Source organism: Lytechinus variegatus, chromosome 9 (assembly GCF_018143015.1).
Source record: "Lytechinus variegatus isolate NC3 chromosome 9, Lvar_3.0, whole genome shotgun sequence".
Taxonomy (NCBI): Eukaryota; Metazoa; Echinodermata; class Echinoidea; order Temnopleuroida; family Toxopneustidae; genus Lytechinus; species Lytechinus variegatus.
The window spans coordinates 29,471,602-29,543,690 of record NC_054748.1 but is presented as its reverse complement, the minus strand read 5'-3'; the positions used below and the strand labels follow the sequence as shown (position 1 = coordinate 29,543,690).

General features: G+C 36.5%; 4 protein-coding genes across 4 annotated transcripts; 2 read left to right on the top strand and 2 right to left on the bottom strand.

Annotated features, from left to right (window-relative positions):
- Positions 1–21,184: 21,184 nt before the first annotated feature.
- LOC121421353 (short-chain dehydrogenase/reductase family 16C member 6-like) lies at positions 21,185–32,130 on the bottom strand. The gene is made up of 6 exons (XM_041616050.1): positions 31,794–32,130; positions 28,073–28,181; positions 27,400–27,532; positions 24,792–25,039; positions 23,228–23,344; positions 21,185–22,155 (listed from the first exon to the last, which is right to left on the bottom strand). Exons 1-6 carry the CDS (start codon positions 32,008–32,010, stop codon positions 22,065–22,067), a joined length of 915 nt encoding a protein of 304 aa, XP_041471984.1. The 5' UTR covers positions 32,011–32,130; the 3' UTR covers positions 21,185–22,064.
- Positions 32,131–37,021: 4,891 nt separating this feature from the next.
- Positions 37,022–47,439, bottom strand: LOC121421600 (prostaglandin reductase 1-like). Its single transcript, XM_041616354.1, has 9 exons — positions 47,179–47,439; positions 46,234–46,279; positions 43,752–43,802; positions 41,836–42,003; positions 41,097–41,214; positions 40,066–40,221; positions 39,176–39,281; positions 38,428–38,546; positions 37,022–37,171 (listed from the first exon to the last, which is right to left on the bottom strand). Exons 1-9 carry the CDS (start codon positions 47,288–47,290, stop codon positions 37,061–37,063), a joined length of 987 nt encoding a protein of 328 aa, XP_041472288.1. The 5' UTR covers positions 47,291–47,439; the 3' UTR covers positions 37,022–37,060.
- Positions 47,440–50,956: 3,517 nt separating this feature from the next.
- Positions 50,957–52,321, top strand: LOC121422030. The gene has a single exon (XM_041616832.1). The coding sequence runs from the start codon at positions 50,976–50,978 to the stop codon at positions 51,885–51,887; it is 912 nt and encodes a 303-aa protein (XP_041472766.1). The 5' UTR covers positions 50,957–50,975; the 3' UTR covers positions 51,888–52,321.
- A 6,311-nt stretch (positions 52,322–58,632) lies between these two features.
- LOC121421937 lies at positions 58,633–61,115 on the top strand. Its single transcript, XM_041616735.1, has 3 exons — positions 58,633–59,077; positions 59,411–59,700; positions 59,826–61,115. The coding sequence occupies exons 1-3, from the start codon at positions 58,819–58,821 to the stop codon at positions 61,113–61,115; spliced, it is 1,839 nt and encodes a 612-aa protein (XP_041472669.1). The 5' UTR covers positions 58,633–58,818.
- Positions 61,116–72,089: the final 10,974 nt, after the last annotated feature.

Sequence of the window (72,089 nt, the reverse complement as noted above, 5' to 3'; positions counted from 1 at the left end):
TATCTATATCGGTTCACACCACAGCAGTGTTGAAACAACACTGGTTTGGCATTAGCCTAACACCAATTTTGCATATATTTTAAGCAACACCAATTAGTGTAAAACCACTATCAGTTTGATTCTTAATTGGTGTTGTTTCAAGAGCTCTGGTGTGGACCAAAGATATCAACACCAGTATTTTTGCAGTGTAGATTTTGATTATAAAACATTCTGAGTAGTTTATAAAAGATTCTAATCAGTCACATTCTTAAATACATTTCCACTAAAAAAAAAACGATTCCGTGGGAATTAGATCAACATGAGGATCAAATAAAAGCGATCAACATTGAAATTACAACCTGGGCATTAGACTAATTACCTCACTTTCTACCTAGAATTGTTCCAAAGGTACACTTGAGTGTTTAGAATTACTAATGCCCTTGATAATGTGTAGGCCTATTATTTATAATTATATGGGCTTATTGTATTCATATCCTCACCAAATGTTCACATGATCGTGAAAGTCAAGTTCACACAGAAGTTACTCTGCTATGACGGCTTGTCAACAAGATTGATCTTTGGATCCTCAAAGTCAATAGCATTATTATTGATCAACCTGTCACGATGAACTTCGTAGGTGATCTCTGCAAGAATCGTATTGTGTTCGATCAGTTTTCTTAAGTTTTAATCACAAATACAAATTACAAATTAAAATAAAACACAAAATAGAATTACTGCAAGAGTAGTATTCAAATGATCCTTCATCAACTTTTCATTCTCTCATTTAAAGCCCATCCACAAAACATCAGGGACCCTTCTCATAAAACTTGTTGTGATAACGAATTTGCAATAACAGTTTATAAAAGCTACTTAAATCATTCGATCTGATTGGCTGATCATAAACGTGTCATGGAAACAGTGCATTTATTATTTGATCTTTCAACAAAGTAATAAGGGTCTAATGAATTCAATCATGCAGCAAAGATCTACTCCGTCTTTATTTCAAACCACTTGTAGGACCAGAACAGATGCCTTCCCTCCCCTTCCAAATTCTATGATAAACCCCAGGCCTCGTCATAAACAAACCCATAAACATATTCATCCAGCTCTCCTCTATTCATGTACAAAATATTGGTTTTAAAGCGAACAAAAGATAAAGGGATATTAAAAACATCACAAAATTGGCCACCAGCCCAGCATACAATGTACAAGCTATTATTATCGTACAGATGTACTGTACACTTTGCACCCATTGTTCGAAACAGAGTCGACGATCGATGGTGTTTTTATCGACGGAGGAGCACTTGAAGAAAATATGACAATCATATCGTGACGACGTGCACATTGAAGCAGAGGGGGGGGTTGTTTTGAAGTTTGTTTCAGATCTGTTTTGTGGATTCTGCGAATCGGGCCAAGGTGTTTTCTGACCAAGGCCCCTCCTCATAGTGAGGACGCGTGCTCCCAGGTGTAAGCCAGGGTCGCGAGGGGTTGTTTTTGCAGCGAATTTATCAGGTCTGCTTGGTAGCAAACACATAGACCTGTTCATGGCAAATGAACCAGAAATGGCGGCAAAGTACCGTTGTGTACTATCACACTTCCCACGAAGCAGGTACGGTAGTATCATGGATCCATGGTAGTATTAAACACCTCCAGACAAGCCAGGAAGACTAAAAAATGGAGTAAACGGTGATTCCTCTCCAAAATGTTTGAAATAGCCCTTGCATAAAAACATATATATAGACAACTACAAAAATGTTACAAATGAGCTGCTGTTTACCAACTGTATGTAGAGCTGGTTATTAAATGGTCTACTTACAATAAGCCAACTTTAACATGCAAGCAAATTTAGGTATTTAAATCATTTTCAAAAGCAAACAAGTAAAAACTAAAAAGTATACATTACCTACATTTATGACATAGAGGGTTTTTTTACATTGGCTCATACTTAAAGGAAACCGAAACACAAGAAAAGAAGTAATCTTATTGGAAAGAGTTAAATGAGAGGAACAATTTAAAAAAAAGTTTCATCAAATTCGGTTATGAAATAAGCAAGTTATGGGAGTTTGAAAACTCTTGTTGTACTTTCTATGGGCATCCTCAAATTGGCAAACGTGCTTCAAAATGGCTGATTTTGTGGACAACTCTCCATTTGTTTTGTACACAAATTTTCAGATTTTCCTCATTATCTTTCAAATTGCATCTTGCCTCCTTCTGAGCACAACATACATGTATGTCATGGGAAAATATAATCCACACCATATATGTCAAGGTCAGGAGTTAATATGAAATATGTAAAATAAAGGGAAAATCTGAAAATATGTGTACAAAACAAATGGAGAGTTGTCCACAAAATCAGCCATTTTGAAGCACGTTTGCCAATTTGAGGATCCACATAGTAAGTACAACAAGAATTTTTAATCGTCCATAACTTGCTTATTTCATAACCGATTTTGATGAAACTTTATTTTAATTGTTCCTCTCATTTTACTCTTTCCAATAAGATTGCTTCTCTTCTTGGGTTTTGGTTTCCTTTAAGATGTACATGAAATAATCCATAAAATTTGATTTTATTCAGAGTATTTCTACACCCCATTTACTCAGATCTTAATCATTTAGATTGTAGTAAGTGTTATGAAAAATTAAGTTAGATAATGATGTCCAGTTTGATGACCACTTTTCTTCATTCCCACATGAACTTCATGCCATTTTATTCCCACATCTTACAAAACTTGAGAATTTGATATATTTTACTAGAATTTAACCCTTTCACTTCCAACTTGTCTTTGCTCCTTCAACTTTTTTTTCAATTTTAATACAAGTACATGTATTATTGTAAATGAGCTTCTTCAATTTCAGCTACAAATATGTTAAAGCATGATGAATTACATGTACATGTACACAACATGACCAGGTATTTATGTCCATTATGATGCGGTATCATTTCCCACGGGAAAATTCCTAAAATAAGGATTTTTGAGCACTCCACAACTCCTTTTTTTTACAAATTAGTACTATTAACCAATTTTATTCTTGAACTACCGAATAATACCTATTACAAACACTCCCCTAATAATATCACAGGAATTGAAGAAGAAAAACAGAATTGGACTCTGTCATTCTGAAAAGTTTTTTATTGTAGTTTTGTATTATTTCCAGTCCCAAGTTCAGACAAAATTCCTCCTTCATCTTTGTCAATAGTTGCTATTAATAATATTCAAAATGAATGAGTCACATATTTGTTGTGTACAGTATGAAGGAAGTTTTCTCTCAAACGATATCCATTCAAAAATAACACCAAGGAATGAACTTTTGGATGTAAACAACTTTTGTCATATTTTTGCAACTATTTCAGGGCCAATTTGACTTGAAGACTTGGTGTTTGGTGCCAAATACCTTTGCATTCATAGCAATCAAAAGATGATACAAAGATGAGTTCAAGAAAAAAATCGACTTCACGCAATTATCAAATATCGTGGGAAAATAAGATCAGAGCTACGTACACAGCTCTCAGAAAGTATAATAGAAGCAGAAAATTCATGTCAACACATCCTTCAAAACATGTTTTTCTCTTACTCAAATTCCGGTCTCTCCTTTTGTCTAGATGATAATCGGCAGCTTCAAACACATTTTGCTTTTAATTAAAACATCTAATAACACATTCCACTACATGCACTACATATATGTTTGCTATGTTCTTGCGAATGACAAGGTTTAAGAACATTCATTGTTCTGACACACCTTTAGGAAATATTGCGGTTATTCATTGAAGGTTCTAAAATTTGAAAACAAGTTTGAAGAATATATGATCTGTATCCAAAGACTAATCTATTCTTATTGCCAGTATTTGATTTTTGGAAATTTGTTTTGTTTTTATTGTGTATCATTCCTGATCTACACCTAATAAAAAAAAATAAGGAGATACATCTTTAACTAGATTTTCAAATCTTAAATAGGGCATGAGAAAGCAAGGGGTGGTGCAAACATTATTATGCTAAACAATTATTAAATTTATATTGGATATAACTGTCAAAACTTAGAAGCATAAAGCATTTTAGAATGCTAGCTTTTTAAATGTGCTTCATAAATATACATGTACATACATGTAAGAATGTACAATCAATTATTATTAATCTAAAGTAAAATCTCAGAAGGTAAAAACAAAATTACCAAAACTTTATCTTAACATGCAAGTTATGCAACACAAAATATTTTTAAAGATTGATTCAACAATTTTCAACAATCTTGACGATGGAGGATAGAGGATGCACTGAATCAGGCAAAGGGGGGGGGCATGGTAATAAAGGAAAATTGCATGAGGGTGGGGTGAATCCAGCCAGCCAGCCCACCCCCCCCCCCCATTCACAGGGACAAATATAAGACTTTTAATTTATTACTGCTACTACATTCAACAAACTTCCAAAAGTACCACAAACATTAAATCCCAAAGTCAAAGAAAAAAGAAATAAATTTGGGATTATCCGATTAGTAGTATTAAAGTTGTAAAATTTTCTCCATGACTGTTTCCAAGTTAGTTCCCTGACCTAATTGAACTTGGCACCATCAGCAAGTTATTTTGATGGGTATGAAACTCCCAACTCATCGAAAGGACATCAAATCTTGGTACCTGATTATTCTACCACATGATCCCAGTCCCTCTAGGACCTACATGTATAGAGAGCCCAGCCCTAGATATGCCAAAATACAAGAATCAGTCCTACTCACTACAAGTAAAGTCAACAAATATATAATTCCCTTCATGTTTCATGAATCATGATGATGGCATTATTGAAATTTTTTTAATTTGACTGACTGGCATTTCCGTATCACCAAAATATTTTCTTGGAATCAACTTCAGTATTCTAATTTTCTATTCTATGTATGCAGATAGAGGTCAGAAAATCAATAATGTATGGCCAACAAGGGGTTGATTCTCATAACTGTTTGCAATATTAAAACAAATGGAATGTGAAGTGCAAAATTGGATTGCCAAAAAGCCCAATATTGTACCGCTCCATATGTGACTCAAAATAAAAGGTATATTAGATTTGTATCAAATAACAGTTGGAAAATTTATAATGCTCTATTTTGCACTAATCAATACCATATTAAGGTGGCTTCCCCCTACAAATTTGAAATCACAAACTTTGAAAAATGATTAATATCCTTTTTGTACTTGATTAATTTGCATTTCTGAACTAAATCTTCATGGAAATGTTCATTCAGAATGGGCTTGATCCCCTTATACTCAAGTTTATCACATAATGAGATACATTGTAACCAATAAGAAAACCAACTTGAAAGAAGTAGGGCAAATCTAATTGGATGGGTCAAATGTGATCCCGATATATCAGTCTCTGAAACTGAAAGGGGCACAATGTCAAATTTTCAACTAGGCCTACAGAATATCTTGAAAACGATTCTGTTTCAAACAGTAGATTGATAAAGGATCCTAATTTTATAAGGATCTCATTCTCTTAAAGGAAAGGCCCAATGTTAACCTTCTAAAATACATGTCTTATACACTGACTGTATGTTTATCTTTTTTCATATTATCTGACAGTTCAACTCTAGATATGTTTTATACAAATAAAGGTTTTCAATAAGCATACTATACATGAACATATCTTACTAAAATATGATTAATACCTCTGTCTCATATAAGGCCCTTCTTCAACACAATATGTTCTGTACTACAGAATCTTTATTTTGAAAAAGCATCTGTTTCAACTAAGGAGACTGATAAAGGTATCATAATTAAACCAATCAAATTATGATTTCAAAGGGCAAAAGGTCATCTTTTACCATGTAGGCCCATATCTTGACAAGTTTTTGTTTCAACTCTAGAGGCTGATAAAAGAGACCATGAATAACTTGACCCATTTTGAAGATTTTTTAGGTTTTCATTTTACTGGTATGTACATGTAATTCTCTTAAAAGCCCAATGACAACATACACACTATGGGATGTGATTCTGGAAGAGTTTAGTTAAGTGTTCCGATACTGATCTGACTTAGCTCAAAATGATCAAATTATGTTTTAATATTAAAGAAACCTTGTTCTTCCCAACAAAAAGCCCATCATTTTTTTTTTCAATTTCAAAACCGAAAATGTACTTTGAGTGCAGATTGTTTGTGTTTCATGTAAAAGTTATATATTTTTTTCTATTTTCATGATAGGTACATTTTAGCTTCATGGGGGCTTGTCAATTATTTGGATTCATTTTTCTTTTAAGATTGGCCTACATGAACCTAATTTCTGTCCCGATCCAAACTTGTGGTAAAAAAAAAGTAAATGGTTAAAGCACACCTGAGAACAATTCTCTGGTAAAATCAATCAAATCATGTCGTCCTATCCAGAATATTTTTATAGTGATGAAATTCATATGAATCTGAGTGAAATTGAGATGTTTTGAAAGGAAAGATTGACATCAATCTGTTGGATAACTCAGGATCAAGGATAAAATCCGAATCTGATTGCTTTCAATTGATGCCATCTGGTAGGGTTAGATGACATGTGGTTCAATTTCAAGACAGAATCAAGCCATGGCAGTAAAAATACAGAGTTATGTAAAGTTTCCCATTTAAAATGAATTTTGTACAGAATTTTGAACTGGCATTTTGTCAGTGGCAGATTTAATGACACAATTTACTCAAATCTATATTTGGGAAATGACTATTTTTGCCACTGCTTTTTTGAGCTGTCAGATAGCTACATGTACTCTCATATTTGCGTTATTTTCTTTTCTTTCTAAGTTCTCCTTCATTTTTTCTGTTCAATGTTCTTCTCTTTTTCTTTTTTTTCTTTTTTTTATTGTTTATGGTTTTCTTTTTTTTTCACTTTATATTTTGTTTTCCTTATCTTTTTCTTTCTTTTCCCTTTTTTTTGTTTCTTTACTGTTCATTTCATTTTTTTTCTTTTATCTTATTTCCTTTTTCCCATTTTCTCAACATCTATCATACAGGCAGGCTTATAGGCAGTTTGATACATTTAAAATCTATATGTGAAGGTAAGCTACATGTATTCCACCTTTTAAACATTTGATGACAAAAATAATTGCAATTTGACTCAAATGTATTTTCATAGTTCTAAGCTCTATCACAGATTCATTGTCTGCTTTAATACTTTTTTTTTCTTTCTTTTTTCTGAATTCAAGTCAATGCTGTTCAAGTCAACTTTAATGAATAAAACAGGTCTATAACAAAGTCAAATCTTTTTTTCAAGATTGACTGAGTTGACATATCATCATTTCATTATATCAAGTGCCCGTTGCATAAAACTTTTTACCTGAGAAAACTCTGGTTGATTTTACCAGAGTTTTTGCCCTGTGTTATAGTCAATGGCAGAAATCAGACTAACCTTAGTTTTCAGTTTTTACCAGTTTTCTCAGGTAAAAAGTTTTATGCAACAGGGTAAAAGTGTTTAAAAAGTTCAAAAGACACAAATATGCCAATTGCAGTTACAAATGCATGAAAATATACTCCAAAACAATATCATCTTTAACAGAACATTATTGTAATTTCCATGCAAACTACAATTAGAGTACAAAAAAGGAAACTTGACTTTTGATTTGTGAGATCAAATTATTGTTAAGATTGTTAAATGAATAATCTAACTGAACATACAAAACATAAATCAGTCATGACTCCTGACTGCATGAGTGATACATGTAAACATTATAATTTTCAGTAATTATAATAGGCCTAATAAAGGAATGTAGTCCAGCTACCACTTCAAGTGCTAAGTAGGCTCAATAATTTTGGTAAATGTTCAAATCATAAATATCCAATATGTAAGGAAGTTTTCAAATGAATATGCATACTATTTATACTAGGCATAGGCCTACATATTTTTTCTATTATTCACACAGTCAAAATAAATTTGATTGGAATTTAGAATCTATAATCATGTCATGTGTATTTCATAATACATAATAATACATCTCAATCAATCAATAGCTTGACAAAATATCATGTAAAATAACACACAAGACATTGTAAATTAATGGATCTGAGTTAATCATGGTGCGCATTTCATATACCAGTAGTACCAGCAAACTATGAAAGGCTCAACTTTTTCCCCTGGCCCAGAAGACATTTAGAGTTAAATAATAATGAAATATATCAGAAAGTATGATTCTAACAAAGAAAATGCACAAATAAAGTATAAAGGAAGATAGTCCACAGCATTTCAGAATCGGTAGAGTTTTGAAACATATTTAAAAATCTGAGCAATTTTCAGCTCATCTGAGTCTGACTCAGTTCTTCAGTAGAACTTATACAAGAATTAGTCAATATCGATTTTCTGTGCATTTTGTAAGCCAAGTCGAGGATTTCCTTGGCTGAAATCTGCCAAAGAATTCCCATTCCAAAATCACAAGCAGTTGGTTTGAAAAGAATCAATGAATTGTAAATAATGCCGACGGCATTGAATAAAGCACCCCCACTAACGGAAGACCACGTAACTGCGCACAACGGCGTCATCTAACGGGCTACTGCCCGGGACCGACCGATTACGGACACGCTGCGTGAAAAAAATCTTTCACAAGACCACGGGAAAGTCGTGATTAAACGATGAAAATGAAGTTGGAATGGATTGAAACTTACCAGTTACGATGAATAAGGAGACCAAGAATGCCCCGTAAACCCTCATAATGGTAATGACAACATAATTCAGTCCTAAAATCACTGGCAAAAGTATTGGATCTGGTAACGCCGCAGTAAATATTCAACCCCGAGTGCGTATACCATGAGAGCGATTCCTTCTTTGAAACTTCGAAGTATCACAATAAGAGTTTTTGTGTATCTCTCTCGCGGGTCGCGGCTACAGACTCCGACCAACAAAACAGGTGGTGGTGGTGTTCAAGGTTTCATTTTAGATGCGTGCATGACATCAAGGATTCATGGGAGTGCTTCCACATCAGACCGACTCTCGCTCATATTGCTCAAACTTGCATTTAATAGTTTCTTATTTAGTATAAATATATGTTATTTCATAAGATTGTAATTCATTGAGCGACACTTCCAAACCCATAATAAGGCAAATGGATTAAAAATAATCATAATGATTAAAATCACAATCTCCAATAAGCTGATAAATCTTGAAAAAGAGGACAACCACGAATTATTCCCACCATGAGTTAAGACCTCTTATTTTGATACTCTTCCTTCTTATCATTTTTCATTTTCTTCACAAGACCCCCTCTTTACTTCCCATTTTCACTGCTATATTTTTTTTTTTAATTTAAAAAAACAAGTACACCTTTACCATTAATGCATATAGCATTTCCATTTATTTGAAAGCAAGATAAAAGAGCATTGTAGATTAAATACCTTGCTCACGGCATAGGTGCCGCGGCCGGGGATCGAACCCCCAACTTTTCATGTATAGCCAGGCGCCTTGACCACTCGGCCATGGCACCTGCTATATGTAGGGCCGGGAAGTCGTCTGACGCCCCCCCCCCCCTCCCCCCGATGACTCTTTTACTCGCAGATCTTTGCACCATGAAAAAAAGGGAGGAGGAGAAGAAGAAGAAGAAATGCTAGGTTTCCCTTGTCATCACGGGCGGCAGAGCGAAGTTGAAAGTGAGGGGGGGGGGGTGTTACACCCACAAATGTGCGTTATTACATTTGTGGGTGCAACAGGGGGCACAGGGAAAAATGGCACATTTTATTTCGAAAAGAGCACTATATAATAACAAAGAAAAAAAGAGGATGATCGGCCGACTTATCTACAGTGGCGTAATAAGCCAAAAGAAATTTGAGGGCTAGACTTGTCGTATCATGTAAAATTCATAAGAAACTGCGAGCGAGCAAAAATGTTGACATTTTCATAACGAAAATCCAATTTTGTGATAGATTTTGATATAGTTTATTTTAAAAAAATGACATCATATTTCACCCTTCTCTTTTCTTTTCTCTTTTTCTTGGTCTTGATTTTTTTTGCCCCCCCCCCCAAGCCTACACCCATCTGTAAGCGACTGCTTATCTACCCCACTCGCATGACTTAAGAAACTTAATGCACGTAGGATTTATTCTTACAACTTTTTTTTCATAACTAGTAACATATAAAAAATAGAACATTGTTTTCTTGTTTCAAAGAGGCAATCGTTAACACGGGTCCTTCTCAGGTGAAAGGGCACAGAACATATTCGTAAGGGACACTTGTCTTGGGTAAAAAGGGGCATTGATTCGAGAAAGGGCACTAACACAAAGACAGGGGGCACTTGCTCAGAGGCGTCGATTATGGGGGGGCAGGGGGGGCGATCGCCCCACCAATGAAAATATTGGGGGGGCAAACATATCGTTTTGCCCCCCCAATAATTCCGCATGTGCTAAAAATAAAATAAGATTGTAATGTTTTACACAGAAATCAGCAAGCGAGATTGAGATACGCAACTCGTTCTTCGTCTAAAATCGTGCTCAAAATGTCCACTTTTCAGATTGGAATATCAAAAAATTTCGGCTCGCGCTTCGCGCTCGCATCATTTCTGTAACAAAAACCTATACTCTCCATGATTAAATAGGTGAATATGGTCCCGTTTTCAGTTCTAAACCTCAAAAGAACTCCCACTTCGACTTGCAATAATCTTTTGTTGGATATATATATCTTGTTCTTTATTAAAAACGTCCATTAAACTCAATTTTTTTTCAGATCGAAATATCAAAATTTTCAGCTCGCGCTTCGCGCTCGCATTAATCTGCCGGTGAGATATGTATATATATATATATATATGTGTGTGTGTGTGTGTGTATATGTACACTTATATATAGGCATATATGTGTGTGTGTGTGTGCACTATCGAGCGCTTTTGGAAAATTGATTCATGATTTTACCCCCCCAATCTGAAAAATGGATCTACTCCCATGGACAGGGGGCACTTGCTCACACATAAAACGGGTCCTTCTCAGGGTTACGGTTCGTAATTCCGAAGGTTCTTTATCACGAAGGTTCGTAATTCCGAAACACGTAAATTGCATATACCTCGATGTTCATTAATCCGAAAACGTAAAAGGGTTCGTTAATCCGAACATTTGTGGCGTTATTCCGAAGGTTCGATATTCCGAAAACGAAATAAGGTTCGATGTTCCGAAGGTTCGTATGTCCAAAAACGAAATAAGGTTCGTTAGTCCGAAAACGAAATAATGTTCGTTAATCATTACGTTTTCGGACAGACAAACCTTCGGAATTACGAACCTCACTTTGTTTTCGGACTAACGAACCTTCGGAATTACGAACCTTCGGAAATACGAACCTTCGGAATAACGAACCTTCGTAATAAAGAAGCTTCGGAATTACGAATGTATGCGCCTTCTCAGATGAAAGGGGTGCAGAAACACGTTCGTAAGGGGGGTGGTTGCAGGCGCGGATCCAGGAGGGGGCCGAGCCGGCCCCGGCCCCCCCCCCCTATATTTTGACAACCTGCAGAAAAAAGTGTACTCTTTAACTTGATAGAAACTATGAAAAACAGAAAGAATAGTAAGAAAGAGTATTTTATACCCATGATGTGTAATTTACAGCCTCGTAACGGCCGGCCCGACCCCGAAAGGAAACAAGAAAAAGGTGAGGGGAAGAATTTGAAAAAATACTTTATATCAAAATTTTCGCTCGCGCTTCGCGCTCGTGTTGCCTGTGTAATGAATCCCATTCAAGAGGATTAAATGGCACTTATATATCCAGTTCTGAAATCAATTTTCACACAATATTTTAGCTCGCACATCCCAAGCTTTCATTATTTTGTTTGATTTACACATATTGTTTATATGTATCAAAATTTTGTTTGATTTGTGAGTTACCTATCCTCTTTGGAAATTCTTACCAAATTTTGTCAAAATGCTCCTTTCTCATGTCAGTATGTCAAAAAATTAAGCTCGTGCTTCGTGCTCGCATGTAATAGTTTGAGACACACAGCTTGTTCTTTACTTTAATAAAAACGCACTTAGACTGTCCAGTTTTTAGGTGGGAATATCATAATATACTCTCATTATTTAATTGGTGATACTTTTATTCTCTTCATTAATCACTAAAAAACAGTCCTAATTGAGTCCCTTTCATGTTATTATAGTAAAATTTCGGCTCGCGCTTCGCGCTCGCATTGTTGAGCTGGATACTTATCTTTTTTCATGATTATAAAATCTCCTTAGAATCTTTAGGTCTAAGGACAAAAATATCAAAGAATTAGAGCTCGCGCTTCGCGCTCGCATTATATATTAAGACCACATGAGATACCTTATCTTGTTTATAACAATAAAACAACATACACTTAAAACTTTAGTCTTTAATTAGGACTACCCCCAGAAAAACCAACAAAATAAATCAGATTACAGCGCTCAATCGAGAAAAATGTTGATGAAAATATTTTCTCCCCCCCCCCCATTGCGAAAGCTGGATCCGCCCCTGGGTTGGGGTAAGAAATCAGCTAGCGCTACAGGCTCGCATTTTGATTAGTGAGCTATGTTAATTCTAAAACAAACTACTTAAAATCACTATTTGATGACAGATTTCGGCTCGCGATTTCCGCTCATGCATCTTATTCATAATTACAAAAGTGCTTTAAATGTCCAGTTTTCAGGCCATAATATTAACAGATTTCGCGCTCTCATGCATAGGAAGAGAAATAGGAAGATCATCATTTTCATATGACATAATGTCCATATAGAATGTCCCGGTCCTATGTCAAAACTCAAAGTAATAATAATAAAAAATATCAGCTCTTTTTTTAACTGTGATCCATATCCACCTCACAATTTTCCCACAAAGTGCTTGCAATACAGAGCTTAAATTGACCCTTTTTCAGAACGAAATATCATATATTTCTAGCTCGCGCTTTGCGCTCGCTTTATTGATTTTCATGATAAGTCGAAACCTGAAACACACGTTTATTCAGATACGCAGCTTTAATTGTTCTCTATTTAAATCATTATCCAGTTTCAAATCACAATATAAACAAGTGGAATGCCTCTGGCCGTCTCACCTGCATCACGCGGTTCAATATAGCAGCAGTGCTGACTTTGCATACTACTCTGACTCGCACAAGATGTTCAGTGATACATGGTTACTCTTATGTCCTCTTTTTTATGAACTAGACCAATAAACTTACAGAGATATGATGGTTATTCAACAAAAAAACCCAACATGGCCATAGTTCATTGACCTTACATGACCTTTGACCTTGATCATGTGACCTGAAACTGGAACAGGATGTTCAGTGATACTTGATTACTCTTATGTACAAGTTTCATGAATCAGATCCATAAACTTTCAAAGTTATGATGGTAATTCAACAGATACACCCAATTCGGCTAAAGTTCATTGACCTTTGACCTTGGACATGTGACCTGAAACACGCACAGGATGTTCAGTGATACTTGATTACTCTAATGTCCAAGTTTAACGAACTAGACCAATAAACTTTCAAAGTTATGATGGTAATTCAACAGATATCCCCGATTCGGCCAAAGTTCATTGACCCTAAATGACCTTTGACCTTGATCATGTGACCTGAAACTTGCACAAAATGTTCAGTGATGCTTGATTACTATTATGTCCAAGTTTCATGAATCAGATCCATAAACTTTCAAAGTTATGATGGGAATTCAACAGATATCCCCAATTCGTCCAAAGTTCATTGACCCTAAATGACCTTTGACCTTGGTCATGTGACGTGAAACTCATGCAGGATGTTCATTGATACTTGATTAACCTTATGTCCAAGTTTCATGAACTAGGTCCATATATTTTCTAAGTTATGATGACATTTCAAAAACTTAACCTCAGGTTAAGATTGCGATGTTGATTCCTCCAACATGGTCTAAGTTCATTGACCCTAAATGACCTTTGACCTTGGTCATGTGACATGAAACTCTAATAGGATGTTCAGTAATACTTGATTAACCTTATGGCCAAGTTTTATTAACTAGGTCCATATACTTTCTAAGTTATGATGTCATTTCAAAAACTTAACCTCAGGTTAAGATTTGATGTTGACGCCGCCGCCGCCGTCGCCGTCGCCGTCGGAAAAGCGGCGCCTATAGTCTCACTTGCTTCGCAGGTGAGACAAAAATTGTCTGCTTGCGCTTTGCGCTCGCATTATTAATGTATGAACATTTCCAATAACTTATCATTTTTCATGATTTACAAAACATGAATAGTGTCCAGAAATTTTCCGCTCGCGCTTCGCGCTCGCATCAATAATGTTTAGTTTATATACTTATCCTTTCTATAATTAAAATAAAGTGCTTAGAATTTCTATTATTCAGGTAGAAATGTCAAAAATTTTCAGCTCGCGCTTCGCGCTCGCAATATTTTAATGTTAAATATGTAACGTCTTTCATGGCTATGTGCAAGCAGTCCATAACAGGTACGTTTTCGATCAGTGCAAAACGTATATAAAAATTTTCTGCTCGCGCTCTTTTAAATAATAATGTAAGGTAGGACCCCACTTACTCATCTTTTTCATGATTTACAAAACTTGATTAGAGTGTCTCGTTCAGTAGGTCTAAATCTCGATTTTTTTGCTCACGCTTCGAGATCGCATTAATTGTTTATTTACATACCTATTCTGTTAAGTTACAAAAAGTGCTTGTAATTTCCATTCCTTAGGGAAAAATGTCAAAAAATTTCAGCTCGCGCTTCGGGCTCGCATTATGTAACGTCTTCATGGCTAACTGCAAGCAAGTCTTTAACGGTACCTTTTCCATCACTTCATTTCTGCTCGCGCTTCACTTTCGTAGTAATTATTCACTTGCATACACATCTTTTTCAGGATAACAAACATTGCCCAGAATGTTCAAATTTGAGGAAAAAGTACATAAGATTTTTACAAAAAATAGCTCGCGCATCGCGCTCGCATTATATCAATAAGGATTATGGTATTACATATTTGTTTATTCATAAGAATAAAGCTAAGAAGTGACTATTAGGACTACCCCTTCAAAAAAAAATCATATTCGAGCGGTCGATCGGGGAAAATATGGCTGAAAAAAATCCACCTCCCCCCCTTATTGGCGAAGGCTTGATCCGCACTCTGTCGCTAAGCTCTCTCGCATAGCCTAGTATTAGATTTTTTTAGGCCGGGGCCTGGGCACTCGCTGCTTGGTATTCATAGGCCATGCATTTTAATTGTAAAACCAACGTCGAAAATCTCTCAAGTCACCAGAAGCCCCTTTTTGGTCTAGAACCGCGCCTGTATGCAGACTAAAACATGACCAGAATTTCGCAGTTCTGCCTCAAGTGAACATCGCAAAATTTAATCTCAGTTCGAGTTTCGCTCGACATATCGCATTATTTATCTAGTGACACTTGCATGCTGCACTCAGTCTCCTATAGGATACGTATTTTTTAAAGATACCAGCTTGCGCTTGGCACTCGCATTTTATTTGATAGGTCAGGGCGAGTCCGCCCCCTTTTTTCACGCTCTTCTAGTATCGTCATTTCTTTAGCAGGAAGGTTGTGCTTTAGAAGAAGGTCTAGGTAAAATCTACCTACCCCTCATTTTCGGCGAGGACATGCCGGTTTTGGCAGAATTGGGCCGTAAAGAAAAATTTCGCTGCAGAGCGAACCTGCCCCACCCTGGGGCAAGTTCGCCGGTTAGGTGGGGCGAGTTCGCCCATAGGGGAAAACAGTGATATATGAAACAAAATGATGGGAGCAACAATTAGCAAACAGAATCTGAACTTTATATGCTTATGACAGCGATAAAAATTATAAAAACTACAATGTCTTCATTATTTCAACAACTTCAATCTTCTTTTTTCAAATGAATATTTAAAAGGGGCCACAATGACATTCTGGGATAAAATTATGATGCAAAGTGACGCAATAGGAAAATATTCAGGTTAGTCCATGAAAGATTTTATTTCACTTATGTATAGAGATCCTGCATGTGGGAGAGGGAAAATTGAAAATCCATTTGAAACTTGTCTTGTGCCCCCCCCCCCTCCGCGCAATGGCGCATTTCCCTACGAGTATAAATGTTCAAGGGGGCGCTCTTCAAGATTCACCATCGGGTTTACCTAAATAAAAGCTAAAATGCATGAAAAAAAAGGTTACGTGACCGTAATAATTTTAGTGATTGTTTTTTTCTCGCCTAAGGTGTATTCTAACCAGTAAATTGGTTGATTTTGATCATAGGTCGGACACATATCCAATCAGAAGTTGGCTATTTAGACCAATTACTCCTTTTTTGCCACTTGGAATTCTTAATCGACTTTGTGACTGACAAAAAAATGTAAAGGAAGTTCACCCTGACAAAAAGTTTGTTGTAAAAAAAAAAGAATAACGAATGCTAGCTTGTGAAGGTTTGAGAAAAATTCATCAAAGATTAAGAGAGTTTTTAAAATTTACAATACATTGAAAGCTGCTCGCTTTATAAATTAAACAATAAATAAACTGTTGATTTCTTCAATCTTTGATGGATTTTCCTCAAACTTTCACCAATATTTTAAAATATTTTTTCTCCAATGTTTACAACAAACTTTTGTCAGGGTGAGCTTTCTATTTGAAGGCCCTCTCTCTCCTAAAAAGTAGATTTTGAGGTAAACGAAACAGAAACGCTTCCCACTCACTAAATGTTGTGAGCTCATAAGGAGATAGGGGCAATGTCTTATTGAAAAGGGTGCCCATCATCCCAGGTGCCCCCATGATATTAAAATGCCATTTTTGTACCTGGTCGAGATCAAACGACCTCCTTCCAACCTAGTCTTATTAGGCATCGAAATTGCCCAGTCTTTTAGGGTTGAGGGTAGGTGCAATAAAAAATATAGAGGGTAGGTGTCAAAAAATTTGAAGATTTGAAATAATTGAATAATATATATTTTTCATTATACGACAACCTTCTAATCGTGACCAGCATGTAATAGGGATAGAGATTCAAGCAATTAGTAATTATAATCAACAATTCTGAAAAAAGGACATTTGTCTATTTTTTAATTACATTAAAAATCTTTATTGTATTCACAATTGTAAGTCATCTTTATAATATAGGTAGTTTATAAAAATTAAGTACTGATAATTTAGAAAGGCAATGATACATACATATATATACACATTTTGTATATAATGTTTAAATTAACCACCAATTATATAATTCAAGTATTATGAAAATATATATCATAAGAAAACATTTTTTTTTACAAATTCCTATAATTCATAATTCACATATCATTTTGATTCAATAAATATACTGTAAACTTCCTTGGCTGTAGGGCAACCCTGAGACAGCCACAGATTTCCTAAGGCCTCCGAGAGTACCTTTCAGATTAGAGCACTACGGCTGTCTGTCGTACACAAGACACAAAGCAAATATGACTTAAATTCTGATGCATACATGATATGCAACGTGCATTAACTTATTGATTGATATGCTGTAGTGTGTGTCCTCTTGGCATGATCTGACCAATGCAGTAATGCCTTTTATACCTCACCCAGCCAGGCATTGAAGTGCGACTCTAAGTAATACTTAATATAAATCTTTGTAAAACACCCCCCCCCCCTTACGGGGTTGAAAGGGTACCCTGTAGGCTATATTTCGTAATTCCCTGAATGCATGTTACATGGCTGCTAAGGTCAAGCCTGGGCACTGAAATTGCAGTACAGTAGAACTGTTCATGGATCCATCTATATGTTGATTTAAAGGACAGGTCCACCCCAACAAAAACTTGATTTGAATAAAGAGAGAAAAATTCAACAAGCATAATACTGAAAATTTCATAAAAATCGGATGTAAAATAAGAAAGTTATGACATTTCAAAATTTCGCTTCATTTCACAAAAACAGTTATATGAACGAGCCAGCTACATCCAAATGAGTCGATGATGTCATTCACTCACTATTTCTTTTGTTTTTCATTGTTTGAAATATGAAATATTTTTATTTTCTCATCATTGCCATGTGAAATGAAATTTCATTCCTCCCTGAACACGTGGAATTCCACTATTTTAACATTTTGTGCTTTAGGCAAGGAGGTCCTAATCGTCAAATTCGTAAAAATTGAAAAATTGTAAAATTCAAACAATAAAAAAACAAAAGAAATAGTGAGTGACATCATCAACTCTCTCATTTGGATGTAACTGGCTCGTTCATATAACTATTTTGTTAAAAATAAGCGAAACTTTGAAATGTCAGAACTTTCTTATTTTACATTGGATTTTGATGAAATTTTAAGCATTGTGCTTGTCTGATTTTTCTCTATTGATTCAAATCAAGTTTTTGTTGGGGTGGACCTGTGATTTAAATCAACATATAGATGGATCCATGAACAGTTCTACTGTACTGCAATTTCAGTGCCCAGGCTTGACCTGAGCAGCCATGTAACATGCATTCAGGGAATTACGAAATATAGCCTACAGGGTACACTTTCAACCCCCTATAAGGGCGGGGGGGGGGGGTGTTTTACAAAGATTTATATTAAGTATTACTTAGAGTCGCACTTCAATGCCTGGCTGGGTGAGGTATAAAAGGCATTACCGCATTGGTCAGATCATGCCAAGAGGACGCACACTACAGCGAATCAATCAATAAGTTAATGCATGTTGCATATCATGTATGCATCAGAATTTAAGTCATATTCATACACAATAAAGGACCTTTTATGGTCAAATTTTCATTGGGCTAAAATCCCTTCCCTGATCAAAACACATAATACAAGTCACAACACATGGAATGCAAATTATATCAAGTTCAAAGACACTTCCAAGGGGAAGTAGCAAGAAATAATCTGCAATCGGTTTTGAATTTCAGTTGCAAATTTACAGTTGATAGATTTTTAGCTGTAGAAAGTCAGTTACACTCCTTGATGCAAGAAGCATATTATAAGCAATAATCTTCGAACTGCAATCAATTCGGTGGATTCACAATAAGGTGCAACATCCATTGGTTGCAGCGGACAGGCCGAAATTCGCAATGCCTCATGGGAAAAAGTCGACATCTGTTGCCAGTGCATGTATGCATGTGATTATTCAGCACTGGCCGACGTGGATCGACCGGCTTGCATGCTGTTAATTCCTACATGGTCCAGGAGGTGGGAGAGAAGTTTGATCACATATTATGTGACACCTAGATAGATCCTTGGCATTTGATTGGTTGTTAGATATCATTCGGACCATTTTACAATGACGTCATCGTATTTTTTTTCTTCCTAAACCACAGATATCCTCAAACTTTTAATTCTACATGCAGGTTGCAATTCTTGAACTTGTACAGTGGAACCCCAAAGTTAGTGAACTCCACTCGAAAATGAACATATTTTAGAGTCTTCAAGTTCCTCCATGTTTCAGGTTATTAATTGTGATTTCAGGTGATAAAATATTACATCGAGTTATTAGGCTTATGATGGCAAGGTTTTGGATTCACCTGGTAATGAATATGTAGATTTTCTCTTTTTGTTTTATTCATGCCAGTTTGTTTCTATGGGCTCACAGAACATTGGAATGATGTTGTTTACATCCGCATACATCCGTAATTCCAAAGCTTCGTTATTCCAAAGGTTCGATTATTCCAAAGGATAACATTTCCGAAGGTTTGTAATTCTGAAGGTTCGTTAATCCGAAAACAAAATAAGGTTCGTAATTCCGAAGGTTCGTTCGTCCGAAAACGTAATGATTAACGAACCTTATTTCGTTTTCGGACTCACGAACCTTCGGAACAACAAACCTTATTTCATTTTCGGATTAACGAACCTTCGGAACAACAAACCTTATTTCGTTTTCGGAACGAACCTTATTTTGTTTCGGACTAACGAACCTTCGGAACATCGAACCTTATTTTGTTTCGGATTATCGAACCTTCGGAATAATGCCACAAATGCTCGGATTAACAAACCCTTTTACGTTTTCGGATTAACGAATATCGAGGTAAAGGCAATTTACGTGTTTCGGAATAAAGAAACTTCGGAATTAAGAGCCTTCCGAATTACAAAGTGTAACCGTTTACATCACACAGCATGAATGAGTGCATTTTGTGAAGGGTTTCACTAACTTTTGAGCACAACTGTATTTATAAAAGTTTGGCCCAAATAAAAGAAAAAGAGAAAATCAGCAAATTCAATACCCATACTTGGATATGAACCCCAAATCTTGCTATTGTAAGCCCAATTGACTCAGCTGACGACTTGATTGAGATGTTGCAAATTGCTTTATACATGTAGCTTTGCAATTTGTTTTCATGAATATTTATGATAATAAATGAAAATAATAATTACTTCCTATTAAGTGCTCTTTCAAAAGTTACAAAGCGCTGTACATGATGTGTAGTCTTTGATAGAATACCGTAAACCCTTTTTTCGACACAGGGATGAAAATGTTGGAAGAAAAACAATTTAGCACCCTGGCACTAAAATGTGAAGTTAAGGCCCTATCTCACCAACGGAGACGTCGCCGCGACAGTCTCCAACTTATCAGTCGCTGCAGTCGCGGAGACGTCTCGGAGACAAAAATGGCTTGCGCTCTCACCAAGGAGACGTCTCGATGGAACGTTTGAAATATCATTCACCTGACTTGGAGCAGGAGGAGGGATATCAGCACGCGTTCAGTCACGTGGTTTCTGAAGTGGGTCAAACAGTGTGAAGAAGTGTCGCGGAGACGTCTCCGCAATGTATTATAATTTTTTTGGTCTCCAGCAGGTCTTCGCGATGTCTCTGAAACGTCTCTGAGACATCGCGGTGACGTCTCAGCAGTTGCGGATATCATAAGTCTCCGAGACGTCGCAGCAACTGATGGAGACTTCTCGGAGACGTCGCGGAGACTAGAAACAGTCTCCAAAAATATTAAACATGTTTAATCTTCTTGCGACTCCTCGGAGACTCTGTAATTTTCATGAGACATCTCAGAGATGTCGCGGAGACGTCTCTGCAACTAGCAAAATTTGTAGTCGCGAACTAGTTTCAAGCCCAGTGAGATACCCCCTTTAATCTTCATGGGGTCTGTTCACACTCTGTGAAGGAATCTTAGTCTGAATTAAGTCTATGTCCCGTATTCTAAAGTTGGCTTTAACTTAGACCATGGTCTTACTCTGTGCCAAACTAATGGGAAGAAAAATATTTCAAATGTTTGTTTACAGTGTATGCTTCTGATGTTTACTTTGCTCTTTAATAATTCTTTAATGGTGAAGACAACTGTCATACTTATCCTTCCCAGGCAGTTAATAATGTTTTGGGAGTCAAACTACCGGTACATTGAACCTCTACTGTTAGAGATTTATGTAACAACTGGCTTTCCATAGTCAAACCACAACTTAAAACCAGAGTTAAAATTAAACCCGACTTCAGAATACAGGATTATAAGTGAAAGAAGTTACCCTGGTATTACCATGTACAGTCAATCTTCATGGGGTCTGTTCACACTCTGTGAAGGAATCTTAGTCTGAATGAAGTCTAGAAGTGCAAAATGTCAACCTGGTATCATCATGTGGACAGTCAATCGTAATGGGGTCTGTCCACACTCTGTGAAGTAATTGAATCTGAATGAAGTCTAGAAGTGCGAGATGTCACCCTGGTATCATCATGTGGACAGTCAATCGTAATGGGGTCTGTTCACACTCTGTGAAGTAATTGAATCTGAATGAAGTCTAGAAGTGCAAGATGTCACCCTGGTATCATCATCTGGACAGTCAATCGTAATGGGGTCTGTTCACACTCTGTGAAGTAATTGAATCTGAATGAAGTCTAGAAGTGTAAGATGTCACCCTGGTATCATCATGTGGACAGTCAATCATAATGGGGTCTATCCACACTCTGTGAAGTAATTGAATCTGAATGAAGTCTAGAAGTGCAAGATGTCACCCTGGTATCATCATGTGGACAGTCAATCGTAATGGGGTCTGTCCACACTCTGTGAAGTAATTGAATCTGAATGAAGTCTAGAAGTGCGAGATGTCACCCTGGTATCATCATGTGGACAGTCAATCGTAATGGGGTCTGTCCACACTCTGTGAAGTAATTGAATCTGAATGAAGTCTAGAAGTGCGAGATGTCACCCTGGTATCATCATGTGGACAGTCAATCGTAATGGGGTCTGTTCACACTCTGTGAAGTAATTGAATCTGAATGAAGTCTAGAAGTGCAAGATGTCACCCTGGTATCATCATGTGGACAGTCAATCGTAATGGGGTCTGTTCACACTCTGGGAAGGAATCTTAGTCTGAATGAAGTCTAAAAGAGCAAGCCGGCCTTCATGGGGAAGTAACCTACGGACATTGAAACAGAACCAGAACATATACATAAATCCATAACTTATATTCACTATGTCTACTAGCAGTAGATCTACTTCTTAGTAGGTGGTACATGTATTATGATAGCCATGGTGTAGCTACAGGTTGCACGGGCCTAATCACAACTGGCAGGCAAAAGATATTCATTCGACCCAACCCATTGCTCAATTTTTAAATTTGATATAGCTGATTGAAAAAATGAATATGATTGACAATCTAACACTGATACTAGGGACGGTACCTACTGAACTTACTTTTTCCAAATTGGAAAGATATATCATCACTATGGAACTACATTTTTACTGGCGGAAGTATTATGGTCATTTTACTCTCTCAAGTTATGATTTTGATCCCGTCAGGTGTAGTCTCCATAAATGCGGATTTATTTTTAAAATGAGCCGGTCGAGGTACCCTTTTCTGGTGAGATATGGAATGTCAGACATTTACCCTATCCACTGGTAGTAAACATTCAAACCTCAAATTACCTCCTTATTTGTTACGAATTCATTTTAAGTGCCACTTTAATTCACACACAAATCTATGGGAAATGAATTAGTCCTGTGAGCCCTAGACATGGGCTGAATTAGACCACACTTTTATGGAGTGCCAGTTGTCAACTTATTTATCAATTCAAATATTCTTATCCTACTGCAAAAAGTTGTCAAAAAATAATTGAGTCATGACATTGGGAGCATAAGGAAATACACGAAATATCGAGAATTTTAGGGAAAATATTGGTACATTATAATTGCCACAAATATGGAAGAAATATGATAAAGTCAGCATTCCATAGAAGAGGTTAATTAAAATTCTAGTTTAGACTAGGGTTAAACTAATGTTTAATTATCAGAATATACTACCTGTAGAGTCTCATATGGAGAATATTCTAATCATACCAATATAACAAAATATAAACTTACTCAATGAATGTTGGTGCTAATGTGAATATTCTAATCATACCCATATAACAAAATATAAACTTACGCTATGAATATTGGTGCTAATGTGAATATTCTAATCATACCCATATAACAAAATATAAACTTACTCTTTCAAAGTAGGTGCTAATGAGAATATCCTTGGGAAGTAGATATAACGTTTTTGCCTCAGGATTCCATCAAAGATATAATCTGCTGCATCGTCTGTTTTGTTCATTGCAATCCCCCTGAAAGAAAAGACAAAATGGATTTGCCCGTATTCTGAACTTGGGTTTAAATTAAACCCTATTTTAAAGCTGTGGTTTAACTATGGAGAGCATAAATCCTTGACAGTACACTTTCAGTTTAATTATAAACTCATATGCGTTTATGACACCCTAATTGTTCATAATTGTCTGGGAATTATAACTGCAGTAATTTTCTTCATTATGAAAGCAAAATGAAGCAAAATCTACAACATTAGAATTATTCAATTATACATAGAATTTTTTAATTTTTGGCTCCCCATAATTTTAGCACAGAGTTAGACCATGGTCTAAGTTAAACCTGATTACAGAATACCAGCCATTATATTAATTACTATTATCAGTTGTTTTGACATCACCTGTGCCTTTCAATTGGATCTAATTTACTATATAATGCTACCTACAACATCATCACCACGGGCCTGTCTTACAAAGAGTTGCGATTGATCCAATCAATTTAAACTGTACGGAAATCCATCCATACCATATTTTTTTCTACAGGAAATTTGCACAATATCCTTAGTAAACAAAGAGAATCACAGAGAATCTTCAAGAGAATGATGAATGTATGAATATCTAGAAAATATTTTGAACAAATTTGCATTTTAGATGTTGACGTTGCTGGCCGTCCATAGCTGTGATTGGTCCGATCAATCGCAACTATGGAAAGCCATCAAAGTCAACATATTAAATACATGTTTGTTCAAATTTTTCTCTTGATATGAATGTCTATCCATAAATTGATTTCTTGAGAATTTGAGGTGTTCTCCTTTGTTCATAAAGTACATTTTGCAAATTTCCTGTAGAAAAAAAATTATGACACTGATGGATTTCCATAGAAGAGTTACAATTGATTGGATCAATCATAAATCTTTATAAGACGGAGGCCCCGATCTCAGCTAGCGTGCCATTCCATGCTTCTGTTTGTTTTTTCTCCCTCTGTCTCTTCCATTACTTATGTATCCCGTCTGACATGGCAATATTTTTCATGTCAATTTAAAGAGAAATCCCAGTAGTTACAGTAAACACTGATTTCATGAGAAAGTCTGTAAAACCAGGCTTAATTGTCAGTATATCAGAGGATCTAGATCTGGTACAATTACATAAACTGAACTTTGTGAAATCTTGAAATCTACGCTGAAGAATGTTCTCACTGGAGATCACCAACACAGATAAGCGCACATGGGACAGTGTATTATAACTGCTCTGAATGTTGGCCCGACGCTTGACCCGAATCCTGTCCTTATTTGCTAATTTCTCAGCAATTACACAATTTCTTCCAGAATCCTTTGGCACATATTTTTCATTTATACAAACAGACACTTTGGTGGTCATTTCATTGCATTCTGTACGAACTCATTTTGATATCGTTACCACAACTGGCATTTACCTTTAATATCACTCAATATCAGTGAAACAAGCTCCTTACCTTGCCGAGATGGAATGTATCATACCGGTATCCAGAAAGTGAGGACAGATGAGGGTCTGCTTGATACCGGTCTTGTGATAGACGTCCCTTAGCTCTGATTCCAACGCCTCGTCGAGACCAAAGATGCCAAACTTAGAGGCGCAGTAATCGGTGAGCCGATGCATCGCGTTCTGACCGCCTGCTGAGCAGGTCGTCACGATGTGGCCAGAATTGGACTCCAGCATCCCTGGCAAGAATGCACGTAGTGTCTGGGAAAGAAAAGTGATAAGGTACAGTTATCATGAAGGGGTACCGGTTATCCTTCACAGCCTTGATATGAAAATTTTTAGGGCAAGGACATCTTTCTGTAGGGTACATTTTTATGTTACACAAGAAATGTAAAAAAGTGCAAAAAGGGCATAACATTTCTCCAATATAATAATGACTTTTGGAAGTCTCTACGCACTACAGTCATGGCAGCATAATTACTCTGGCTTTAGCAGAGCAGCTGTTACGCGCACTGCGTTTCAAGGAATTAATTCCTACCAGCTACCCATTCACCTGGGTTGAGTGCAACACAATATGGCTAAATTTCTTGCTGAAGGAAAACACATCGTGGCTTGGAATTGAACCCCTGTCCCTAAGATTGACAGAGGAGAGTCATAACCACTAGACCACGAGACCAATGAGAGAGGTGGCAAGGCCAGTCAACAAGGCATCAAAGACCATAGCCTTGGATTAATTCACAATCTTTTATTTTAAAAGGGGAAGTTCACCCTGACGAAAGGTTTGTTGTAAAAATACTAGAAAAAACAAGTAAAAAAATATTTTGGTGAAGTTTTGAGAAATATCCAAAAAGATTAAGAAAGTTATTAGAATGTTAGGTTTGTGATTTGTGACGTCATATAAGAGCAGCTGCCAAACATGTTACATAATATAAAATGCATAAATTTCAATTTTCAATGATTCATGATGACTAAAATATTATTTTCATTCAACAGGTGAGAAATGATTTGTCTATTCGTGAAATGAAGGTACAATAAAAACCATTTAATACTTTTTGAGAAAATGACATTGCATTCATTTTTTTTCATGCACAATACGCGGAAAGCAGCTCACATAAGACATCATAAATAAAAAAAATAAACTTCTAAGAACTTTTTAAATCTTTGATGGATTTTCCTCAAACCTTCACCAATATCTTCATATTTTTTTGCAATTTTTACGCTGTGTAAGACTCTATATAAATTCTAAGACATTACCCCTAAAAAAAAATCTGCCATTTGAACCACATAGTAAGGGGTTTGAATTCCATCGCAGCACTCAGGTCCTTTGGCAAAGCGTTTATCTACATTTGCCACTCTCCACCCAGGCATAATAAATAAGTGGTTATTTCTAATTCGTCTATTGTACGATTGCCAACTCGTCTAACCTCATTTGGTCTACCATCAGTTCGTCTAATCACATGGTCTACTTTCATTAATAGTCTATTGCCATTCCGTCTAATAACCAGTTGGTCCAATAGCCATTTAGTCCATATACCATTTGGTCTAATTAAACTAAAGTTTAAATTGTGCAAAATGAATGAAAAGAAAATGGGTATTAGACCAACTGGTTATTAGACAAAATGGTAATAGAAGAAATGGTAATTAGACAAAGTGATGATTGGACCAAATGGTGATTGGGCCAAATGGTTATTGGACCAAATGGTTGTTAGACGAAATGTTGATGGACGGAATGGCATTAGACTAAATAAAGGTAGACCATGTAGTGAGTGGACGAGTTGGCAATGGACGAATTGGCAATTTACCAAATAAGTATGCAGTATACGTAGGAATACTTCCTTGATTTCTTGAGATTCCAATCAGGGTATTCGTTGTAAAGCCGGGGTAATAGTATACAAATATACAATGACACTCGAGGATCTGGCTAAAACTATTCGCACTCAGGAACATCACATAGTACATCAGAATAGTACTATGTGATGTTCCTGAGTGCCAATAGCCGGTTCCGAGAATGGGTCATTGTATATTTGTTTTATATCCCTTCCACTCATACCATTTTACAGCGAAACGATTTTTAATAAGTTGATATAGAACAATCGTCGAGAAGTTGAGAAAATAATAAGTCTTGAAGCGCACCTGGTTAGTGCAGCTCGCCGAAAGTTTCCCGTGGCATGCAGTGGAGAGTACTGTTTGGCTGAGTAGCGCTCTGCTCGCATCGCACCGCACACCTCGCGTATCGCGAGGTAGGGGGGTCAAAAAAACGTATAGTTCACTTTTTCCCTAGGGAAAAAATGGACTATGCGTGACGTCAGCAAGGAAAATGAACTATATCACGGCAAACGTTTATCGTAGTAAAACTATTCTTTTTCTCCTTGTGTACACTCTCAATACAACAATCTTAAGTAAGGGATATAATACAGTATATGTAGCACTTAGAATTTTAATATCAAGCGCTATATGAATAATGCATATCATTATTAATTTTCATTAAATGCACAGAAGAAGAAAAGAGTTCCTATTCAACTCATCCACTACTGAATTCTGTGATTCCTATAGGCTTTGTACAGGGGTCACCCATTTCCAGTACGCAATGGGTTAATGGCAAAAGAAATTATGCTCATTACCCAGAACACAGATAGAAGGTTGATTTCAATGGTTCGTCTGATGTCATCATTCCTGAGCTCTAGTAAAGACTCTCCGACCAATACTCCAGCATTGTTGATTAGCATGTGAACGTCTCCTATTTCACTCCTTACCCTGCACAGTTCATAAAAAAAAAAAAGATTAACCCTATATTCCAGGGAAGGGGGGGGGGGCCCTCAACATTTTTTGCAATAAATCTGACGCACTAAAACTTTGACAGCGCCACTCGCTGAATTCTGTACTGTGCACCTTTGGAGACCAACTTCGCAACACCCGGGTGCGCGTATAAAAAATAAAGGAACATTATGCAAATGGAATTAAGACCAAATTGCTCAAAATGTGATTACTCATTTTCTACCATTGTGCAAATTTTAGGGGGGGGTCCATAATGCGCCCACTCCCTTGAAAGTGACCAGAATTAAAATAATACTACCCTGGCTATGACTTACATACAATAGATCCTGCTGGTTACCCGTTCACCTCACCCGGGTTAAGTGCAGCACAATCTTGATAAATTTCTTGCTTGAGGAAATGCAATGGCTGGGATGTGAACCAACGACCATCTCATTGAAAGGTCTACAAGTGTCAGAGCCACTAGACCATGACACAACCATCATCTGACCCACCCTCCCCCTGCCCCCAGTACTTACTTACCTTAAAGCAGATGTTTTCACAAGTTCTATATCTGTGACATCTACTGTGTAGAGATGAATCTCAGCATCTGGAGTCTCGGACTGGATTAATTCAGCAGTTTTCTTGTTGCCTAAAATTAAAGGTAGAAACCAGTAGTTGCAGAAAAACAATTTTTTCATGAGAAAGTCTTTTAATTCAAGGTTAATTGTCAAAAAATTATCATACATCTATTTCTGGTACATTGAAGTTTTATCTTTGTAAAATCATGAAATCTTAGGTCAAAACTCAAAATTGATAATTCTGATGATTTACACAGAAAAGCATATGTGGGAAAGTGTATCAATATTGCTTCGAAAAATACCCGAAATTTGACGGAATTCTGAGCTTATTTGACTCATTTCTCAGCAATTACGCATTTTCTTCCGGAGAAGTTTGGCACATATTTTTTTATTTATACATACAAACACTAAGTGGTAATTTTATAGGATTCTGTTCAAACTCATTTTGAGATCGTTACCACTACAGGGGGGTGTTTCACAAAGATTTAAGTATGACTTAGGTCGCACTTAAATGTTGACGCGTACATTATAAGCAACGCGCAATCTTATTGATCAATACGCAGTAGTGCGCGTCCTCTTGGCATGATCTGACCAATGCTGTCACACCTTTTATACTGCGCGCAACAAGACATTTAAGTGCGACTCTAAGTCATACTTAAATCTTTGTGAAACACCCCCCTGACCTAATCTTTAACATGAGATTGCGTATTTTTCATGGAGCCAGATACAGAGATGATTCACACTAACACGAAACACACACAGATGGTATTAAAGGGGAAGTTCACCCTGAAGAAAACTTTGTTACAATAGCAGAAAAAATAGTAAAAATATTGGTGAAGGTTTGAGGAAAATCTGTTAAAGAGTAAGAAAGTTATTAGAGTTCAATATTTTGGATTTGTGACGTCATAAACAAGCAAATGCCCCATGTGTTATGTAATATAAAATGCATGAATTTCAAATTTTGTATGGTTCCTGATGACTTAATTTTGTTTTCTATTCGTGATCGGGTGTGAAATGATTTGTCTATTGATATACAAAAGTTACAGTGAAAAACATTTTCAATTTTCTGAGAAAATGACATTTCATTGATTTTTTACCACTCGCTATGTATGAATGCTGCTCGCATATGACGTCACAAATCAAATAATTGAAATTCTAATAACTTTTTAATTATTTGATGAATTTTTCTCAAACCTTCGGCAATATTTTTTATTATTTTTTCTGCTATTTTTAAATAAACTTTTTTTCAGGGTGAACTTCCCCTTTAACATGTGTCACATATCGCAGGCTACTGTGCCAGTGATATATGATCATTTCTAAGATTAATTATGGTAAGAATAAGATTAAGAATATAAATTCTCAACGTACTAGTACATGTATATCAAATATAACACATTATTTATATTTCTACATAAAATCTTTGGATCTGATTAGTATTAACCAAGATTGAAATACATATTGACTCTTTAATTGATTAGCCTACAGCACAGCACAACTGGGCGTTGTGGTGTGCGCCTGTAATCCAAGCTGTGGGGAAGTTACAGATTGATGCAGAGGTTCGAGCCCTGGTCACGTCTTTCGGATGGTGACGTAAATGGTCGGTCCCAGACGTATAATCATATCTGATTGATACATGTCTGACAAAACTCAAATACACACACACACACACATTGGTGAAAAATCTTACATGAAATGCCCCTGGCCTATTAAATGAGATTCATACTATCCAATACATGCTGTATAGCCTAATTTCAAGGTGAAACAAAGTAAACAGATAAAACCAAAATACTCCATGTACATTTTAGCAATACACAGATATCGAAACTGATTTTATCAGAAAAATTGACCTTTGTTTGTCCCTGAAAGCAAAATACAGACAGCAATTCAAACAAATGAACAGCTTATCTAGGAGGAAAACATTCTAACGATGTCGGAAGCAGGGGCACCGTAAAGAAGGAGATATTGGGGGATGGGGGTTGTCAAAAAATTGTGGGGGCAAACACATTTTTACCCCCAAGCCCCCCCCTGTAATCTCTCTCAAGGCCCCCCTGCCTTCCTTGGTTAATGTCAGAGATTGCTGATCTCAGTTGAATTTACTAAAGAGGGAGCTACACAAGATGTTAAGGTTTTGGAGAGTTGTGTGAAGATTGTGAAAGAAGGGGGAAGAAAGAGAATACGCTCTAGAAACATTATGAAAGATTTCTGCCTAAATGAGACAGAAAATCGTGTACAACTCTTGAACGCACACTTAGGTTACGGAGTGACCCTGAGTGCAAACAGCTGACTGTGTTACAACTTAGGGGTGATACATTTTCACAATAGGGGTGATCAAACTCACTGGAGGGACTTTAATTCACTTATAACAAAGAAATGTGTACTACAGTACTCCTGTTGAACGCTCTGATGAAAATTATATGAGTTTTACATTCATTTGAACGGGAGGACAAGATTATTGTATATATCGAGTGCATTATGCATAAATCATACTACCATTGCGATCCCAGCCCGGCCGATGGTTCAGGCATGACCATCCTGAGTGACGTCACCGATAGAGACCTCAAATGCCAGGAGAGCCTATTCGACAACTAACTTCATCTAAAAAACACGTATTGAAGATAACATCCAATGGGGAAATGGCTTTCATTTTCATGAAATATACATTCCATTCTTCAATAAATCTTTCACCCCGTCGTTAACTGCCCATTCATTCTTGAGCAATGGGGGAATGAATACAGAGTGTCTCAAAGTTTGTGTGAAAAAAGGTGCATTTTCCATAGAACTTCTGCCAAAAAGCAATGCGTAAGGGAAAGATTAGCCCCAAAACACGAATAGATGAGTTAATCAAATGGGATGAATCATGAAAATCAGTGAAATATAGTTTCTCCTGTACTCATTACTGAATACCCCGACTTGATACGATTAATTTTCCCCCCTCCATCAACTTTTAAGAAAAAGGGTGCATATTTTCATAAAAATATCATGTGTTATATCGACGGACGCCAGTGCGTACGAGCAGGAGGAAGCCAAATGTCTCGTATTTTTCATAATGTATATATTTTTTTGGGGGGGGGGGGTCTGCCTCAAAGAATCCTGCAATTGTTAACACAAAACCCCAAAACAGAATCACCATTTAAAAAAACATAATGAAAAAAAATATTTGGGAAGATAAAATTGTACAAAATCCTATTTTTTTCACTGTGTATGTTTCTATAGAAATACAATTTTTGTTCTACAAGCAGCATTGAATCATGTGGGAGGGGCAATTTGTGCAATGAGCGACTCGATTCCCCCCCCCCTGCTACCCATCTCCCCCAAATTCGGCCCAAGAATAATTCCCCAAAATCCAGAATTGCTTCTGGTGCACTTGATCAGGACTTCATGTCTAAATGGAACAAAAGATTAAAACATAACAAAAATGAGTGCAATATTTCATTGATTTTGACTGATTTGCAGTTATTCTTCATCTAATTACCGTACTAAATGAGACTAACATGGCTAACGTGAGACAACCGTTAAAGATAAAATGTGATTCCAAAAATGCAAGTATCAAAATGATATAAAAGAAAGAAAAAACTTATCAATTTGTTTAAAATCCCAAATATCAGAAAAGTAGGCCGAAATATAGTGGAGGAAAATTGAGAGGTATAGACGAAGCTACACTAGTTTAGCTTCTAGTAACTCACCTGATACGCTGATATCCCAGAGTGCGAGCCGGGCTCCTTTAGCGGCAAAGCGAAGGGCTAGCTCCCGGCCCAGCCCGCTACCGCTACCAGTAATTACGACGACCCGCCCACGGACAGGAACTTTGGATGGACTGACAAACAAGCGATAAAAAGCCTTTAAATACGCAAACGTAACACGAATAAGGAAGTAAAGAAGTGCAACTATTTCTCGCAACATTTTAATACGAAGATGGTATGATGAACTAAAAAAGAACTATCACAAATACTACAGCTACAGAGAATTTTGAAGAAGAAGAACGCCCACTTCCAACTCCGTTAACGGTATTAGATCCGTCACCAATGCAATACACAAGGGCTATGCTAATTGATCGAACAGGTGGTGGTACGATTGACCGGCGAGGGATGGTGGTCATGGTGGTGGCGTTGGGAGGGTGGGAGGGGGGCTGGAAGGGGGGGGGGGGTGGAAGGGGAGAGTTCATTGATCAAGACCCCGCCACAATCACTTTCCGCCTTTACGCTATATGACTTTGATAACACGTCCAGTCTATATTTTTGAAAACCCTTTAATAATCGTGCACGACACCGATATCAGGCTACGTTTATACCCTTAAATTTGATTGATCCAAAATCAGTGCTAAGGCATCTGTTCAATGGTTGCCTCATATCAGCCCGACTTTTTTTTCAAGGCCTAGACCGTGCACATGTTTTCATGCATGCACCCCCCCCCCCCTTTCACAGAGTCCACGTACAGCCTATCGCTAGGGGAAATTTTTAAGAGGGGGCTTGTTTGCAACTATTTTTTTAATATGATTATAATGACAATGATTTGTATCGCAAATATATTTTATAATGTATGAAAGTGATTTGTATCAATATTTATGCAATTTCTGTTGGAAATAAAATTAATAAATCTAAATCTGAATCTGAAATCATAAAGCTTAGCACGTCATTGCGCTATGCACTGCGCCTTACTCCCGGAGGGGCCACTTACATTGACGAGTGGATACCATGCGCGACCAAAAAAACACGTAAAAAGGATGTCTTTTTCACGATAGGGCACGTTACGTACGTAACGTGATAAGGGTGTCAAAAACACAAAAATAATGAAAAAAGGGTATCTATTTCGCTAGGAAAATTACGTGTTTAGGGTCGAATTTGCGGGGATGATGAAACAAAATTAAAATGTTTTATAAAGGATGTCCTTTTTGCCCCAACACTTCGTGTTTAGAGTCCGTTTTGCGCGAGGTGTAGAAGATGGGATCGTACTAAACCAAACTACTGTGAAGCCGACGACCGAAGGACCCGTAATAATAAAACCGTCCTGTACTTGTTTAGGGGTTCATTTCAGGGAATATTTGCCAAGAGTATCGTTTTGTTTCCAAAACTTGTTAAGGGTAGGGCTTCACACGCCAATACTTGTTAAGGGGTGCATTTTCAGAATATGGAAATTACGTGTTTAGGGTGCTTTTCGAGACCCCATGGTCGCGCATGGTATCCACTCGTGAATGGAAGTGGCCCCCCCGGGGCCTTACTATACTCCATGAAAATCAACTCAAACATGTCAAAGGGCCGTACTCAGTCCAGGCTGAAAATGATGATTTGAACAGATTAAGAAAAATCAGACGGTCAAAATCGGATGATGGAATAACATTATGACATTCTAAAGATTAGCATTATTTCGGTACAACATTTCAATCTATGCATGTCTTCATGAATATTCAATGAGCCATCTGATTATGTCACATCCCAACTGGTTCTTTTGTATTTATTACACACAATTATGTTAATTGATTTTTTCCTCCAAGAATCCCCCCCCCCAAAAAAAAGGATGACAACTGATTTAATGCATTAAATATTAATTGCTGCTACTTATGTTATTATTTTAAGGGAGACATATCATTCACACGTGTAAGATGAAAAAATACGATTTCATGTAATAACAGAAGGAAAAAGGGGATGTGACATCATCAGCCCGCCCACCTAATGAATATTCATCACGACGTGCATAAATTTGAATTTTTTTTTATCCGATTCCGATGAAATTTTTTGCATTTTGCTCCGTGAATTTTAATTTAGATGTAATTATTTTCAGCCCGGAATGCGTGGGCCATCATGCTCGTGAGAAATTTTGTTTTATTTGAATAAAACAGTTGATAATATGCTGAAAAACGCACGAGAATGGGTAAAAAAATTCCAGCACGCAAAATAAAACAAGAGATATGAATAGTTGATAAAGAATTTATTTCATAATTTCATATTTTCAACAAACTTACACAATATGACACAACGAAAAGAAATTGCGGATGGTTTTAATACTGAATAAAGAATTAATGGCATTTTATTGGATTCACACACAGGTATAAAACAAGCTCGTTATTGTAAGATGTTGCTCTAGGGTCCCGTTTCGTAAAGACTCGATATAACAAACGCATAATCAGCCAATCAGATCGAATGATTTCAGTAGCTTTTAACTTTTATTGCAAGTTTGTTATCTAACGAGTTTATGAAACGATCACACCTGTTCATCCCCTCCCCCTCACAGGAAATAAATAAAGAAAGAAACGTGAGAAAAACCCTAAGTAATAAAAAGAAAAAGTTGGTACAAGTGTTTCGTTTAGGAATACTAGACCACATAGACGGAGGAAGCGGGGGGACGTGTCCCCCAAAAAATTTTTAGGTGGGGGGGGGGGACGGTCCCTCCCTAAATTTTTTTTTTGATAACCCTTTTTTTGGCTTGTCAATTTTTTTACCTGCGTCCCCCCTAAATTCACGTGGACCCCCCTGAAACGTGTGTTGTCCCCCCTAAGATTTAGGTTGATGACCTTTTTTTTTTTTTTTTTTTTTTTTGCTTGTCAAAAGTTTTAGTTAGCAACTCCTAAAATTTAGGTTGATAACCTTTTTTTGGGACGCTTGTCCAATTTTTTACCTGTGTCCATCCCAAAATTTCAGGTGGACACCCCCTAAATTTTTTGGCTTCCGCCGCCAATGTCAAACCATGACGCAGGCCATGGACAATTATAAGACTTAATAACACAACAACGACAGCAGAAAAATGAACCAAAAGCAGCAAAAACGGAATAAATTAAAACAACAACTGAATCAACACTGAATCAAAATGGATGGATGTATGCAAGAACTTTTGAGAATGCTTCTCCTGTTTCACAAGAGAAAGAATTAATGATATAAATAAAAAATATCAAACAATTAGTGTCCTATAGTAAAATCAATCTCTTTCGTTCTGTATGAATTCTAAGCAAAACCCTCGAGTTTCATAATAATAATAGGCATTTGTATAGCGCCATCTATGTAAAAACAACTAAGTATTCCGAGGCGCATACCCCGGTTTAAGCTCGAGCTGCTTTCAGCGCTCCTGCATTCAAGGAATTAATCCTTCTGGGTACCCATTCACCTCATCAGGGTCGAGTGCAGCACAGAGTGGATAAATTTCTTGCTGAAGGAAAACAAGCCATGGCTAGAAATCGAACCCACTACCCTCTGTTTGAAAGGCGAGAGTCAGAACCACTATACCACGACGAGCCCACTTTCATTTAAATTTTAAAAAAGATATGAAAGATTCATTTTAAAATTTGATTGATTGGAAATCTATGATATTTATTACGGTGAATAAGGAGGTAAAATGATCATGTTATGTACATAGGAAAATAATATGAAAGTTCATTTTTTTTAATCCAAAGTACACTATTCATCTCATAAGTTTGATTTGATTTTTTAGCAGGAGTTTCTGCATTTTATTCATACATTAATAACAAATTGACAAATTCATGCAATTACAATGATATAAATGATTTTGTGTGACGATCGAAAAGATAAATTATTTATAAGACTGGATACTGTATTATGAATGAAGCATGTAAAATAGTAAGTTGATTAGATTTTCTTTGGCATTCATATAATCCTTCATATATAACATATTTTTCATAACACAACATACATAAATAAAGTAATTACTTCTTTAGAATCTATCAGGGATAGAGTGTATGAAAAACATTTCAAACAAAAATGATCTACTATCAATCTATTGACATTTACAATTTGTCATCACGTGACAGATATCACGTGACCGACTTGTTTTCTGCTTTAACCTTTTTTGTTGTTTGAAAGACTTAAAACTGTGATATTAACCGGTGTACATAGATGACCACACCAGTTATTTTACACCGGTGTTAAATTGGTGGTGTTAGTTTTACACATGTGGGTGTTATTACAACACCTTTGGTTGTTAGTAAAAATATTTGGTGTTACGTTCAATTTCTAGGGTGTAATTCTAACACCTCAGGGTTTGGTCCTCGGTTAACACCAACTGGTGTCAGTTTTAACACCACAGTTTTTACAGTTTTGTTTATAATACAACAAATAGAAACTAAATTAAAGGCTTTCGTTTTCTATCTCTTAAATCTTTTTCTCATCTCTTTTAATCTAATTCACTTGAAAGGCAGCATGTCCATCACGTTAATAAAGGTTACATACATTACAACATCATATAAATTCTGGAATAAATATTTCATGTACCAATTGCATGGGATAAACCTACTACCATCTACAGCATGACAAGAAATGATGCTCGGCGCGTAGTTAAAAAACAAAAATACATCACAAAATATAACAAATATGTGCTTTTAACACAACATTATTAAATTACGTATTCAATTATTTTGGCACTAACATTTTTTTTACAATCAATCTTTTCTTTTTCGAGATCATGCGGTGGCGCTTCAGATCAACAAGCGTAGAGCTGTATCAGGTTTAAGATAGCGCAATTATTGGCGACCAAATTCAAGCCAAATTTAAAGCCATGTTTTGAGATTTTTTCGCAAAAAAATTTGTAAAGAAAAAAAGATAGGAGTAAAGTTTACAAAACAGTGAAAATTCAAAATTAACGAAGGCAAAGCTGTCATATTACAGAAAACATGTGTTTTCCTTTGAATTCATTGATGACAAAATTGTATTTTCAAAAACAAAACAATGGCAAATGAAGTTCAGAAATCAACAGACGAATAGTGACCAATATTCGATTCAAATTAGAAACTTTTTGGATTTTAACATATGACTTCAAGTAATCAATAAAGGTTAATCCTTTAAAGTAATTTGGCTGGTCAGTTGTCACTAAATGCTGATCTGCGTGTATTTATAAATCCTTGAAATTTAGAGTGTAATAGTTATAACTATGCCTATATATAGGCATAGTTGACAGTGGGCGGCATTTTCGGCGGTTGAGGGGTGGCCTATCCGCAGGTACCCAGATAGGACTATATTTTGATGATGGCCTTTCCGAAGTTTTCCCCCGTGAAAAGTTGCATGAAAGCCTTGGGGGTATTCTGAAATCCATTGGTGACGTGTTCTTGGTACTTGAGTTTACCCTAAGAAAAAAAAGAAATCATCGGAAAAACAGATAAGAAGCAATAAACGTTAGAGAAACAACATTGGAAGTAAATTTCTGCATGGATTAGAGTATTCAAGATTTATTTTCATTTAATAAATTTTAATTTTCTTCTTCACTTAACAAAATTATGAATAGAAGATGAACACAAACAGAAAATCATGCAACATAACATGTAAAACAGTAAATAGTAGATATATTGAAAATTAAAAGAAGTTGGGAGTAAACAAGAAGAAGAGCTGATGCACTGCTAACACCCCGGTCTTGATTTAACACCAACCTGGAATCTATATATGTCCATATATATGTAAGCTGCCCATTGTGAACATTCACATTGTAGCACAATGTAGAGGTGTCCACTGAGGAATAGCCTTCACACTCTTAAATTCCAGTACTTTAACAGTGCAAATCGCATTTTTCCACCTTACATGGTCAACTGCCTGAATACATTGTGGATGCTCACAATGTAGAGGTATATCCACAGTGTGGAATTTTGCTTCCACAGTTTAATATGCAGTATTTATCAGTGTGAGTCCCAACTTAGTCCACTATGTGATCACACTGTGTGGGATTGTGTTTACACTGCTACACAGAACACTATGGCCCGTATTCTGAAGTCAGGTTTAACTTAAACTCAGGTTTAAAGTTGTGGTTTAAGTATGGTAAGCCAAAAGTATCAAAGTTTTAATTTATTAGGTTGTCCATACTTAAACCACAACTTTAAACCTGAGTTTAAGTTAAACCCGACTTCAGAATACGGGCCTATGTGACATATTCTGAACACAATGTGTTTTTAATTGATATTGCGACTTCTGCGTGTTGAATACATACATACAGTGTGGATTTGTCTTCACACTCTTTAACTTGCCGTATTTTATCAATGTGAGTCCCAACTTCACACAGCAGTCCACCATGTGAACACACTGTATGGAATTATTTTAACACTGCTACACCGAACTACTGTGTTCTTAATTGACATTGCGACTTCTGCGTGTTGAATACATACATACAGTGTGGAATTGTCTCCACACTCTTTCATTTGCAGTATTTTACCAGCGTCAGTCCTAATTTCACGCAATCCACCATGTGAACACACAGTGGAATTATTGTAACACTGCTAAGAATTTACACCGAACACACTGTGACACATTTTGAACACACTGTGTCATACCGAGTCACGCTGTGTCACGTATACATTATTCATGTATTGGCGATTTCTACTTGTTGAATACATACCTGTTGGATCCACTCCATCATGTCTTTCAAGGCTTCTGGGAATCTCTCCTTATAATCATACACCATCATACCTTGGACTGATAAACGTTGCCGATTTATCGCTGGTTGGACAATACTCGCTATTGAGACAAATATAGTGGTTAATGCTTTTTGAATATGTGTAAACGTTGCCGATTTAATGCTGCCTGAATAATACTTGCTATATAAGAACACAAATAATAGTGGTTTTTACTCTCTAAATAAAGGTAAACCTTGCCGATTTATTGGCTGCACAATATTTGCTATGAAGATGAATAAAGTGGATGTAACTTGATCTCTAATTCAAACGTCAATATTTGGTCGGTGGGAAGTCGGTTTTGCTCGTGTGACCGTCGTATTATCAAGGAAGATCATTAGTGAGTTCTATATCATGTCTTGTAATTGCTCTTTAGACACATTAAAAGTTAAATACTGACTTACCACAAACTGTAATCAATACTTTTTATAAGATTAATCTTCTATATTCAATATGTACCGTCGGATCTAGGATTTCATGATGGGGGGGGGGGGTAGGGGCAGAGAAAATTGTTCCATTTGTGTTCCCACAAAAAGGGTTATCGCTTTTAATATTCAGGCATCCTCGTAAATGTACGTCGCCCCACCCCCTGCTTTTCCTCGACCTTCACCTCTGAAAATTCAAGCACAACAAAGGAAAATAATTAAGGGAATATATTTGAAATTCTTTTGAAGCTTTTGGAGATGTCCATACCTTTTGGGCGGACCTTGGCGTTGTAAGCGCTAATGGACCCACACACACATACACGCCCTTTAACATTCATGTTGTATAGCACAGTACTTGAAAACTCTCCACCAACCTGAAAAGATAATGAATACAAAATGAATACCATTTTATTGGTTAATAATATATTGTAATTTAAAAAGTAAAGACAAGGCAGTAGCTACCGGAATATATAACACGTATTTAAATAGCAATGTAGCCTTAAAAAACAATAACAAATAATCACTGCAACATAAATTACGTCGTGATAAGCCCCCAATATAGAGAATACACTGTGTACAACACTCTTAACACACTGTGAACACACTGAGAATACACTGTGTACACACTCTAAACACACTTCGAACACACTGAGAATACACTGTGAACACACTCTAAACACACTGTGAAAACACTTTGAATACACTGTGAACACACTCTAAACACACTGTGAACACACGGAGAATACACTGTGAACACACTCTAAACACGCTGTGAACACACTGAGAATACACTGTGTACACACTCTAAACACACTTCGAACACACTGAGAATACACTGTGAACACACTCTAAACACACTGTGAAAACACTTTGAATACACTGTGAACACACTCTAAACACACTGTGAACACACTGAGAATACACTGTGAACACACTCTAAACACACTGTGAAAACACTTTGAATACACTGTGTACACACTCTAAACACACTGTGAACACACGGAGAATACACTGTGTAACACTCTAAACACACTGTGAACACATTGAGAATACACTGTGAAAACTTTCTAAAAACACTGTAAACACACTGAGCATACACTGTGAAGACAGTTGGACAAAATGTGGAACACTGTCCATTCTAGCAGATACATTACTTACATTATCAAAGTAACAATCGATGCCATTCGGGGCCGCTTCTTTGAGAGTCTTGTCCAGGTCTTCCATAGTTTTATAGTTAATTGCTACATCATATCCTATCTCCTTCAGGTATTGGACCTTCTTGTCAGACCCGGCGAAACCAATCACTCGACATCCCTAGGAAATAAAATCAATGTATTGATCATCTTTGATTTCATAAAAGAAAACCTGTGTTAATCAAGAAGCATATCACATTTAACAGTATGTATTTGCATACAAACTTTCCAATTACATGTCTTATCTTTGTCATGCTTTTTAGCTATTATTTAGGGGGAAGGGTCAAGATTTTTCTTTCCGGATGAGTAAGAAGTTGTTCGGTATTTATTTAAAGAAATGTCGTTTTGCTCGGCTTATTACAGGAATAGGAGGCAAGAAGGCCCAAAAGCAAGTATTGGTTTAATTCCTTTTTAAAAGAGAAGGGGTATGAGAACAAGTTTCTGTGATGAATTATTCCTTTTCTTTTTTTAACGCAATTATTCCCTATATCCTTTTCCCACCTTTTTATCCCTTAAAAAAATTAATAAAGGGGACATTAGCACCCTTGTGGGACCACCCGGTCTAAAGGGACTGTCACATCCTGACGCTAATGCAGACGTTCACATGGAATGCCATTTTAACCCACTGCCTATTTTAAATAGGCAATATATATTTCAATATTTCCTTTTTTTATAGACAACCCGGTTCCAGTTAGTTAAGGGATAATCATATTTCTTGATAATGAAACTTTCAATTATTATTCACGCACAGAATTTAAAATCTATTAATCTGTATATACACACACACACACACACACATACATATATATATATATATATATATATATATATATATATATATATATATATATATATATATATATCTGATTATTATTATTAATCAAGAAAAAACTTCTTGATATCAATGAGAACTGAATTATTATATCGGGAAATTGAAAGGTCAGATTAAAAGATGAAAGGTTTGGCTAAAATATCCACTTGTGAAAGCCCTTTTACCTTTACTTTGGCTATCTGTCCCACTACGGCACCCACTGCAGCAGCGGCTCCACTGACCACCACAGTTTCGCCTGATTTAGGACGACAGCTGTCCAGGAACCCAAAGTAGGCCGTTTTTCTACAAGAAACAAATAAACACAAACGAAAAAAAGACTCCCAGAAATCAATTCGATTCTTGTTCTCATACAGGTTTACACTGTCACAATGGAATGAGAGTAGTACAAGGGAAAAAACATAGAGAGTCGTAGAAAAAATGAACACAAAGGCCTGCTGCAACAAGAACCAGTGGAGGTGCCGTGGCCGAGTGGTCTAAGGCGCCTGCATGGCTATACATAAAAAGGGCCGGGGTTCGATCCCCAGCCGCGGCACCTATGCCTGTGAGCAAGGCATTTAATGTGCAATGCTCCTTTATCCTGCTGTCAAAGAACAAGTATGCTTTCTTGCCGTGAGGTGCAATCTTGGCCAGCGTGTCTTTTGCCTATTTGGATAAACAGGTTATGTTCATGATTACTGCCTAAAATGCAAGAAAGGTTCAAAGAAACAATCAATATTGGACAATGAAGCATGCATATATCATAATGAATTATGAATAAATGACGAATTCGTTGAAGTTCTATCCATGAATAATCGGAAAAAGTTGAAGAAAAAAAGATGAGGAAATCATACCTTTTTCTTCAAATTTAGTTAAAGAGAAAAGAGTCATCGTATGAGATCGTCCAATCAGAGTGTGAATACGTACCCAGGCATACCTAACACACCGAGTGCAAGTGATTTTGGCCAATCGGGTGACGTAAATGACGGTATCGGTGTGACGTCACTTCCTTTGGCGACGGAATGTGTTGTCCATCCACTTTGTGCCTGTACCAAGGAACCGACGGCGATATTCTTATCCCGACTCGCCAGAACCCTGATCAGGAGAGAGGGAGAGACAGAGAGAGACAGAGAGAGCACGCTTACCAATATGTGTAATCATTTTACACAAACCACGAATCAGCATTATCATGATTATTATTAAATTTGAAACACATTATGAATCTTGGATTACGATTGGTTAAAAGTGTATCACGTGGGTGCTTGAAGTATGGCTTGTCATTGCAACTACCCTATATCACTATTCTCTCCTTGGTGCTCACAATGAGTATAAAAATCTATGCAATCCATCCAGTTGTCAAGAACACAAAATCACATAGTGTATTCAGATTTTGTTCACACTGTGTTAACATTGTGGACTTTGTGTAAAGATGTGTTTCACACTGGTAAAATGCTCAAATATAGCAGCGTGAATTGTGAGTTTTCGCTGTTCACAGTGTGTTAACACAGGGCACTGTGTGAAGATGTGATTCACACAAGAAGATAACGTGAAGATATGTTCACACTGTGGACACATATATAAAGAGTTGTTGTCTACTGCTCACAACACATTGTGTTCATAGGGTGTATTGTATGCTGAGATGTGTTTCACACTGTTCAAATGCTCAAATCTAACAGTGTGAAGGTAATTCCATACCGAGGACGCTTCTACAACATTGTGAGTGTTCACAATGTGCTCACAGTGTGGACTTTGTGAATGTGTGATTCAAAGCTCAAGTTTAACAGCGTGAATAGTACTTCACATTCTATACACCTGTAAGTGCGAGTGTGCACTGTCCACAGTGTGTTGATATAGTCGACTGTGACAAGATGTAATTCGCACTGTTAAAATACTCAAATATAACAGTATGAGGATAACGTTGTGGATGCTTCTATACAGTATTGATGTCCAGAGTCTGTTTACACAGTGGACTATGTGAAAATGCGATTCACACTGTTGAAAGGTTCGACAGTGTGAGGAAAATTCTACACTGTAGACACATTTCCAGTGTGAGTGTTCATGGTGTGTTCACTTACATTGGACTATGTAATTCACAATGTTGATATGCTCAAAATGTTAACCATGTGTGTTCCACAATTTTCCACACGATAGTAGACACTGTGCATGTGAGACACAATGTCCTTTCCATCCTGAACATTGGCTTCCCCGTGAATGCAAGAATTTAAAGGACAAGTCTACCCCAACAAAAAGTCAACCTGACTAAAAAAGAGAAATATCCAACAAGCATAACACTGAAAATTTCATCAAAATCGGATGTAAAATTTGAAGGTTATGACATTTTAAAGTTTCGCTTCATTTCACAAAACAGTTCTATGCACATCCTTGTGGGTATGCAAATGAGGAGACAGATGACGTCATCCACTCACTATTCCTTTTGTATTTTATTATGTGAAATATGAAATAGTATAATTTTCGCATTATTGTCAAGTGAATCAACGATTAATTCTTCCCTTAACATGTGGAATTAGCATTGATTTGTTTAATACTATATGGTTCAGTCATGTTGGTCCTTATTGTCGAATCTGTATAAAATGAAATATTGTATAATTCAAACAATAAAAACAAGAGAAATAGTGAGTGAGGGACTTCATCGACGGTCTCATTTCCATGTAACTCAGTTGTGCATATCACTGTTTTGTGAAAAATAAGTGGAACTTAAAAATGTCATTACTTTCTTATTTTACATCCGATTTTGATGAAATTTTCAGCGTTATGCTAGTTTCATTTTTTTTATTCAAATCAACATTTTTCTGGGGTGATATTGACCTTTAACAGTATCTTACTTGGCCACTTGTTCTCCAACCATCAGCTCGCCTTCCTGGATCCCCCATACTCTGAAAAAAAAGACAAAGAAAACGAAAAGGTTATGATGCCGAGGAGAAGGGGGTGTTTATTGAAATATTCAGGCTGGAAATAGTCAACCATCATTCTGAGCGCCTTTACTGTGTAATACAACGAACTAGAGACACTCATGAAATTATTTTTTTTTTCTTTCTTTCTATTAAATACATAATGAAAGAGCTACTAATGTTACAAGCTAGGCCTTCTATCATTTCTTGATTTGAAGTCTCCCAGAATGGATATAATCACCATAACTAATGTGACTCAATTGGAAAATTCTCCATAGGAGAACACACAAAATTGTGTTTGAAATGTCTTCTATAACCTTATGTATCTAATCTCTTCATAAAACTCAATGGAAGCATGATCTGCTCCTTGTAAATATCAATGAGATAATTGTCTTACTTTGCATATAACATCGAAGTTACGGATATGACATCCGTCTGGGTCTATTTGTTTTACACCATGTTGTTACCAGATTATCATAACCGTCACCACTCGAACTTCGCCCAATATGGATTTATTGCAGACTCATTGTTATTAAAGGACAAGTCCACCCCAAAAAACACTTGATTTGAATAAAAAGAGAAAAATTCAACAAGTATAACACTGAAAATTTCATCACAATTTTGATGATGAAATGTGATGTAAAATAAAAAAAAATTAAAGTTTCACTTCATTTCATAAAACAGTTATATTCACATCTCGGTCGGTATGCAAATGAGGGAACAGATGACATCACTCACTCACTATTTATTTTGTATTTTATTATTATTTCAACATTTTGTACTTCAGGCAAGGAGGTCCTAATCATCATATTCGTAAAAATTGAAATATTGTATAATGCAAACAATAAAAAAACAAAAGAAATAGTGAGTGAGTGACATCATCGACTCTCATTTGGATGTAACTGGCTCGTTCATAAAACTATTTTGTTTATAAAAATAAGCAAAACTTTGAAATGTCATAACTTTCTTATTTTACATCCAATTTTGATGAAATTTTCAGCATTGTGCTTGTCTGATTTTCCTCTATAGATTCAAATAAACATTTTTCTGAAGTGGACTTGACCTTTAATTTCTGTCTGGTCTAACCCCATATGATCTACTCGTACCTTATCAATATGAGTTTGTCTAATAATGATAATAATAATAATAATATACGGTTCTTGTATAGCGCATATCAAAATTATGAATAATGTCTCTATGCGCTTCCAAAGGACTTGGATATTATTACTCCAGCTGTGGTTTAGCAGCCGTAATTACTTGGACTAAAATTCAAGAAATAAATTTCTGCCAGGTATCAATTCACGTCACCTGGGTCGAGTGCAGCACAATGTGGTTAAATTTCTTGCCGAAGAAAATTACGCCGTGGCTGGGATTCGAACCCACGACCCTCTGTTTCAAAGTCTGGAGACTAATCCACTGGGCCACAACGCTCCACGTTGATAATAACCATTAGCCTTATAGTAAAATTGTATGTTCAACGTTTTAAGGTATAGGCTTTAGACCGACACCCATTTAGTCTAAAGGAGGGGGGGGGCTGCAAGAAAGTATTTTCAATCAATTTCAAATTTTAGTTGCAAACTTACAAGTTATAGATCGATTCGATCTGTAGCATATTGACTCATTTTTGTTAGTGTAAGGAGTTGATCAACAATCAATCGCAAATTTACAATTAATTAAAAGACTTGCAATCGATATTTCCTTCCATGGCCCATAATATTCACATGTTCATTGGCAGCGGGAAGGCAAAAATTTTAGGGGGGTCCACCTGAATTTTGGGAGATGGACACAGGTAAAAAAAATTGACAAGCAAAAAAAAATGGTTCTCAAACACCTCAAATTTATATATGGAGCTCCGTTAAAAGTACAAATATGGGTGGTGCAAGGAAAGAGGCAAAATGGCCGAAAAATTAGTGACCTCATATTTTTTTTGATGAACACACATGTATAATAAGAAACATTTATTTAACGCTTAATACAATATTTTTAAGCTCTGCATACTCATTACCCCGATGTATAGCACGGCTACCCTGACCAAGTGCTCGAGCATTCAAAGAATGTCTTTCTACCAGTACCCATTTACTACACCTGGGTGGGGAGTTTATGTAGACATCATTTACTTTTTATACTCTTCTTCCTTTCCTTTTCTCCCCTATCCAGATTTTCACCTCTTTTTCCCTCCCACAAGTCTTGAAAAATCATCAAGGACGGTTGCCCCCTGCCCGTGGCGCTGATTGTGTATTTGAAACAGAATAGACGGATACATATAGCCCAGGGGCCGCTGAACGGTTTTCATAGTGGGAGGGGGGGGGGCTGAAGCCCCCAGCCCCTGTAGCCCTCCAAGGATACATGCACTTCAATCAACATGTTCTTATAGAGACTTATGACGAAAAAAAGAAAATAGAACCAAGGATTTCACCTCATATAGGGATCGACTGTGAGATAAACAGCTTCAAGCAACACCTCTGCAAAATGATTAAACGAGAAAAAATACGATTATGATTTAAAAAAAAATGCATTGCAATTAATCAAATGAAGACCTATATTCTTGCTCCTGTAGACATATTCATGCTAAACGTCACAATGACCTTTTCATGCATTTCTTAATAATAATAATAATGATAATAACAATAATAATAATAATAATAGCCAATTTCTATAAAGCGCTTTTCCCAGAATGGCTCAAAGCGCGTTACAGCATATTATTACCCTAGACAGCTGGCAGCCGTCTGTTTCGAGGAGTTTTTTAACATTTTTTAATTTTTTAATTTCTCCTCGTATTTGGTGAGTGAAGCCAACGAAGTTCAGCTGAACAACCAACAAAACAGAGACCGAAGCTTTTGGTCTAATTATTACCCCTGTCATTGGATTCATTTTAATCCTGCACGAAAAATGCATAATTTCCACTGCCTGGGGAGCATTCCTTGCATTGATCGCAGCCTTATTATGGCGCTGGCAAAATCAAATCAAACATACAAAATATTTCGCTTTCGTCCGGGTACCCATTTTGCACGTGGGTCGAGAGTGGTCGAGAGTGGCAAAGTGTAGATTAACGCCTTGTGAAAGGACGCTAGACCGCGGTGGGATTCGAACACACGACCCTCTGTTTACAAGGCAAGAGTCGGAACCACTACACCACAGCTCTTCCACATCAATAGAAACATATTGAAAATAAATGATAACACATTACTTTTTTTAATGTTACGTAGGTTATGATTGTCACCCATTAAAAATGTTTAAAGACCACTACAAATTATTATTTAAAAAATCATAAATGTAATTTTGTTTTTCATTTATATTCAATTATTCAAAATCATGTAATCAATGCAATCAATCTTACAAAAAAAAGAAAGATCATTCCTACCTCCATCTTGAGGAGCGTCAACCTGAATAGATTCTATGCGAAAATTTCTCTCCGTAACATCACCATCAAAAGCTTGGGCGAGCACGATACGCTTTCCCGTTGTAGCAGCCATTTTACCATCCACCGCACGTGCTCTGGCTATCCGATACTGTTGCTCGATCTTGACCTCCTATAGCAGGTTGTGTGTAATTTATAGGTCTGAAGAATGTGTGGGAAAGCCGGAGCAAACTACACTGCAGGTTTCAGTATTTATCTTACGATCCCGACAAGTGAATAGTCAAAGTCAGAGATTTAAGGGTCGTAGTACAATTTCACATGTGATAATCCGACTCAGAATGACGTGAAAACCGAGTGTGGGTTTGTGTGTGTCGGGGGGGGGGGGTCGCTAGGGGCACATCTGTCACAGACGTGTCTCCCTCACTCACCAAAATAAATCAATCCTTTAATTTCTTGTAAACTGGTTAGGTCTTCCACTCCTTTTCAAAATCCATATCTCTTTCGTGGGATGCACTCCCAATATAGGCCTATATATGCATGTTAATTCACCTGTTTATTTACTTGCCTGCCCCTGGGGAGCCTACCCCCCCGGGGGTGGTAAATATATTGCTGTACACACGCGTGACCAAGGAATTTCCAAACACCCCCTAAACATGCTAAACAATTTTTTCTCTGTGTTCAAAATAACCCCCTAAACAAGTTTTTCGCGTACTTTATTTACACATTTTGGCCCCTAAACAAGTTGTCGCCAAAATATGACCTCGGGGAAAAAGCTTTGGAGGGGGGGGGGAACATACCCTCAACACGTTTGGCTAGTTAACTTTAAACCCGTTTTTTTTTTTTTTGGGGGGGGGGGGGTCACGGGTGTGTACAGCAATATATTTGACTACCGGTAGTCAAATATATATCCCCTCCCTGAGGAGCATTCCCCCTCTTTTAATGCAATCCAGTATGTACCCGGACTATAGACCAGCCGGCATCCCCCTTCATGAGCTCTCTTGTGTTTGAACTTGATGTATCAAAGTTCAACGACATATTACACGAAAATGCTTCGTGTTAAGAGTTATAGGCCTATACACTCAATTTCAGTTCACGGGTAATATCTACCAGAAAGGATACTATTGTATGTAAGAGAAACATAACTAAGGAAAAAAGAGAAGGAAGCAATTCAGAGTAAATTGAATAATGAATTAAGTTATAAAGTTACGTAATTGAATGTAATTAAAAGTAATTGACAGTAATATAAGTCCATTACAATTTTTCAATTACAATTACTTTCCCTTCAAAAATTTCAATGACAAATTACAATTACTTAAAAAATGTAATTAATTACGTAACTGATCAATAACTTTGTAATTGAACCCTGCCCCCCCCCCCTTCCATAAAACTTTCGCATTCACTAAAGAAATATAAATTAAATAGAAAGAAAGGAAAGGAGTGAAATTCGATATCATACTCTGAAAATTATCTGAAAGTCTATCACAAAATTGAATTTCGATTTAAGAGAGGATAACCGTTTCAAAACCCCAAAACCACTGTCATTTCTTTTTTAAATAAAATGTATTTCATTTCGACAAAAAGACATTTACAAAGTATAACATACACGATTATCACATAATATGCCAATAAACAAATACATGAAAATATGAAATGAAATAAGAGAACTTAAAGAAAGGCCTTTAATGCTTTGTGGGTAAAAGTTCCCTCAAATACATGTACACTGTACTACATTTTACATTGCGTTACAGGCTTATTAGATTGGCTGATTATCAAAACAAGGACTTTGCATTTTTATCTTCAGGAATTAGAACTCCAAAGTCTTTGATTTAATAGCTTGGCGTTGCTCCTAGATTCTTGCAACAAACATTCTTCAGAGAAACAATATATTCTCTCTTTTTACTCTCTTTTACTAATGTCCCCCCCCCCCCTCTCTCTCTCTCTCTTTATCTCTCTCCATTTTTCTTTCATTTCGTGGACCGGGGTGGCGGACACACATGGGGGCAATTGCCTCATTAAGTAGGCCAATGATAGAATTAGATTATGGAATCTATTATTATTATATTATAGCTTAGGAGTGCAAACTTGACCTTTATCTCTGGGATGTAAACTTGACCATTACATCTAAACTGGTGATATACACCTATTGTCTCGTTATCATAGTTATGGGGGATTTATCGGTCTCGAGTTGGTTTCGGCTAGCTACTGAGGAATTATAGCACGCCTATATAAGAATTCATAGGCCTATTATGGAATGAAGAGCAAGGTTGTTGTTTTTTACCGCGCCTAGACAACTGCAGATTGTAAAACAACATCATGTGATTCTCACTGAAAATATATTACATTTGCACGACTGGACACAAGCTCATTAAATCTAAATGCAATTTGTTCTTGTCGACAACGTAATTGTGGTATGTAAATTCGTATATTTGTTTTCATCAATATGGCATTGATTCATCCAGTTGTCAAATTTCTATGGTAATATCAAACCATTTTCAATTTGTAATAATGATTATTTCCATTTGTCATTTTGTAGTATTGTTTTGTTTGACTTCCTGATGAATGTTATTTTACCATTTCATCGTACAAATAACGGAACAGATTCGTAATATTCTTGATACATTTCATTTTTAATCATTTCATTTGATTTTATCAACTTAAAATCAAGTTGAGGTGACAACAAGAAAAGCAATCTACAACCTGTCTTTATGGCACATGAATATTACTAAATTTACTATTACTAAAACAGTATAATATAACATGATTATAATTATAAAAAAAGTAACATAGAATGTAAAGAAATATAAACCTAAATAAAAATTAATGAATCTGTTATGTCCAATGTTCTAGTATTGTTTATAGAGGTACTTGACTAGTAGGACTTTCGGTTAATTTAGGTAGTAGTAGTATTAGTAGTAGTATAAGTAGTAGTAGTAGTAGTTGAAGTAGTAGTAGTAGTAGTGGTAGTAGTAGTAGTAGTAGTAGTAGTAATAGTAGTAGTAGTAGCAGCAGCAGTAGTAGTAGTAGTAGTAATAGTAATAGTAGTAGTAGTAGTAGTAGTAGTAGTAGTAGTAGTAGGAGTAGTAGTAGTCAATATGCAAAACATATTTCAGCTCGGAAATCGAACTTTCATTATTTTGTTTGATTTACAAATTAATTTTGAAAAAGTGCTCTGCAAAAATATCTTTTATGGTCTAATTCAGCCATTCTCAATTGCTTTTGTTTAAGCTCCAAATTTCTTGTTGAGAATCTGGACTGCTCCACTATCCAACACGCGAACGATCAAAATATTGTGGTGTGGGGGTCGGAATGCAGGATCCCCTGAAGCGCTTAAGTAGGAAGCCTTTTAAACTTAAATTGACCCTTTTTCAGATCGGAATATCAAATATTTTAAGCTCGCGCTTCGCGCTTGCTTTATTGATGTTCATGATAAAAAGGTATTTAGAATGCCCAAATTCGAGGTCGAAATCTGAAACGCGCGCATGTTTATTCAGATAGACAGCTTGTTCTGTATATAAATCATTATCCAGTTTCAGATCACAATATCGTCACGATGATATTTTGTCCTTGAGCTTGTTTCATACACATGACATGATAATATTTTGAAGAAAATTGATGATAGTTTTGGAGATTTTATGGGAACAAGAAAAGGATGGAAAAATAGAAATAAAGAATAAATAAAACATAAAATTCGTACGAAATAAACGTTTAATCTGTCAATTGACAGATTACCTAATAATATGTCTTTGTAACTTCTCATTAATGTTTCAGGACGAACAGGAAATTCCGTTCAGTCAACTAATATGGCATCTGCAAACGACTACAAGATAACTCGGGAAGAAGCCCTGTCTTTCCTACAAGATGTCTTGAATCTTGAGTCCGCATTATCAAAGCTCAAGACAGATAAGATCGCTTTCCTCAACGAATTCATCAAAGCTTTCTCGCATCACGTCCCTTACCAGACTGTCAAAGCTCTTTCAACTCCTCCGGATGCTCGGAGTTTACCAACATCAGCCGACATCAAGAAGAGTGTCACTTCTAAAGAAGGAGGGCTCTGTTATCAACTCAACCTTTTCGCTTGGATGCTGCTTTGCGCTCTAGAATTCGAAGCCCATCTCGTTTCTGGCGACTGTCTCGTCTACAATGACATACACGTCGTTGTAATCATTGACAATATCATTAAGCAAGGTTCTCGGCACATTTTTGATGTCGGAATGGGTTATCCTATACTTCGCTTGGTCCCGCTTGATTTCGAGCACCATTCGCCCGTGTATATCGATTCCAACACACGGTATCGATTCGTACGTCAAGGTCACGTGATCATTTATCAGCTTTGCAAAGAAACCCACCAATCAGAAGCGATCTCTCACCGTGAATACATCCAAGATGGCTGGATTTCATTCATCCGCATTCACGTTGACCAATCAGTTTCCGTGTCTCATTTTGACAACAGGATGACAAAGGTCTTCACGGAGATAGATCCGGATCTTTATTTCCTCACCAGCTTGCGTTGCCTGGCCTTCCCCAATGGTCGGCTCGTGTGCATCAAAGATGTCAAAATGTTGCTAGAGGACGAAGACCGGCAGGTACAGGTCACGCGGTTCCGGTCACGTGATGAGGTTCTGGATGCTTTTTCCCGCCATTTCCCCCAGTTTCCCAGTGTCATGGTGAATGGTGCCATGGATAATGTGAATATCCAGTTCAATAGCAATTAAATTCTAATCGAACATATCTTTATCAAGTCATCGATTACATTTATTCAATTACATTCTCGTCACGTGACCGGAAGCGCGAAAAAATGAATGATCGGCAAATCATAATTTAAAAATTATGATCGGTTGATAGACTAGACCAATTATTCATTTTTTGGGGTTTCTTGTTTCATTTTGAGATTCTGAATGCCTTTTCTTGCAGGGGTAATGTAAATTTCCAGTTCAATATCAAAATTGTAATTGAAGATGTATTCAATTTAACCGGTCGTTCATTGTGAACGTATAGATCAAATTAAATTGATGAGTCAAATATCACAATTCATTTTCTTTAAAAGCCTTACAATCATTGGGCTAAATTACCCTTAAAATTCATCACAACCGACTGTAAAATGTACAACTTTATATCTTTTTAATAGGCCCGAGGCACATAAAGTTGAGGACAGACCTGTATCGATAAATTAGCGATCTTTATGTTATCCTCAAATATTGACCCCTCCCCCCACCCTTCAGGGGCGGATCCAGCTTTCGCCAATAGGGGGAGCCGAAAATAATTTCATCAAAATTTTTCTCGATTAGCCGCTATAATCTGATTTTTTTGTTGGTTTTTCAGGGCCGGGGGTAGTCCTAACTAAAGACTGAAGTTTTAAATATATGTTAGTTTTTATTGTTATAAACAAGATAAGGTATCTCATGTGGTCTTAATATATAATGCGAGCGCGAAGCGCGAGCTAAAATTCTTTGATATTTTATGTCCTTAGAACTGAAGATTCTGAGCAGTTTTTATAATCATGAAAAACAGATAAGTATCCAACTTAACAATGCGAGCGCGAGCCGAAATTTGATTATAGTAACGTGAAAAGGGACTCAATTAGCACTGTTTTTAGTGATTAATGAAGAGGATATCAGCAATAAATAATGAGAGTGCGAAGCTCGAGCTCAAAATTTTTGATATTCCGACCTGAAAACTGGACTGTCTAAGCGCGTTTTTATTTAAATAAAGAACAAGCTGTGTGTCTCAAGCAATTAAATGCGAGCGCGAAGCATCTGAGCTTAATTTTTTGATATACTGACATGATAAAAGAGCATTTTGACAAATTTTGGAAAGAATTTCCAAAGAAGATAGGTATCTCACAAATCAAACAATGCGAGCGCGCAGCGCGAGCTGAGAATTTTGATATAACAATTTGTGTAAATCAAACAAAATAATGAAAGCTTGATGTGCGAATATTGTGTGCAAATTGATTTCAGAAGTGGATATAATAGGAAGTGTCATTTAATCCTCTTGAATGGGATTCATTACACAGGCAATGCGAGCGCGAAGCGCGAGCGAAATTTTTCATATAAAGTCTATTTTACAATTGTTTCCCTAACCTTTTCTTGTTTCCTTTCGGGGTCGGGCCGACCGTTACGAGACTATAAATTACACATCATGGGTATAATACCTCTTTCTTACTTTTCTTTCGGTTATTCGTAGTTTCTATCAAGATAAAGAGTACACTTTTTCTGCATGTTGTCAAAAAATAGGGGGGGCGGGGCCAACTCGGCCCCCTCCCGGATCCGCGCCTGCCCTTTATTTGGCCAAATTAATTTCAAACTCGTAATCACCTTTACAATATGTGATTCTTTACTGCAATTGTTTTTTATTATTGCCTTGGTTGTCTTGGTTGTAGTGAGCTGGTAAATGCAAGCCCAGTTGGTAACAATCAATACAGTATAGTGCAAAGCAGTGTGTTCACAGTGTGTTCATACAACTAACTATACGTGGAGGTATAATGCGCAATGTAGAAATGCAAAAAAATAATAATATGAAGGTGATCCACGTGGAGCGTTGTGGCCCAGTGGATTAGTCTCCGGACTTTGAAACAGAGGGCCGGTGGGTTCAAATTCCAGCCATGGTGTAATTTCCTTCGGCAAGAAATTTATCCACATCGTTCTGCACTCGACCCAGGTGAGGTAAATGGGTACCGGCAGGAAGTAATTCCTCAAAAAGCTGTGCGCACCAGAATCGGTAGACTGGCTTAGCCGGGGTAATATAGAAGCGCCTTGAGCACCTAGCAAGGTCGAAACGTGCGCTATACAAATCCTATATTGTTAGTGTTATGATTATTATTATCTCACACTGAATGCACGTGTCAGATGTGATTTACATATGGAGACTTTCACAGTGTTTGTTTCCACAGTGTGTACACGTTAAAGGAGAGTGAAATCTTTGGAACAAAATAGCTTGTGTGAAAACAAAAAAAATCAAAGAAACAGATCAACGAAAGTTTGAGAAAAATCGGACAAATAATGATAACGTTATGAGCATTTGAATATTGCAATCACTAATGCTATAGAGATCCTCCAATTGGCAATGCGACAAGGATGTGTGCTATCACATGTGAACAACTTTCCCTTTGATGGACTTTAAAATACCCCCAAGTGTCTCTGCTTTTTCATAAGGTGATACAAACTCTTTATACATGATGTATTTCTTAAAATCTGTATTACATGCCCTCCTATAGAAAGAATACATGATCTACTGATAGATGATAGAATAGGCAGTTTAAATGAAATATATACTTAAGTAATGGGGGGAGTTGTTCACAAGTGACATCACACATTTTTATCGCATTGCCAATGTAAGGATCTCCATAGCATTAATGATCGCAATATTCAAATGCTCGTACCTTTCTCATTATTTGTCCGATTTTTCTCAAACTTTCGTTGATCTGTTTCTTTGATTTTTCTGTTTTCACACAAGCTATTTTGTTCCAAATGTTTCATTCTCCTTTTATGTAGACTGTGATAATATTATCCACACTATGAAAATGCTCAAGTGTATCAATGTAGAGATTATCTCACACGGGGCCGGGGCGCGAAGTGATTTCCCCCATATAGTTCCGGACCCCAATATGAATACTCATGGCTTGTCTCTTCGGAATAAGAGTAGACCTACGCGTGCGCGTGGTCGAGGTCGTTCGCGTTGCCATATGAATGAAACAGCTCCCTCAAATTGCAGGTACCCACAGGCCTTAGGCTTAGTTCTATTTATATCCAATTCTTAAACATTTATCAAATTGATACAGTGACGCAAGTCATGAATATTCATATTGGGTTCCGGAACTAAATGGGGAAAATAATTTCGCAGGCGGCGAATCCCTGCAGTGTGAGTACCCATGTAGTATCCTCACGTAATGGACTGTGTGAAGATGATTTCACATTATTTTCCACACTGTGAACAGGATATGAACACACTAGAAGACCACACTGTATTCTTTTCAGCGGGGCAGGATAAAATTAATTAATTGAATAAAAAGAATGAAATATTCTAGCTTCAAGCGAACGGGCTGCAGGAGTTTGTTTGAATATTTTTGTAACGCATGAAAGAAGAAACTGGAGAGAGGCGGGAGAAAAGAGTGTAGTTACAGAAGTGAGTGACGGATTGAGAGGGGAAGGGAGATGTTGAGAGGAGAAAGAGACAAATAGGTGGCAAAAAGAGGCAGATAGCGACAGGTGAGAGAGGGAGACAAATATAGAGTAGTGGAGATGGTTGAGGCTTAATTGGACAAATGCACCTTTTACTCATGAAAAAAAGAATTCCCTCAATACTCAAGTGAATGTACATGTATAGAGTAGAAGTACTTATTAAAACGTTAATAATTAATAACAACAATATCGACTGACCAATGATAAGACATTGATATCAAGAATAATGGATACAATGCTTGGAAGTGGATGGATTTAAATATAAATAAACTATTTATATACCAAAGAAAGCCATAAAGAGAGACCATGAAAGCGGTCTTTGTCCGCAGATGGTCTTTAATAAATAAATTTAATAAAGTAAATGATTTTCGCGAAAAAATGAGCTGATACATTTATTATATTGTTAGAGATTTATGCAACTATGGGCTGTCCATAGTTAAACTGCTTGTTTAAACCAGATTTTAAATTTAACCCGACTTCAGAATACGGGCCATTAAGCTTATTCAAAATTTTGTCCTTCAAGAATAAAAAAAATGGATTGACAACTGATTTAATTTATGAGATATTCATTGCCGCAGCTTGTTATATAATAAGGGAGACTTGTCATCTTTTTTGGTGAATCAGGGGCAGTCACCAATGTAAACTACAAGTAAAAGGTATTTTATTTGACCATCAAAGGGTATGTTGATACATCTTCATTTAGGAAATAAATGAACATATATAATGGGAACATTTTGTTACGAGGTCCCATTCACCGCCTGAAAGAATGAAATAACCCTTATTCTTCCGCCAGTCAAATAGTTCCAAAATTAAGTAATATTTCCTTCCCATTTGAGAAAAGGAAAAAAGCAATGGAGTGTCGAACCATAAGGATTTTTATTATCATTATTATTATTATTTTGTTTAGGGGTCGATTGGCTACATCAAATCACAATTAGCTTGGAAAAGGTTGTACCGAATTAATACCCTTTTTGCCTCCTTGTTACAATTAGGTGTGCGACACACTTTTGACAACCGCGAAAGGACTTGTCAGACGTTTTATCCGACAAGTACTGTTTTATCTGATAGTTACTATGGTAACAGTACCTCTCAGCCAATCATAATCAAGGAAAGTTGTCAGACCTGACAATTTGTCGGACGAAAATGTGATGAAACGCTTTCCGGTATTACCCCTATACTAACAATCTAGCACCATTTACAACCGGAACAAAACAATAAATAAATACAGTTTCAGAAGTAAACTATCCCTCAAAAAGGGCAATTAAGATTAAAATAACTGCATCAAGATTTTTTGTATTCACATATCTATTGATTATTTTGTTGAGCTTTGACATGTTGGACGACACCTCATAAGTGATTAGTTGAGAGAGTCAGACCACAACCCACCCTCGAATTCCGATGTCTTTGCCTGCAGTTTGCTTGAATATCATGGAGACTCTACAATGAAACAGAGAGGAAAACATGGTCAAATCCACATAGCCTACAGTCGTAATTCCGAAGCTTCGTTATTCCGAAGGTTCGTTATTCCGAAGGTTCGTAATTCCGAAGGCTCGTTAGTCCGAAAACGAAATGAGGTTCGTAATTCCGAAGGTTCGTTAATCCGAAAACGAAATGAGGTCCGTAATTCCGAAGGTTCGTAGTCCGAAACCGAAATGATTAACGAACCCTTTTGCGTTTTCGGATTAACAAACATCGAGGCATAGGCAATTTACGTGTTTCGGAATTACGAACCTTCGGAATTAAGAACCTTCGGAATTACGATCCTTCGGAATTATGAGGTGTAACCCTGAAATCAATAGGAATTTGAAGGAAGTGCGACGTTTGATAGATTTTTCGACGTTGAGCGTCGAAAAATTGAGTATTCTCCTCGTCTTGATTGACATCAAACACACTGTAAAAACTGCGGTGTTGATAGAGGACCACACCCTGAGGTGTTAAAATTACACCTTAGAGATTAAACATACACCAAAGAGTGTAAATGTAACACCATCAATTTAACACCGGTGTAAAATAACTGGTATGTTCCTCTATGTACACCGGTTAACACCACAGTTTTTGCTGTGCACATTAACTTTTTATTTTTCAATCCAATTTCAATTTGTTTTTATTTCATGTTCAACAGAACAAAATAAAAATGGTCGAAAATAACTACAATGTCATTTGGAAATGAACCTTAAACAAACAATATAAACTGAGGCATGTATATTTTTTCCACAAGCAAAACATGTTATTTTATATATAAATGTAAGGCAATTATCATTATAAAGATCTGAAAAAATTGAGGGATCCATTGTAAAGAATTAGGTTCTTAATCACTTTGGTAAAGTAATCATTTACCAAATTCAAAACCGTTTATAATCATTTTGCTATGATATCCCCCCATGGTACACAGCAAAAACTGTGGTGTTAACCGGTGTACATAGAGGACCACACCAGTTATTTACACCGGTATTAAATTGGTGGTGTTAGTTTCACACCTATAGGTGTTATTACAACACCTATGGTTGTTACATTTACACTCTTTGGTGTTATGTTCAATCTCTAGGGTGTTATTTTAACACCTCAGTGTGTGGTCCTCTATTAACCAATGGTGTCAGTTTTAACGCCACAGTTTTTACAGTGTATAATGCCTTATCTGAGAAAATGAGAAAATACCCACTTTCTCCGATTTGGATTTTTTTCTCGAAACATTGTACGCGCTTTTGTCGAGCATGTCCCTTTTTTCTATCTTTTCCTCTTACCTAGATGATTCAATTTGAAGATGTTGCTTAGTGAAGTCCAGTAATGTCTTTGAGACTTTTCGCTTGTGGTCCTCTGTCTCAAAACCTTCTACGTGGTATAGTTCGATATATGCACTGGGCTGCCGGGATCCATGACGTACCATCAACTGATTTGGATGAACCTGCACTGTTATATCCTTTTGTATAGATTAAAAATAAAGGACATAACTTAACGAGTGATGAGAATAAGAGGAAGGTTAACCGTGAAGTGAGGTCAAGTGCGAGGGATCACACTTGACCACACTTCACGCGGGGGCACCGCCACTAATCAGTGCATACAAATGGCAAATTTTTCATTTTTTTTATTTTTTTACAGGAATACCTTATACTCCCAAAATAAATGTGACAAAGTTTCAGAATGATGTTCTACCTGGAAATATGATAAAATTGAAATAAAAGTTAAGTTTTCTATTGTTTTTATTGACCTTGGATGAATTTCCGTAATGTGATTTCGCCCTATTTTCAATTGTCAATGAAATTATTATTTTTCATCCAATTTTAACAATCGTGGTGTCATTTTGTAGAAAAAGGTCTGAACTACAAGACTAAGTGGTGCTTGACCTTAGATAACCCCCTCTAGGATTACAATTGCCGTCTGTGTTTTGTATTACCACATTCCAGAGAGCTTCATACTCACATTATATTCAATATCATCATTATAATCGCAAATATCGTCATAATTCAAGATGCCAAAGAGGCAAGGATATATTAAGAAAAGGAAGGGGTTCATGGGGGTACCACATCATGTGGTTAAAAGGCAAAAAATGGGACAGGAGACAGAAGAAGAGGCAATAACTGATCCAGTGTCGGTAAGGAAGCTCCAGGCTGGAATTTCTGATCCCAGTCCCACATGTTCCAATCCATGTGCAGCTTTGGAGGGCAGCTATCTCATTGATGGTGAACTGCTGGCAGCTGCTCTTGGCAATGCTCATTTATGTCCAGGAGGTAGGTTTTATGGAGTTTTCATCTATTCACTATACTCTTTTTAGTATGATTTACCAATTTTCTTGCTGTTTTATCTTGATTTATTGAAATATGGGGGAAATGAATGAATGAATTCGAATTTTAATTGAATTGAAATGCATACAAAATCAGACTTGGCTTTGTCATTTTTAAAAGCATAATTAACATTATACCTGTGTTTTTTACATACATTTCATATGTGATCTTTATTAATCAGTAGATCCTGGGAGCCCGAGGTAAGTAAATATTATAATTGTGAAGTCATGCAATCTCAAACATGAAGCTTACAGTTACATGTCTGATTTTTTGGCTTAGGGAGGCTGACTATCCATGAAGACCAGACCAAGCGGGTTGGGCTCTGCAGTACACTGGTGCTGAGCTGTTCTGTCTGCCATCAGGAACAAGCTTTTCGCACCAGTAGCAACGTAGCAGAGGGTCCTGGACAGTCTGCAGAGGCCAACCGAAGATCTGTCTTGGCGGCTTCTGAGAATGGTCTGGGACGAGAGGCCCTCTCAGATTTTTGTGCCATCCTCGGGCTGCCTCCTCCTGTGGCCGACCACAGTTTTCAGACCCATTTGGCTCATCTCTCTTCAAAGTCTACAGAGGTGATTATATTTTTATATTCATAATACTTTAACTTACAAACATTTTTATTCATTTCTATATTACTTTGGGACATCATACATGCTAGTATTTATACAAGGTTTTTTTTTCTCCTTTTGCTTTCTAGGTTTGTGAGCAACAAATGTCTGAAGCCGCCCAACAACTCCGGATGTCTGCAATGGAGGAAGACAGCAGCATCAAGGAGGGGGATGTGGTGGAAGTGGCAGTGTCATTTGATGGGACATGGCATAGGCGTGGCCATCGTTCCAATCATGGGGTGGCATCGGTAATTTCTATGGATACTGGGGAGGTATTAGATTTTGAAGTTTTGTCTAAGATATGTAAAGAGTGTGAAGTTAGGAAGGATTGGGATAGGGAAGGGGATGAGTACAGGGAATGGTGGGAGGGTCATGAAGAAGAATGTTTAGCTAATCATGAGGGAAGTAGTGGGATGATGGAGGTTGAAGCAGCAGCTAGAATGTGGGGTAGGTCTATAGATAAACATAATCTTAGGTATAAATATATGGTAAGTGATGGGGACAGTAAATCATTCAATAAAGTTAGGGAAATATATGGTACGTGTGAAAATAAATTGGTAGAAAAGTTAGATTGTGTAGGTCATGTGGGGAAAAGGATGTCTAATGCATTAGACAAAGTTCGTAAAGATATAGAGAAGGGTGAGAAATTGTCAGATGGGAAGTCAGTGGGGGGAGGTAAGGGTTGGCTGACAGGGACTAAAGATACAGGGGCAATAGGTAGGTTAAGTAAGTTTTATAGGAATGCAGTTCGTAGTAATAGTAAAGTAGTAATTAAGGATGATAAGGTCAAGAATAAGGCAGTTGAGAAAATGCAAAGGGCAGTGTTGGCAGTTCTTTATCATGAAGTCAAACTTCCTGATAATGAGGTGCGTCATCAGTACTGCCCAGACGGCGAATGGTGTGAGTATAAAAATAAAGGCAGTATGGTAGACAAAGACCATCACCTTGATGTGGCGTTTCTTGGTCTACTCTTGCCTACATTCAAGCGACTTAGTACTCCTGACCTCATAGAGAGGTGCCTCCCAGGGTATACCCAAAACCAGAATGAGAGTTTAAATTCTCTCATCTGGAAAAGGTGTCCCAAACACCTGTGGAGAGGTCCACGTGTTGTTCGCATAGCAACAAATCTTTCTGTTCTGGCGTTCAACTGTGGCGCAGAGCAAAGTCGCAACAGACTATTTCAAGCCCTGAATCTCAAAATGAGTGCTCATACCCTGTCATCATTGCAAAGAAAGGATAGTTCAAGATTAAAAAATGCAGAAAAGAGGGCAAGGGAAGTAGAAAAAAAGAAAAGGGTAGCTAGTAGGGTTAGGAAATCAAGGGAAGAGGAGATGCATGCGGAAAGGGAGGGGGTTGTGTATGAATCTGGGGCTTTTTAGACTAATTTTATTCTTGTATACTTGCTTTTACTGTGGAATTATTGGAAATATATGAATTTTCTTTTATAAATAATTCGAACTATTTTACTGTTATTATTGATATTTCAATTTATGGAATGTTTATGAACAAAATGCTTCAAGATTGTTTATGTTTCTTATTCCAGTGTAAATATCGTTATACCGACGTTTATTTGTATATATAGGAATTGTATTCATTATCTATTCATATTTTAAATTGCATTTGATTTTATGAAGAATTGTACAAATTAATGTAGAATAATAACATGTTTTTATTTATAGTAGACATAGAAAAATCCACCCTCTGCCACCTCCACTGCCACTTTCATCATTGTATATAGGTGATAGGAATGTTGGAGCTATTCACAGCAACGCTGATGCTCCAACATTCCTTCCATAAAGTAGATTAGATCAATTAAATTAATGTATTCATTATTATTCATGTTTTCATTCAGTATATAGAATATATTGATTCTGTTTTTTGTATAACTTTTATTTTTATATTTCTGTTACGACTCCAGCTGTAAATATCGTTACCGACGTTTATATGTACATATCGGAAATTTATTTATTCATAATTAATATTTAAATTAACTAATTACTAGAGCTGTGAAATGAGTGATCTGGATTTTGTTCAAAGTGTGAATTATGTGAGTTAATTAGTGCATGAATATATAATTTGGCATAATTTTTAAAATAAAACATTGAAAAATCAATAAAAAATCAAAGAAAATAAAAATGTAAAAAAAAATCACTCATATCGTTAAGTATTGGGACATCTATCAGCTCAAGCATTTGCGTATGAATTTAATGATCAGAATTCTGACTAGAGCTATTTAATGCATTTTGTATGTTTTTCCTTATGGTGTCGAATTTCAAACACTGATGATTATAATGTATACGTTAAACATAATCCTTATTATATCCTCTTTAAAATGATATATAGTTTCCTGGGACATAAGTTGAATTTAGGGGTAATATATGCACAAATCTATGACCAGGTATAATACTTACGGACCGTAATTAGATATTCCATACTACGTTACATATTGTTTATTATCAATTCACCTTTATTATCTTCAAAACAATATTCTTCGTACATTGCATTGTGTTGTATTTATCATTGTTGACAGTATATCGTTTTTATAATGTTTATTATATAATGTATTTACACCTTATACTATATTTGTATGTTGGTTTAGCGTTTAGATCCTGATGAAAGGCATGTGAGCGAAAGCTTGATGAAGACTGGTATTGATTTGGGGCTACGGCCCTCTCCATACTCATGACTCATGATCTCAAATATAATTATGAAGGGAACCCGTACACGTTGATCATACTTAAAAAATTAGTTGCTAATATATATATATATATGTATATATATATATGTATATACATATGTTTATACATATATATATATATATGTATATATGTACATATATACATATATGTACGTATACACATACATATGCATACATATATGCATACTTATATGCATATTCGCAAAAAATAGAGACATTAATGCAATACTTAGCTTTTTGATCGTATTTATTCGGCATCGGACCGTCATCGTTCATCAGGCCTATATACATTGAAACGAGGGTGACCAGATTTCACAAAATGAAATACGGGACAATTGACAAACGAAGATCAACAAAGAAGTCCACACAAAGTGTTGTGTGAAAAAGACTTAATTGGAAGGGAAAGTGAACGAAAGAATGAAGGAGAGAAAGAAAAGAGATGATTGAGAAGGAAAGCAAATAAAGGAAAACAGAAAAAATAAAGAAAGTTAGAATTAAGAAGGATGAAATAAATAATAAAAGAGATTAAAAAAGGTTTCCGTCATTCTTTATGAATATAGAAAGAAACAAACAAACAAACAAAGAAAGAAAAAGAATGGAAGGAAAGCTGAATAAATGTCTGAAAGACAAAATAAAGGAGATAATTAAAGGGGGAAAAGGTAAGAAAAAGAAGGGGGAAAGAAATAATGAAGAAAATAAACATGTTTCCTTCATTCTAAGAAAGAAAGAAAGAAAGAAGAAAACTGGAAGGAAGGAAGGAAGGAAGGGAAAGAAAGAAACAAAAGAAATAAAGAAAGAAAGAATAAGGGAAAAGAATAAGAAGGGAAACAAATTTAAAAAAGGGTGGAAGGGAAGAATGAAGGGAGGGGAGAACGAAAAAAAGAGAAAACAATTTTGATATTGATTTGATTTGAATTTATTTCTGCACTCAGCATAAATATTCAACATATCATCTAGGTGATACAATTAAGTTTTACAAAACAAGTTAAGAAATAGTCATAACAAAGCAATGAAAAATTTATATCAAAAAGTAGCAATATTCAATGAAAATAAAATAACAGTTTAAACGAATGCAGGAGACCGCCATCGTGAGCGGTTAAGCTTGAAAATGATGACGGCCTCGTAAAATGGTACATAAATTTCTTTCATTGATCAAGTGGGTGCAATGCAGGTGCAGGCGCGGGTGCAGTAAAGGGCAGTTGAATAATTAACTTGAAGAGGGGGATGCATATGATTCAATGGTTTTTCTTTTAATAGTGGCTTTAAATGAGTATATTGTTGAACATGACTTAACGTTGTTTGGAAAGTTGTTCCAAATATCGGGACCATAATGTCGAATTGATTTATGAGTTATTAATAACTTAGGGTTGGTGAGATGAAGGTTTCCTGATGTGCGGGTTGGGTAGGAATGAACAGACCTGTTAAACCTAAACATATTATTAAAGGACGGAGGAAGTTGATTATTAAAGTATTTGAACATAAAGATAGCTACTTGAATCGTATTGATATCAAAGATTTTTAAGGTTTTAAGTTTATGAAACAATGGGTCAGAATGAGCCAAGTAATGTGACCCTGTGCACATACGGATTGCTCTTTTTTGTAGTTTAAAGATGGAGTTTAGTTCAAAAGAACCACAATTTGCCCAGACGACATTACAATATGTTATATAAGGGAGGACTAATGAATTGTATAATAAGGAATAAAGTTTTGTCAGGAAGAGTGAATTTTAACTTAGAAATTATTCCAATACTTTTGGAAACGGACATCGTAACATGGTGAATGTGTTGATTCCAAGTCAAAAATTCATCCATAATTATACCTAAAAATTTAGATTGGTTTTTCTGTTCAAGGGGGGGTGCCGTCAATGTTAATGTGAATCGGTGTGTTAATGTTATGGGAATGGTGTCTGAAATACATAAAATGTGTCTTTTTTGTATTAAGGGAGAGTTTGTTGGCTTTGAACCAGTTTGACACTTTGTCTATTTCACGATTAACGATATTGTTTAATGAATTAAGGTCTCTATGAGAATAAAATATATTGGTGTCGTCGGCAATAATAGAAGGAGAGAAAGGACGAAAAGAAACAGAAAGAATATAGAGAGGAGACGAAGAGAGAAGGAAGCCAAGGTAATTATAAGGAAAGAAAGAATGAAGGAAATAAAGGATATTTGATAAGGAAAGCAAGAGAAAGAAGGAAAGAAAGAAAAATGAACAGAGAGAGAGAGAAAAGAAAATGTCTTGGAAAGAATAATAGGATATTGCTAGATAAATGGTTTATTGATAAAAATCAAGACATCATCGCGGCTAAGGCCGAATTGCCATGTATTCACAAGGTAATAAAGACACAAAAAAATATTCAAATAATAACACAGATAATTACAAAATTAATAATACGGATAAAGTATGGTATTGGAAATAAAGATAGATGGAACAAAAAGGGCAAGCAGAAAGGATAGGGTATATATAAAAGAAAGAAAAAGGGAAAAGTTCAAAATTCAAGTAAACAAAAAAATCTAATCATCTAATAAAAATCATAATTTTATTTGGTGTTTTTTTTATGTATTTTTAAAATTTAAGAAATAAAATGTTTTAGAAATGAGTAAAATTTCAAAGTGAAACATATTGTCAAACTTAAAAATTAGATGAAACATCGCGGCATCTTGCACACCAAGACTCAAAAACGAAAGCTGAAACAACTAGATCTATAAAAAGTCAATAACTTGTTCCTTCGATTACATCTCCAAATCATTAATCTGATAGTATAATAATAAGAATTTCCGCCGATTTTGTGAATATTTTGGTGGAAAAACTGTTTATCATGTGAGATTGTTTTCACCATTGAGAATTTGCTTCGATCCTACATGCCTAGCTAGTAGCCTGCCACACATAGGCAGGAGGCCAGTTCGTTTGTAATGTATTGGGTTAGCAAGAAATCACCGCAGAACTTGCAAAAGTTTACAGTTATCGATTTAATTGTTGTCCCTGCTTCGTCAGCTGTTGGTTATTTAATGAAAATTCGTCACTTTTAAATGTATTAACTACATTTTGTTCAATATTCCGAAATACGGGACAAATAGGCGTCCCGGGAAGGGTTTGTCGGGACGCCGGGACACAGGAGCAAAATACGGGACAATCCCGGGAAATACGGGACGTCTGGTCACCCTGATTGAAACAAACAAAACAGAACAAAAAAACAGGCAAATTCCAATTATACCAAACAATTTCGTTAAGTTCACTACCCCTTCTTTACTTTTTGTTACCTCTCAGTTCCTTTTTAGTCACGACTTTATTTGCATGGTTTTTGTTCTCTTTGTTTGCTTCAAATCAAATCATATCAACTCAAATCAAATGCAAGGTTCCCCCAAAGGGCAGATAGCTCTGGGAACCTCGATTTAAGCTAAGCCTACCATTGTTCCCTTCATTCATTATTTTCTTTCACAAGTCATTACATATTTAAAAACAAGAGTTGCCAAAACTGATAATTTCTCACATTTGTATTATTTGTCCCATACATTCTCACATTCTTAGCCGATGTGAGATGTTCTACAAAATTCATCACAATTTTGTTTACATCAACATGCCACATCAGATTAAGTTAAGCAGCAATTCTCGCCCACAACGTACAGTATGTTCCCAAGAACCATCCGTATTTGGAATACTCTCCCAAACGCTGCTGTAACTTCGACCTCTATTATAGCTGGCTTCCGGGGAGCAACATTGCCATCATTCAGCAAATGTTGCCTCCCCTCCCCTTAGGATGCTGTAAGAGGGACACACACGCACCACCTGCACACTGCACCTAGCACACTGTATATAGTGCAACAAGAATACCACCATAGGATCACCACATCACCTGAAGCACTGGCAGCACCTGACACAGCACAACCCTCTCCAGGACAGCATGTACGCTTTTTGGGAGAGTACTTCTTCAAGGTTCATATACTGTATCTAAGCAATTACTTTGAACCAGAGGCATGACGGCTTGTCATTGTCCAAAACCCACCTACACCCGACAAAGGAAATTTAATTGGTGGTGTCAAAAATCTATTTATCTGGCAGTCAATCGGATCGGATTCGCCCTAGCCACAAACGCGTCTCTGCGGTCGGGTGCTTAAGGCACCGGTGTCCAAAACTGGGGTCCCGGGTTCGATTCCTGGCATTGATTTTTTTTTTTTCCGGCATCACTTATTTTTCCGAAAGGGCAGATAGCTCTGGGGAACAGTGATTTAACGTGTTTGAGCTACGCTTACCATTGTTACCTTCATTCATTTCTATCACAATATAGATATATATATATGTCTCCATTTTTAGTCTATATAAAATAGGGTGTGTGTAGATGTATGGATATAGCCCACCTGTTTGATTAATACCAGGAAAAAAAAATAAAATGCATTGCGTGTTTCAACACACTGATGTAAACAGTTGCTAAAACAGTTGCTTTAACATTCAATTCTAAATTTAATGAAAAATTGAAAGTACCAACCGATCCGAACCTGTTACTATCGCTATTTCAATAAAAAAAATTGATTCATAGAGACCTACCTTTTCTGGCACGTTTAGTAATTCCGATATTATTTTCGATAAATCCTCGTAGATATTGTCGGGAACACCCTCCGGTTTTAGAGTGGTAGTTACTATTGCAAATATCATGGCGATGATAGGACTATCAGAATTTAATGTGTATCTGTATCGCACTGGAATCGTCACACAGTTCTGGCTGCACCTACTCTGGATGTGAAGGTGGAGTTTTTGTCGGGAAAGATGATTGACTTCGCAAATGATTCCGCAAAAATGTAGATGTTGCCGTTGTATGGAAAGGTGACATGAAAGCCGAAGGCAATCAACTGATGTTGGGGTCAAATTTGGATTCGGCCTTCTGTTGTGTTTATTTGTTGTTGTGTGTGTGGATCAGTGAAACATGCCGAGAACAAAGTTGTATTCATATTGTTATCTCGTAAACAATGATTGTAGTTTCATGTCGTTTCAATGGTCAGGAATAGAGCCATGGAAAAGTTACTCTAGTCGCTTAAGTTGAAAGGTAAAGCGTTCATTCTAAATTGCATGGATTTGAAAGAAATTTAAATCGATTGTATGGAAGTTATCTATGGGTCAATGGAATTATAGAAATGAATGAACTAGAATCAGGCCTACTTTGAATAATTACAGGATGTAAGTCTTGATCTTTTGAGATTTTAGAAAAAATCGTCATGGTTCTAATTAGAATTATCCTAAGTTCGGTCGCTCTGGATTCATTTTAAAATCCTTCCAATTAATATTATTCGGGGGGGGGTGTTTCACAAAGATTTAAGTATGACTCATGAGTCGCACTTAAACGCCGATCGAGTTGCTTGCGTTATAAAAGGGATGGCCGCATTGGTCAGATCATGCCATGTTTGCACGTTTTACAGCTCATGGTTGAGAACCCCGAGCCGATGCAAAAACCTGAAATGATACGCACACCAACAATATACGTCATAATAAAGACAACGCTGGATCAGTGCGCTTACAATTACGTCACAACGGTAAAGTAAATGAAATGAGCACAAATTGTCGATGCAGAATCGGCTTTATGTTTACACGTAGTAAAAAAAGCCGATTCTGCATCGGCTCGCGGTTCAGAACCTTCTACTTTGGTGCACTGTAAAAACTGTGGTGTTAAAACTGACACAAATTCGTGTTAGTAGAGGACCACACCCTGAGGTGTTAAAATAACACCCTAGAGATTGAACATAACACCAAAGAGTGTAAATGTAACAATCATTGGTGTTGTAATAACACCTATAGGTGTAAAACTAACACCACCAATTTAACACCGGTGTAAAATAACTGGTGTGGTCCTCTATGTACACCGGTTAACACCACAGTTTTTGCTGTGTGGTGCAAATTGCCGGTTCTGAACCGCGAGCCGATGCAAGTTACTCGCGTTTACACGCTATGAAAAAGCCGATGCTGCATCGGCTCGAGGTTCCGATTAAGTGTAAACACGGTGTAAGTCATACTTAAATCTTTGTGAAACACCCCCTCTGTATGATTATTAATCAACACATTTTTCATAATTTCTCCGTGTTAAAGGGGGTTGGCAGGGAGCAAACTAACCAACACTTTGTGGGGTCTCTCATTGACTGTGAGTTATAAATTACGGTTTATTTCCAATTCGTCTAATGCCAGTTCGTACAATTGTCAACTCGTCTACTATCATTTGGTCAACCATCAGTTCGTCCTCTATCCACATGTTCTAATTGCCATTTCATCCACTCACCATTTCGTCTAATAAGCAGTTGGTCCAATAGCCATTTAGTCCATATACCATTTTAGTCCAATTAGACCAAGTGTTAATTGTGCAAACTGAATGAAAAAATGGATATTAGACCAACTAGTTATGAGACGAAATTGTTATAGGCGAAATGATTGTTAGACGAAGTGATAATTAGACCAAATGGTCATTGGGCCAGAAGGTTGTTAGACGAAATGTTGTCCATGTGGTGAGTGGACGAGTTGGCAGTAGACGAATTGGCAATTTACCTATACTAGTCTTATAATATATATATTATGAAATAACAGACAGAAGGCAATTTGTAATGATTAACAATTGTCGCAGTGATTTTTTAAAGATAAAATTAGGTGTTCCACAAGGATCTGTATTGGGTCCATTATATATTTTGTATTTTTATTAATGACATGTGTAATTTGAAATTGTATGTACATTCTAAAATGTGTCTTTATGCTGATGATATCGCTATTTTTAATCACGGTGAATCAATTAAGGAGGTACAAAAGTATTTGCAAGATGATTTTTATTCAATATGTAAATGGTTAGACTTAAATAATATGCATTTACACCCGAAAAAAAAAAGCCATGGTATTTGGTCAAAAGAAAAAGTTGAGGGGTGCTTATTTGCCAGTGAAATTCAGGAGCATACAATTAGAAAATGTAAAAAAGATTAAATACTTAGGTGTCATGCTCGATCCGGGCTTGACTTGGTGTGATCATATTACTAATATCGTTTGTAAAATATCTCGAGCAATAGGTTGTATAAGGCGGATTGAGCATTTACTGTCCTTTAATATCATGAAGAAGCTGTACTTTTCTATGATTTTACCTTACATTGTTTACTGTAGTACATCTTGGGGAAGAAGTACAAAAATACATTTAGATAAGATACAAAAACTTCAAAATAAATATGCCAGGATGCTTTGAAAAAAAGATTATAATACATCACAAATTTCTTTGTTGCAGTCACTGAAGTGGCAATCACTAGATCAGCGTATAAAATATCAGTATTGTGTTCTTGTATATGAAATAATGAATAATTTAGTTCCAAATTATTTAAAACCTTTAGTATGTAAACGGCCCGTGAAATACAGGACACGGTTTTCTTTGCAATGCCCCCTTCAGCTTCCCAAAGCTAGAATTGAATATACACCCTAAAAAAACGAAGAGCTAATTTCGTTCTTAAAGAGCGTGTATTGTGACTGCACTTCAGAGTGCTGATTTTTCTGGTTCAAATTTGAACTAGACAAATCAGAAGTGCAGTCACTATACACGCTCTTTAAGAGCTAAATTAGCTCTTCGTTTTTTAGAGTGTAAAATATATATAATACATATGATATATATATATATTTCGGACCCAAATTATTTAATGCACTTCCTTCAAATTTACAAGCCTGTACCTCCTTCTTATACCCTTTTCATAAACCTCTCCTCCAATTAGCCGCCTAAGAGTAATGCGGATAATTCAATAAAAATTGCGTTCATAAACTCCGAAAATAAGCCGCATTATTTTTACGAGCGCCCGTCCTGAAAAAGGGGGATAATCGCCATGACAACTGGACACGCCCCCTCCGATGCGGTTGTGTTGGAAAAGGGTGACCTTGTGACCGCACCATGGCAATTATCCGCATAATTTGGAAATGCGTTCATAAACTCAAAATCTTGTCCCGATGCTGCTATTATGCGGATAATAGCAGCATCAGAGTAATGCGGATAACTCTTGTCCTCCTCCAATTTTACGACCAAATTATGCTGCTATTAGCCGCCTAATTCATTTTAATGGGGTTTATGAAAGGGGTATTAGTTTTTAAAAAATTATGCAAAGCCTTTCATAAGAATTGATAAAGAGCGAAATAATATTCCATTGATCTACAATGCTATGTACTTGTATGTTTAAATTGTCACTTCCCACTGTATATTTTTGGTGTTAATTGTTTCTGATGTTAAATAGTTTGTATTTTGTATTTTTGACGTTGATTGTTTTTTGATGATATATTTTATAGTTATCTTGACATGTATTTTAAACTGCAGGGCGCCTTTGTAAAGCAGTTTTAAGAACTGAACAGGCCTACCCTGCAGTATAGAATAAAGAAAACAAAATAAATATAAATAAATAAAGAATAAATAAATAACCTTCAAAATACGGGACATGAACTACAAACATTCGAGAGGAAGGTGCTTGATTTGCTGCTCTGTAACACAATCATTGTCATGGGCGTAGAGATGGAAGGCATCCCCCCCAAAAAAAAATCACCACCAAGAAAATCAAAGAGAAAAGGAAAGAAAAGGAAAAGGATAAGGGTGAAATATGAAATTATTTTCCGAATATTATGTCAATATCTATCACAAGCTTTGATTTTTGTAACAAAAATGTCTAAAATTTTGCTCGCTTGCTTCGCTTGCAATTTCTTATTAATTTTACCCGATACGTCATACCGAGCCGCCTCAAAATGTTTGGCTAATTACACCACTGATAAGTATGGTGTGAACTTATTGAGTAGTGCATTAGTGTTTTATCATCCAAGTGGGCCAATATTACTACACTCAGCAAAAAAGTTCTTGGACACTTAAAAAAGTTAAAATATTCCATATAGATATTTGATTGAAGGCAAATTATTGTATGTCAGCATGACCAGACAATATTCCTCTCCCAGTATGACATGAAATTTTCATGTGAACCGTCATGCATGAGTGATTAAATGCTTTAAACAATAGCAATGTCAGTAAAAGAAAATGGCCAGAGATGGACCAGTCAGCGCATGGCTGATTACAGGCATTAAACAGTAGCAATGTCAGTAAAAGAAAATTGCAAGAAAACGATCAGTCATTCTTTCAGTTTTGAAAGTTTATGTGGCATAAATATCCATCAAACGACAAAGCAAACTTAAAGTCAAATACCACTCTAAAAGAGAAGAGAAAGCTATACACCTTGGATGCATCACTATTCCAATAGAATTTTAAAGCAAAGTTTATTGATGAAACAAATGTCAAATTTCAGTATCTTGGCATAAGCAAAAGAAAATTCAATATCTCGTTTGTCCACCCTGGCTCTGAATGAGTGCAGCACATCGACGTCGCATGCTTGTCACAAGTCGGCAAATTTGCTCTGGGGTGATGTCCCATTCTTCCCGGAGATAACGCCGGACATCTTGGAAGAGTGTCTCTAGTTGAATTCTTTGATTGACCGATTTTCCTCGCTGATCTGAAAAGTTTCTTCTCATGGATGACAATGCGCGTCCCCATCGAGCAAACATTGTCCAAGATTTCTTGATGAACACAATGTTCAGCTCTTGGATCCATGGCCCGGTTGTTCACCAGACATGAACCCGATTGAACATTCGTGGGATCAGCTAGGAAAATTGATCAATCAAAGAATTCAACCAG

Coding starts and splice junctions, on each gene's coding strand:
- LOC121421353 (XM_041616050.1), bottom strand. CDS start 32,010: ATGTTGCGAGAAATAGTTGCACTTCTTTACTTCCTTATTCGTGTTACG. Junction 28,182..31,793: donor CTGGGATATCAGCGTATCAG/GTGAGTTACTAG, acceptor CTTTAATTTTAG/GCAACAAGAAAACTGCTGAA. Junction 23,345..24,791: donor ATACATTCCATCTCGGCAAG/GTAAGGAGCTTG, acceptor CTTTTCTTTCAG/GGGGATTGCAATGAACAAAA.
- LOC121421600 (XM_041616354.1), bottom strand. CDS start 47,290: ATGGCTGCTACAACGGGAAAGCGTATCGTGCTCGCCCAAGCTTTTGAT. Junction 46,280..47,178: donor TGACGCTCCTCAAGATGGAG/GTAGGAATGATC, acceptor ATCATTTTGCAG/AGGTGTTGCTTGAAGCTGTT. Junction 40,222..41,096: donor GACAGATAGCCAAAGTAAAG/GTAAAAGGGCTT, acceptor TTTATTTCCTAG/GGATGTCGAGTGATTGGTTT.
- LOC121422030 (XM_041616832.1), top strand. CDS start 50,976: ATGGCATCTGCAAACGACTACAAGATAACTCGGGAAGAAGCCCTGTCT.
- LOC121421937 (XM_041616735.1), top strand. CDS start 58,819: ATGCCAAAGAGGCAAGGATATATTAAGAAAAGGAAGGGGTTCATGGGG. Junction 59,078..59,410: donor TGCTCATTTATGTCCAGGAG/GTAGGTTTTATG, acceptor TTTTTGGCTTAG/GGAGGCTGACTATCCATGAA. Junction 59,701..59,825: donor TCTCTTCAAAGTCTACAGAG/GTGATTATATTT, acceptor TTTGCTTTCTAG/GTTTGTGAGCAACAAATGTC.